The sequence below is a fragment of the Coregonus lavaretus genome (genome assembly GCF_964263955.1).
Source record: "Coregonus lavaretus genome assembly, chromosome: 3".
Taxonomy (NCBI): domain Eukaryota; kingdom Metazoa; phylum Chordata; class Actinopteri; order Salmoniformes; family Salmonidae; genus Coregonus; species Coregonus lavaretus.
The window spans coordinates 12,084,452-12,156,540 of record NC_139990.1 but is presented as its reverse complement, the minus strand read 5'-3'; the positions used below and the strand labels follow the sequence as shown (position 1 = coordinate 12,156,540).

Genomic DNA, 72,089 nt, shown 5'->3' with positions numbered 1-72,089 from the left:
AGCAATATCATTCCGCCACAGCTTCCCATGTTAATTGATGTATTGTAAACAGTAATTATGTGCCTGTTAATTTTAGCTCCCTCAAGGAACCCACTGTTAGCTCCACCTATGCTATTAATAGTTTTATATCAAGCTTTGCTACATGTGCTCATAAGCATAGGCGTGTTGTCATAGTAATCGTGTGCACATATACCTGAATTCTACTATTAGCTCTGTGACTTTGAATCCAATCAGGAAGCCTGTTGTGGTTGCTCATCCAGTTCTGTTGACTCTTCTGTCACCATGGATACTCCTGCTGTTTTCAAATCTCGCAGAGTGGTTATATATAAATATGCAAAGCCTAACGTCTAAAATGGAATTTCTGGATGTCTAGGTGCATGACACTAGCCCAGACGTTCTGGTTATCTCAGAGGCCTGGCTGAATAATTTGATTATGGAAAAGGATGTTGCCATTGCTGACTACAATGTTTTCAGATGTGATAGACAAAAAAAGGGGGGAGGGGTGGCTTTATGTAAGATATTTTCCAAAATGTGTGAGCTGTTGGTTATAAAAGTGTCTATAAGCCAAATATATTTATTGCTGCGGTCTACTGCCCCCCAGCCGCTTCGGCCGGGGCTGTTGGTATTATTTCTGATTTATTTAAACCCTTTCTGGTATCTGAACTGGTTGTGTTGGGAGACCTAAATCTTGATTGGCTTACACATGCCTCAGATCAGTTTTAAGAATATCTGTCTTGGGTTCAAATTGACTCAGCTGATAACGAAACCCACTCGGATTAATGTAAAGAAAAACTAGCAAACTCCTCATTGATTGACCTTATCCAGGCTAACCGTCCCCATAAGTATTTTGCTAGTGGTGTTTTTGCAAATGATATCAGCGACCACTGCCCTATTGCTTGCATTAGAGATACCAAATTGAAAAACTCTGAGCCTCCTATAATTGTGAAGAGAACGTTTTTTTAAAATAATTTCACCCCAGGCATTTCTTCATGATCTATATTATTCAGAGCTTTTTTCTACTATAAACAGTGAGGGAAAAAAGTATTTGATCCCCTGCTGATTTTGTACGTTTGCCCACTGACAAAGACATGATCAGTCTATAATTTTAGTGGTAGGTTTATTTGAACAGTGAGAGACAGAATAACAACAAAAAAATACAGAAAAACGCATGTCAAAAATGTTATACATTTATTTGCATTTTAATGAGGGAAATAAGTATTTGACCCCTCTGCAAAACATGACTTAGTACTTGGTGGCAAAATCCTTGTTGGCAATCACAGAGGTCAGACGTTTCTTGTAGTTGGCCACCAGGTTTGCACACATCTCAGGAGGGATTTTGTCCCACTCCTCTTTGCAGATCTTCTCCAAGTCATTAAAGTTTCGAGGCTGATGTTTGGCAACTCGAACCTTCAGCTCCCTCCACAGGTTTTCTATGGGATTAAGGTCTGGAGACTGGCTAGGCCACTCTAGGACCTTAATGTGCTTCTTCTTGAGCCACTCCTTTGTTGCCTTGGCCGTGTGTTTTGGGTCATTGTCATGCTGGAATACCCATCCACGACCCATTTTCAATGCCCTGGCTGAGGGAAGGAGGTTCTCACCCAAGATTTGACGGTACATGGCGCCGTCCATCGTCCCTTTGATGCGGTGAAGTTGTCCTGCCCCTTAGCAGAAAAACACCCCCAAAGCATAATGTTTCCACCTCCATGTTTGACGGTGGGGATGGTGTTCTTGGGGTCATAGGCAGCATTCCTCCTCCTCCAAACACGGCGAGTTGAGTTGATGCCAAATAACTCGATTTTGGTCTCATCTGACCACAACACTTTCACCCAGCTCTCCTCTGAATCATTCAGATGTTCATTGGCAAATGTCAGACGGCCCTGTATATGTGCTTTCTTGAGCAGGGGGACCTTGCGGGCGCTGCAGGATTTCAGTCCTTCACGGCGTAGTGTGTTACCAATTGTTTTCTTGGTGACTATGGTCCCAGCTGCCTTGAGATCATTGACAAGATCCTCCCGTGTAGTTCTGGGCTGATTCCTCACCGTTCTCATGATCATTGCAACTCCACGAGGTGAGATCTTGCATGGAGCCCCAGGCCGAGGGAGATTGACAGTTCTTTTGTGTTTCTTCCATTTGCGAATAATCGCACCAACTGTTGTCACCTTCTCACCAAGCTGCTTGGCGAGGGTCTTGTAGCCCATTCCAGCCTTGTGTAGGTCTACAATCTTGTCCCTGACATCCTTGGAGAGCTCTTTGGTCTTGGCCATGGTGGAGAGTTTGGAATCTGATTGATTGCTTCTCTGGACACCTGTATAAAAGACACCTGGGAGCCAGAAATCTTTCTGCTTGAGAGGGGGTCAAATACTTATTTCCCTCATTAAAATGCAAATCAATTTATAACATTTTTGACATGCGTTTTTCTGGATTTTTTTGTTGTTATTCTGTCTCTCACTGTTCAAATAAACCTACCATTAAAATTATAGACTGATAATTTCTTTGTCAGTGGGAAAACGTACAAAATCAGCAGGGGATCAAATACTTTTTTCCCTCACTGTAGCTGCATACCAAACCCTGTTTTGGCACTTGAATTTTTATCTTCCATTTTTACATCTCTGGCTGATAAACATGCCACTTTCAAGTCAAAAACCGAACTAATCCATGGTACTCTCCCGTACTTTCAGACCTCTTGATAAGAAATCAAGCCTGGGCCAAGGCTAGACAAACTGTCACGTTAGCTGATTGGCAGATATTTAGTCAATTGAGAAATAGGTGCACTGCCTCGGTTAAACAGGCCAAATCAAACTACTTCCTTAGCGCTATGGCAGACTGTTATTGATCCCTCTAAATCCTGGAAAACCATTAATTCACTGAAGCGGGGTAATTCCTATACTTCCCTGCTAAGCAAGTAGTTTGACACCTGCATCATTACTGAAAAAGTTAAGATTTGTGATGCTTTTCATCAGCATTTTTATCTCAGCTGGTTTTCTATTTGAAAGAAAAGTGGTCATACTGGTCTTGGCCAGTCAGTTGACTGTTCTTCCCACATACAGCCTCCAGTTGACTGTTCTTCCCACATACAGCCTCCAGTTGACTGTTCTTCCCACATACAGCCTCCAGTTGACTGTTCTTCCCACATACAGCCTCCAGTTGACTGTTCTTCCCACATACAGCCTCCAGTTGACTGTTCTTCCCACATACAGCCTCCAGTTGACTGTTCTTCCCACATACAGCCTCCAGTTGACTGTTCTTCCCACATACAGCCTCCAGTTGACTGTTCTTCCCACATACAGCCTCCAGTTGACTGTTCTTCCCACATACAGCCTCCAGTTGACTGTTCTTCCCACATACAGCCTCCAGTTGACTGTTCTTCCCACATACAGCCTCCAGTTGACTGTTCTTCCCACATACAGCCTCCAGTTGACTGTTCTTCCCACATACAGCCTCCAGTTGACTGTTCTTCCCACATACAGCCTCCAGTTGACTGTTCTTCCCACATACAGCCTCCAGTTGACTGTTCTTCCCAAATACAGCCTCCAGTTGACTGTTCTTCCCATATACAGCCTCCAGTTGACTGTTCTTCCCACATACAGCCTCCAGTTGACTGTTCTTCCCACATACAGCCTCCAGTTGACTGTTCTTCCCACATACAGCCTCCAGTTGACTGTTCTTCCCACATACAGCCTCCAGTTGACTGTTCTTCCCACATACAGCCTCCAGTTGACTGTTCTTCCCACATACAGCCTCCAGTTGCCTCGATTAATTATCAGTCAACCTCACGTGACTTGGGACATGGTAGTCAGGGTTTTTCTTTTTGGCAACTCACAGAAACAGAAGTTCTTGCTGCCTTATTAGCTATTGACACCAAGAAGTCATTAGGGGCTGACAATTTGGACCCGTCTTTGCTTAAATATGCAGCGCCCCTCATTGCTGGCTCAGTTACACACATTTTTTATTTAATTTTAGTATCAGGAAATATTCCAAAAGTGTGGAAAGCAGCTTTTGTGCTACCACTCCATAAGGGCGGGGATAGTTGTGATCTCGATAATTATCGACCTATTTCCAGGCTCCCGTCTTGCGAAAATACTAGAATAATTGGTCAACAAACAGCTACGTTATTTTCTATCTGTAAATTGTATTCTTAATATTAATCAATCCGTATTTAGACCTAAACATAGCATGGCTACCATGCTTGTTGTAAATTATATTGCAAAGGCCTTAGATTATATAAATAATTGTGCTGCCATGTTTGTAGACTTATGAAAAGCTTTTGATACTGTAAACCATGTTATTCTGTTGATTTCATGTAATGGACATACACAAAATAGTCCAAATTGGTGAAGTATTTTTTATTTTTTTACTTGTTTCAGAAAATTCAAAAAAATTAATAAACGGAAAAGTGGTGCGTTATTTTATTTTATTTCACCTTTATTTAACCAGGTAAGCCAGTTGAGAACAGGTTCTCATTTACAACTGCGACCTGGCCAAGATAAAGCAAAGCAGTGCAATAAAAACAACACAGAGTTACATATGGGGTAAAAAACATAAAGTCAAAAATACAACAGAAAATATATATACAGTGTGTGCAAATGTAGCAAGTTATGGAGGTAAGGCAATAAATAGGCTATAGTGCAAAATAATTACAATAGTATTAACACTGGAATGCTAGATGTGCAAGAGATTATGTGCAAATAGAGATACTGGGGTGCAAAAGAGCAAAATAAATAACAATATAGGGATGAGGTAGTTGGGTGGGCTAATTTCAGATGGGCTGTGTACAGGTGCAGTGATCGGTAAGGTGCTCTGACAACTGATGCTTAAAAGTTATTGAGGGAGATAAGAGTCTCCAGCTTCAGAGATTTTTGCAATTCGTTCCAGTCATTGGCAGCAGAGAACTGGAAGGAATGGCGGCCAAAGGAGGTGTTGGCTTTGGGAATGACCAGTGAGATATACCTGCTGGAGCGCAGACATTTACATTTTTTACAGACTACGGGTGGGTGCTGCTATGGTGACCAATGAGCTAAGATAAGGCGGGGATTTGCCTAGCAGTGATTTATAGATGGCCTGGAGCCAGTGGGTTTGACGACGAACATGTAGTGAGGACCAGCCAACAAGAGCGTACAGGTCACAGTGGTGGGTAGTGTATGGGGCTTTGGAGACAAAACGGATGGCACTGTGATAGACTACATCCAATTTGCTGAGTAGAGTGTTGGAGGCTATTTTGTAAATGACATCGCCGAAGTCAAGGATCGGTAGGATAGTCATGTTTGGCAGCATGAGTGAAGGAGGCTTTGTTGCGAAATAGGAAGCCGATTCTAGATTTAACTTTGGATTGGAGATTCTTTATGTGAGTCTGGAAGTTGAGTTTACAGTCTAACCAGACACCTAGGTATTTGTAGTTGTCCACATACTCTAGGTCAGACCCGTCGAGAGTGGTGATTCTAGTTGGGTGGGCGGGTGCCAGCAGCGTTCGATTGAAAAGCATGCATTTAGTTTTACTAGTGTTTAAGAGCAGTTGGAGGCTACTGAAGGAGTGTTGTATGGCATTGAAGCTCGTTTGGAGGTTTGTTAACACAGTGTCCAATGAAGGGCCAGATGTATACAAAATGGTGTCGTCTGCGTAGAGGTGGATCTGAGAGTCACCAGCAGCAAGAGCGACATCATTGATATACACGGAGAAAAGTGTCGGCCCAAGAATTGAACCCTGTGGCACCCCCATAGAGACTGCCATAGGTCCAGACAACAGGCCCTCCGATTTGACACACTGAACTCTATCTGAGAAGTAGTTGGTGAACCAGGCGAGGCAGTCATTTGAGAAACCAAGGCTATTTAGTCTGCCAATAAGAATGCGGTGATTGACAGAGTCGAAAGCCTTGGCCAGGTCGATGAAGACGGCTGCACAGTACTGTCTATTATCAATCGCGGTTATAATATCGTTTAGGACCTTGAGCGTGGCTGTGTATTCACCACCTTTGCTATGAAGCCCCTAAATAAGATCTGGTGCACCTGTGTGCAATCTAAGTGTCACATGATCTGTCACATGATCTCAGTATATATACACCTGTTCTGAAAGGCCCCAGAGTCTGCAACACCACTAAGCAAGGGGCACCACCAAGCAAGCGGCACCATGAAGACCAAGGAGCTCTCCAAACAGGTCAGGGACAAAGTTGTGGAGTACAAATCAGAGTTGGGTAACATTTTTTTATCAGAAACTTTGAACATCCCACAGAGCACCATTAAATCCATTATAAAAAAAATTGAAAGAATATGTCACCACAACAAACTTGCCAAGAGAGGGCCGCCCACCAAAACTCACGGACCAGGCAAGGAGGGCATTAATCAGAGAGGCAACAAAGAGACCAAAGATAACCCTGAAGGAGCTGCAAAGCTCCACAGTGGAGATTTAAGTATCTGTCCATAGGGCCACTTTAAGCCGTATACTCCACAGAGCTGGGCTTAACGGAAGAGTGGACAGAAAAAAGCCATTGCTTAAAGAAAAAAATAAGCAAACACGTTTGGTGTTCGCCAAAAGGCATGTGGGAGACTCCCTAAACATATGGAAGAAGGTACTCTGGTCAGATGAGACTAAAAATGAGCTTTTTGGCCATCAAGGAAAATGCTATGTCTGGCGCAAACCCAACACCTCTCATCACCCCGAGAACACCATGTCCACAGTGAAGCATGATGGTGGCAGCATCATGCTGTGGGGATGTTTTCCATCGGCAGGGACTGGGAAACTGGTCAGAATTGAAGGAATGATGGATGGCGCTAAATACAGGGAAATTCTTGAGGGAAACATGTTTGTCTTCCAGAGATTTGAGACTGGGACAGAGGTTCACCTTCCAGCAAGACAATTACCCTAAGCATACTGCTAAAGCAACACTCGAGTGGTTTAAGGGGAAACATTTAAATGTCTTGGAATGGCCTAGTCAAAGCCCAGACCTCAATCCAATTGAGAATCTGTGGTATGACTTAAAGACCAGCGGAACCCGTCCAACTTGCAGTTTTGCCTTGAAGAATGGGCAAAAGTCCCAGTGGCTAGATGTGCCAAGCTTATAGAGACATAACCCAAGAGACTTGCAGCTGTAATTGCTGCAAAAGGTGGCTCTACAAAGTATTTACTTTGGGGGGGTGAATAGTTATGCACGCTCAAGTTTTCTGTTTCTTTGTCTTATTTCTTGTTCGTTTCACCCCCAAAATTATTTTGCATCTTCAAAGTGGTAGGCATGTTTGGGGCGGCAGGTAGCTTAGTGGGTAAGAGCGTTGTGCCAGTAACCGAAAGGTCGCTGGTTCTAATCCCTGAGCCGACTAGGTGAAAAATCTGTCGATGTGCCCTTAAGCAAGGCACTTAACCCTAATTGCTCCTGTAAGTCGCTCTGGATAAGAGCGTCTGCTAAATGACGTAAATGTAATGTAAATGTATGTTGTGCAAATCAAATGATACAACCCCTCCAAAAATCCATTTTAATTCCAGGTAGTAAGGCAACAAAATAGGAAAAATGCCAAAGGGGGTGAATACTTTCGCAAGCCACTGTATGTGAAAACAATATTTTTTTGTGAACAAATGTTTAATTTTGTCTGTTATAACAAGGTTGGTAGAAACATGTGAAAATCGTTGTGAAAATCTGTTGCAGCTGAAGTCAACTACAAAGCCCACAATGCAATGCGCTCTCTGGGCTGGCTGGCTAGCTAGCTAGCAAGCAAAAGTAGCTACACACAATAATACCAAAGTCAATATCACCATGTGAAGTAGCTAGGTAGCTGTAAAATCACCTAAACTAACTGCACTATCAATTTGGGGAGTGTATCTCACTGAGTTCAACTTGCAGTTCTCTGCCCAGAGCGAGTGCAGATTGTTGCTATGGTAACAACAGCCCTTTCCCATGTTTCCCCACAGACACACAGGGCACATTGCGAGATGGTACTTGAAGGAGAAACTGAGTTGAATAATTTGGTACACTTTAGATTGAGCACATCTAAACGAAATATATACATTGTCATGACAATATAAATGGATGGATGTGTTCTAGACAAGTATGCCCATACCATATATTGGCTGATTTGTTGATCTGGAGGTAATTGTTTTAAAAGTGTTATGAAATGTGATGGTGTGTTATCGTTATGAAATATGATGGTGTGTTATCCTCTATTTCTAGTGACAAGAACCATGTTGCTATGACGCTTTCCTACACGACTTCCTGATTTCACAGACGGACCGTTTACAAGTTAAATCATGGGGAAAGTTGTTAGGCTTTCACAAACAGGCTTTGACAAGAGTTTCATGATTTTTATTTCTGGAGGTGGATTATCCCTTTAAGCTCAGATGGGTAACACCCTTTTGGATGCAGACAAACCGGGTTCAAAAACCCAGGTTCACAGTCAGGGCATAAACCTAACTAGCTTTAGGACTCTGCTGAATATCTCTCCATGGCCAAGCCGGCCCTACTTACTGATATCTCAGTGAAGTGTTGTAAATATTACATAACGTACAGTCAGTTATTAGCCCTGCCAGGCCTGGTTTAGTTCACACTAACAGTCACAGGAAACTAATAGGGCAGCGGGAGGGTGAGATGTGTGTTAGTTATTAGTCCAAACAGATCTCTTGTTCATTGCCCTTTCTAGGTCAGGTCGTTTTTGGTTAAAAAAGGCAGAATAAAAATGTATTGATACAAAATGTATATAGTATGTACAGTGGGGGAAAAAGTATTTAGTCAGCCACCAATTGTGGAAGTTCTCCCACTTAAAAAGATGAGAGAGGCCTGTAATCATCATAGGTACACATCAACTATGACAGACAAAATGAGAAAAAAAAATCCAGAAAATCACATTGTAGGATTTTTAATGAATTTATTTGCAAATTATGGTGGAAAATAAGTATTTGGTCAATAACAAAAGTTTCTCAATACTTTGTTATATACCCTTTGTTGGCAATGACACAGGTCAAACGTTTTCTGTAAGTCTTCACAAGGTTTTCACACAATGTTGCTGGTATTTTGGCCCATTCCTCCATGCAGATCTCCTCTAGAGCAGTGATGTTTTGGGGCTGTCGCTGGGCAACACAGACTTTCAACTCCCTCCAAAGATTTTCTATGGGGTTGAGATCTGGAGACTGGCTAGGCCACTCCAGGACCTTGAAATGCTTCTTACGAAGCCACTCCTTCATTGCCCGGGCGGTGTGTTTGGGATCATTGTCATGCTGAAAGACCCAGCCACGTTTAATCTTCAATGCCCTTGCTGATGGAAGGAGGTTTTCACTCAAAATCTCACGATACATGCCCCCATTCATTCTTTCCTTTACACGGATCAGTCGTCCTGGTCCCTTTGCAGAAAAACAGCCCCAAAGCATGATGTTTCCACCCCCATGCTTCACAGTAGGTATGGTGTTCTTTGGATGCAACTCAGCATTCTTTGTCCTCCAAACACGACGAGTTGAGTTTTTACCAAAAAGTTATATTTTGGTTTCATCTGACCATATGACATTCTCCCAATCCTCTTCTGGATCATCCAAATGCACTCTAGCAAACTTCAGACGGGCCTGGACATGTACTGGCTTAAGCAGGGGGACACGTCTGGCACTGCAGGATTTGAGTCCCTGGCGGCGTAGTGTGTTACTGATAGTAGGCTTTGTTACTTTGGTCCCAGCTCTCTGCAGGTCATTCACTAGGTCCCCCCGTGTGGTTCTGGGATTTTTGCTCACCGTTCTTGTGATCATTTTGACCCCACGGGGTGAGATCTTGCGAGGAGCCCCAGATCGAGGGAGATTATCAGTGGTCTTGTATGTCTTCCATTTCCTAATAATTGCTCCCACAGTTGATTTCTTCAAACCAAGCTGCTTACCTATTGCAGATTCAGTCTTCCCAGCCTGGTGCAGGTCTACAATTTTGTTTCTGGTGTCCTTTGACAGCTCTTTGGTCTTGGCCATAGTGGAGTTTGGAGTGTGACTGTTTGAGGTTGTGGACAGGTGTCTTTTATACTGATAACAAGTTCAAACAGGTGCCATTAATACAGGGACCGAGTGGAGGACAGAGGAGCCTCTTAAAGAAGAAGTTACAGGTCTGTGAGAGCCAGAAATCTTGCTTGTTTGTAGGTGACCAACTACTTATTTTTCACCATAATTTGCAAATAAATTCATAAAAGATCCTACAATGTGATTTTCTGGATTTTTTTTCTCAATTTGTCTGTCATAGTTGACGTGTACCTATGATGAAAATTACAGGCCTCTCTCATCTTTTTAAGAGAACTTGCACAATTGGTGGCTGACTAAATACTTTTTTCCCCCACTGTATAAGCTGGAAGTAGAGGCCGAAGCATTGTTGTTCACTAGTTTACTTCAATTAGGGAAGGGGTGGTGGGGTTGGAAAGTAATAAAGGGAAATATATATTTTTAAAGGATGTGTATATATACAGTTGAAGTCGGAAGTTTACATACACCTTAGCCAAATACATTTAAACTCAGTTTTTCACAATTCCTGACATTTAATCCTAGTAAAAATTCCCTGTCTTAGGTCAGTTAGGATCACCACTTTATTTTAAGAATGTGAAATGTCAGAATAATAGTAGAGAGAATTATTTATTTCAGCTTTTATTTATTTCATCACATTCCCAGTGGGTCAGAAGTTTACATACACTCAATTAGTATTTGGCAGCATTGCCTTTAAATTGTTTAACTTGGGTCAAACGTTTCGGGTAGCCTTCCACACGCTTCCCACAATACGTTGGATGAATTTTGGCCCATTCCTCCTGACAGAGCTGGTGTAACTGAGTCAGGTTTGTAGGCCTCCTTGCTCGCACATGCTTTTTCAGTTCTACCCAAAACATTTCTATAGGATTGAGGTCAGGGCTTTGTGATGGGCCACTCCAATTCCTTGACTTTGTTGTCCTTAAGCCATTTTGCCACAACTTTGGAAGTATGCTTGGGGTCATTGTCCATTTGGAAGTCCCATTTGCGACCAAGCCTTAACTTCCTGACTGATGTCTTGAGATGTTGCTTCAATATATCCACATAATTTTCCTTTCTCATGATGCCATCTATTTTGTGAAGTGCACCAGTCCCTCCTGCAGCAAAGCACCCTCACAGGCTTGCAAGTTAGCCCCTTTTTCCTCCAAACATAACGATGGTCATTATGGCCAAACAGTTCTATTTTTGTTTCATCAGACCAGAGGACATTTCTCCAAAAAGTATGATCTTTGTCCCGATGTGCAAACCATAGTCTGGCTTTTTTATGGCGGTTTTGGAGCAGTGGCTTCTTCCTTGCTGAGCAGCCTTTCAGGTTATGTCGATATAGGACTCGTTTTACTGTGGATATAGATACTTTTGTACCTGTTTCCTCCAGCATCTTTACAAGGTCCTTTGCTGTTGTTCTGGGATTGATTTGCACTTTTCGCACCAAAGTATGTTCATCTCTAGGAGACAGAACACGTCTCCTTCCTGAGAGGTATGACGGCCACGTGGTCCCATGGTGTTTATACTTAGGTACTATTGTTTGTACAGATGAACGTGGTACCTTCAGGCGTTTGGAAATTGCTCCCAAGGATGAACCAGACTTGTGGAGGTCCACACAAGTCTTGTCTGGTTTCTTTGGATTTTCCCATGATGTCAAGCGAAGAGGCACTGAGTTTGAAGGTAGGCCTTGAAATACATGCACAGGTACACCTCCAATTGACTCAAATGATGTCAATTAGCCTATCAGAAGCTTCTAAAGCCATGACATCATTTTCTGGAATTTTCCAAGCTGTTTAAAGGCACAGTGAACTTAGTGTATGTAAACTTCTGACCCACTGGAATTGTGATACAGGGAATTATAAGTGAAATAATCTGTCTGTAAACAATTGTTGAAGAATTACTTGTGTCATGCACAAAGTAAATTGCCTAACCGACTTGCCAAAACTATAGTTTGTTAACAAGAAATTTGTGGAGTGGTTGAAAAACGGGTTTTAATGACTTCAACCTAAGTGTTTGTAAACTTCCGACTTCAACTGTATGTATGTATATGTATTTATATGTACAGTCGTTATCAAAAGTTTTGAGAATGACACAAGTATTGGTCTTCACAAAGTTTGCTGCTTCAGTGTTTTTAGATATTTTTGTCAGATGTTACTATGTATACTGAAGTATAATTACAAGCATTCCATAAGTGTCAAAGGCTTTTATTGACAATTACATTAAGTTTATGCAAAGAGTCAATATTTGCTGTGTTGACCCTTCTTTTTCAAGACCTCTGCAATTCGCCCTGGCATGCTGTGAATTAACTTATGGGCCAGATCCTGACTGATGGCAGCCCATTTTTCCATAATCAATGCTTGGAGTTTGTCAGAATTTGTGGGTTTTTGTTTGTCCACCCGCCTCTTGACGATTGACCACAAGTTCTCAATGGGATTAAGGTCTGGGGAGTTTCCTGGCCATGGACCCAAAATGTCGATGTTTTGTTCCCCGAGCCACTTAGTTATCACTTTTGCCTTATGACAAGGTGCTCCATCATGCTGGAAAAGGCAGTGTTCGTCACCAAACTGTTCTTGGATGGTTGGGAGAAGTTGCTCTCAGAGGATGTGTTGGTACCATTCTTTATTCATGGCTGTGTTCTTAGTCAAAATTGTGAGTGAGCCCACTCCCTTGGCTGAGAAGCAACCCCACATATGAATGGTCTCAGGATGCTTTACTGTTGGCATGACACAGGACTGATGGTAGCGCTCACCTTGTCTTCTCCGGACAAGCTTTTTTCCAGATGCCCCAAACAATCGGTATGGGGATTCATCAGAGAAAATGACTTTACCCCAGTCCTCAGCAGTCCAATCCCTGTACCTTTTGCAGAATATCAGTCTGTCCCTGATGTTTTACCTGGAGAGAAGTGGATTCCTCGCTGCCCTTCTTGACACCAGGCCATCCTCCAAAAGTCTTCGCCTCACTGTGCGTGCAGATGCACTCACACCTGCCTGCTGCCATTCCTGAGCAAGCTCTGCACTGGTGGTGCCCCGATCCTGCAGCTGAATCAACTCTAGGAGACAGTCCTGGCGCTTGCTGGACTTTCTTGGGCGCCCTGAAGCCTTCTTCACAACAATTTAACCTCTCTCCTTGAAGTTCTTGATGATCCAATAAATGGTTGATTTAGGTGCAATCTTACTAGCAGCAATATCCTTGCCTGTGAAGCCCTTTTTGTGCAAAGCAATGATGACGGCATTTGTTTCCTTGCAGGTAACCATGGTTAACAGAGGAAGAACAATGATTTCAAGCACCACCCTCCTTTTAAAGCTTCCAGTCTGTTATTCTAACTCAATCAGCATGACAGAGTGATCTCCAGCCTTGTCCTCGTCAACACTCTCACCTGTGTTAACGAGAGAATCACTGACATGATGTCAGCTGGTCCTTTTGTGGCAGGGCTGAAATGCAGTGGAATTTTTTTGGGGGGGATTAAGTTCATTTTCATGGCAAAGAGGGACTTTGCAATTAATTGCAATTCATCTGATCACTCTTCATAACATTCTGGAGTATATGCAAATTACCATCATAAAAACTGAGGCAGCAGACTTTGTGAAAATTAATATTTGTGTCATTCTCAAAACTTTTGACCACGACTGTATGTATGTGTATATGTATGTGTATGTACAGTTGAAGTCGGAAGGTTACATACACTTACAGTGAGGGAAAAAAGTATTTGATCCCCTGCTGATTTTGTACGTTTGCCGACTGACAAAGAAATGATCAGTCTATAATGGTAAAAAACGCATGTAAAAAATGTTAGAAATTGATTTGCATTTTAATGAGGGAAATAAGTATTTGACCCCTCTCAATCAGAAAGATTTCTGGCTCCCAGGTGTCTTTTATACAGGTAACGAGCTGAGATTAGGAGCACACTCTTTAAGGGAGTGCTCCTAATCTCAGCTTGTTACATGTATAAAATACACCTGTCCACAGAAGCAATCAATCAATCATATTCCAAACTCTCCACCATGGCCAAGACCAAAGAGCTCTCCAAGGATGTCAGGGACAAGACTGTAGACCTACACAAGGCTGGAATGGGCTACAAGACCATCGCCAAGCAGCTCGGTGAGAAGGTGACAACAGTTGGTGCGATTATTTGCAAATGGAAGAAACACAAAATAACTGTCAATCTCCCTAGGCCTGGGGCTCCATGCAAGATCTCACCTCGTGGAGTTGCAATGATCATGAGAACGGTGAGGAATCAGCCCAGAACTACACGGGAGGATCTTGTCAATGATCTCAAGGCAGCTGGGACCATAGTCACCAAGAAAACAATTGGTAACACACTACGCCGTGAAGGACTGAAATCCTGCAGCGCCCGCAAGGTCCCCCTAATCAAGAAAGCACATATACATGCCTGTCTGAAGTTTGCCAATGAACATCTGAATGATTCAGAGGAGAACTGGGTGAAAGTGTTGTGGTCAGATGAGACCAAAATGGAGCTCTTTGGCATCAAATCAAATCAAATCAAATGTTATTGGTCACATGCGCCGAATACAACAGGTGCAGACATTACAGTGAAATGCTTACTTACAGCCCTTAACCAACAGTGCATTTATTTTTAACAAAAAAAGTAAAAATAAAACAACAAAAAAAGTGTTGAGAAAAAAAAGAGCAGAAGTAAAATAAAGTGACAGTAGGGAGGCTATATATACAGGGGGGTACCGTTGCAGAGTCAATGTGCGGGGGCACCGGCTAGTTGAGGTAATATGTACATGTGGGTAGAGTTAAAGTGACTATGCATAAATAATTAACAGAGTAGCAGCAGCGTAAAAAGGATGGGGTGGGGGGGCAGTGCAGTGCAAATAGTCCGGGTAGCCATTATTAGCTGTTCAGGAGTCTTATGGCTTGGGGGTAGAAGCTGTTGAGAAGTCTTTTGGACCTAGACTTGGCACTCCGGTACCGCTTGCCGTGCGGTAGCAGAGAGAACAGTCTATGACTAGGGTGGCTGGAGTCTTTGACAATTTTGAGGGCCTTCCTCTGACACCGCCTGGTATAGAGGTCATGGATGGCAGGAAGCTTGGCCCCAGTGATGTACTGGGCTGTACGCACTACCCCCTGTAGTGCCTTGCGGTCGGAGGCCAAGCAGTTGCCATACCAGGCGGTGATGCAACCAGTCAGGATGCTCTCGATGGTGCAGCTGTAGAATTTTTTGAGGATCTGAGGACCCATGCCAAATCTTTTCAGTCTCCTGAGGGGGAATAGGCTTTGTCGTGCCCTCTTCACGACTGTCTTGGTGTGTTTGGACCATGATAGTTCGTTGGTGATGTGGACACCAAGGAACTTGAAGCTCTCAACCTGTTCCACTACAGCCCCGTCGATGAGTATGGGGGCGTGCTCAGTCCTCTTTTTTTTCCTGTAGTCCACAATCATCTCCTTTGTCTTGGTCACGTTGAGGGAGAGGTTGTTGTCCTGGCACCACACGGCCAGGTCTCTGACCTCCTCCCTATAGGCTGTCTCATCGTTGTCGGTGATCAGGCCTACCACTGTTGTGTCGTCGGCAAACTTAATGATGGTGTTGGAGTCGTGCCTGGCCATGCAGTCATGGGTGAACAGAGAGTACAGGAGGGGACTGAGCACGCACCACTGAGGGGCCCCTGTGTTGAGGATCAGTGTGGCAGATGTGTTGTTACCTACCCTTACCACCTGGGGGCGGCCCGTCAGGAAGTCCAGGATCCAGTTGCAGAGGGAGGTGTTTAGTCCCAGGATCCTTAGCTTAGTGATGAGCTTAGAGGGCACTATGGTGTTGAATGCTGAGCTGTAGTCAATGAATAGCATTCTCACGTAGGTGTTCCTCTTGTCCAGGTGGGAAAGGGCAGTGTGGAGTGCAATAGAGATTGCATCATCTGTGGATCTGTTGGGGCGGTATGCAAATTGGAGTGGGTCTAGGGTTTCTGGGATAATGCTGTTGATGTGAGCCATGACCAGCCTTTCAAAGCACTTCATGGCTACAGACGTCAGTGCTACGGGTCGGTAGTCATTTAGGCAGGTTATCTTAGAGTCCTTGGGCACGGGGACTATGGTGGTCTGCTTGAAACATGTTGGTATTACAGACTCAGTCAGGGACATGTTGAAAATGTCAGTGAAGACACTTGCCAGTTGGTCAGCACATGCTCGGAGTACACGTCCTGGTAATCCGTCTGGCCCTGCGGCCTTGTGAATGTTGACCTGCTTAAAAGTCTTACTCACATCGGCTACGGAGAGCGTGATCACATAGTCATCCGGAACAGCTGGTGCTCTCATGCATGCTTTAGTGTTGCTTGCCTCGAAGCGAGCATAGAAGTGGTTTAGCTCGTCTGGTAGGCTTGTGTCACTGGGCAGCTCGCGGCTGTGCTTCCCTTTGTAGTCTGTAATAGTTTTCAAGCCCTGCCACATCCGACGAGCGTCAGAGCCAGTGTAGTACGATTCAATCTTAGTCCTGTATTGACTCTTTGCCTGTTTGATGGTTCGTCGGAGGTCATAGCGGGATTTCTTATAAGCGTCCGGGTTAGAGTCCCGTTCCTTGAAAGCGGCAGCTCTTCCCTTTAGCTCAGTGCGGATGTTTCCTGTAATCCATGGCTTCTGGTTGGGGTATGTACGTACGGTCACTGTGGGGACGACATCATCGATGCACTTATTGATGAAGCCAGTGACTGATATGGTGTACTCCTCAATGCTGTCTGAAGAATCCCGGAACATGTTCCAGTCTGTGCTAGCAAAACAGTCCTGTAGCTTAGCATCTGCGTCATCTGACCACTTTTTTATTAACCGAGTCACTGGTGCTTCCTGCTTAAGTTTTTGCTTATACGCAGGAATCAGGAGGATAGAGTTATGGTCAGATTTGCCAAATGGAGGGCGAGGGAGAGCTTTGTATGCGTCTCTGTGTGTGGAGTAAAGGTGGTCTAGAGTTTTTTTTCCTCTGGTTGCACATTTAACATGCTGGTAGAAATTAGGTAGAACGGATTTAAGTTTCCCCGCATTAAAGTCCCCGGCCACTAGGAGTGCTGCATCTGGATGAGCGTTTTCCTGTTGATTTATGGCCTTGTACAACTCATTCAGTGCAATCTTAATGCCAGCATTGGTTTGTGGTGGTAAATAGACAGCTATGAAAAATATAGATGAAAACTCTCTTGGTAAATAGTGTGGTCTACAGCTTATCATAAGATACTCTACCTCAGGCGAGCAAAACCTCGAGACTTCCTTAGTATTTGATTTTGTGCACCAGCTGTTGTTTACAAATATACACAGACCGCCACCCCTTGTCTTACCGGAGTCAGCCGTTCTATCCTGCCGATGTAGCGTATAGCCCGCTAGCTGTATGAAATCCATGTCGTCGTTCAGCCATGACTCGGTGAAACATAAGATATTACAGTTTTTAATGTCCCGTTGGTAGGATAACCGTTATCTTAAGTCATCCAATTTATTTTCAAATGATTGAACGTTGGCTAATAGGATTGATGGAAGAGGCAGTTTACTCGCTCGCCGTCGGATCCTTACAAGGCACCCCGATCTACGTCCACGATATCTCCGTCTCTTCCTCACGTGAATGACGGGGATTTGGGCCTTGTCGGGTGTCTGTATGATATCCATCGCGGCCGCCTCGTTGAAGAAAAAAATCTTCGTCCAATACGAGGTGATTAATCGCTGTCCTGATATCCAGAAGCTCTTTTTGGTTATAAGAGACGATGGCAGAAACATTATGTACAAAATAAATTACAAATAACGCGGAAAAACACACATAATAGTACAATTGGTTAGAGGGCTGTAAAACGGCAGCCATCTTCTCCGGCGCTGTTCAACTCAACTCGCCGTGTTTGGAGGAGGAGGAATGCTGCCTATGACCCCAAGAACACCATCCCCACCGTCAAACATGGAGGTGGAAACATTATGCTTTGGGGGTGTTTTTCTGCTAAGGGGACAGGACAACTTCACCGCATCAAAGGGACGATGGACAGGGCCATGTACCGTCAAATCTTGGGTGAGAACCTCCTTCCCTCAGCCAGGGCATTGAAAATGGGTCGTGGATGGTTATTCCAGCATGACAATGACCCAAAACACACGGCCAAGGCAACAAAGGAGGGGCTCAAGAAGAAGCACATTAAGGTCCTGGAGTGGCCTAGCCAGTCTCCAGACCTTAATCCCATAGAAGATCTGTGGAGGGAGCTGAAGGTTTGAGTTGCCAAACGTCAGCCTCGAAACCTTAATGACTTGGAGAAGATCTGCAAAGAGGAGTGGGACAAAATCCCTCCTGAGATATTGTGCAAACTTGGTGGCCAACTACAAGAAACGTCTGACCTCTGTGATTGCCAACAAGGGTTTTGCCACCAAGTACTAAGTCATGTTTTGCAGAGGGGTCAAATATTTATTTCCCTCATTAAAATGCAAATCAATTTATAACATTTTTGACATGCGTTTTTCTGGATTTTGTTGTTGTTATTCTGTCTCTCACTGTTCAAATAAACCTACCATTAAAATTATAGACTGATAATTTCTTTATCAGTGGGCAAACGTACAAAATCAGCAGGGGATCAAATACTTTTTTCCCTCACTGTACCTTCAAACTCAGTGCATCTTTGCTTGACATCATGGGAAAATCAAAAGAAATCAGCCAAGACCTCAGAAAAAAAATTGTAGACCTCCACAAGTCTGGTTCATAATTGGGAGCAATTTCCAAATGCCTGAAGGTACCACGTTCATCTGTACAAACAATAGTACGCAAGTATAAACACCATGGGACCACGCAGCCGTCATACCGCTTAGGAATGAGACGCGTTCTGTCTCCTAGAGATGAACGTACTTTGGTGTGAAAAGTGCAAATCAATCCCAGAACAACAGCAAAGGACCTTGTGAAGATGCTGGAGGAAACAGGTACAAAAGTATCTACAGTGGGGAGAACAAGTATTTGATACACTGCCGATTTTGCAGGTTTTCCTACTTACAAATCATGTAGAGGTCTGTAATTTTTATCATTTTATCAAAAATCCAGAAAATCACATTGTAGGATTTTTAAGTAATTAATTTGCATTTTATTGCATGACATAAGTATTTGATACATCAGAAAAGTAGAACTTAATATTTGGTACAGAAACCTTTGTTTGCAATTACAGAGATCATATGTTTCCTGTAGGTCTTTACCAGGTTTGCACACACTGCAGCAGGGATTTTGGCCCACTCCTCCATACAGACCTTCTCCAGATCCTTCAGGTTTCGGGGCTGTCGCTGGGCAATACGGACTTTCAGCTCCCTCCAAAGATGTTCTATTCGGTTCAGGTCTGGAGACTGGCTAGGCCACTCCAGGACCTTGAAATGCTTCTTACGGAGCCACTCCTTAGTTGCCCTGGCTGTGTGTTTCGGGTCGTTGTCATGCTGGAAGTTGTTGGCCAAGATCTCGCGATACATGGCCCCATCCATCCTCCCCTCAATACGGTGCAGTCGTCCTGTCCCCTTTGCAGAAAAGCATCCCCAAAGAATGATGTTTCCACCTCCATGCTTCATGGTTGGGATGGTGTTCTTGGGGTTGTACTCATCCTTCTTCTTCCTCCAAACACGGCGAGTGGAGTTTAGACCAAAAAGCTATATTTTTGTCTCATCAGACCACATGACCTTCTCCCATTCCTCCTCTGGATCATCCAGATGGTCATTGGCAAACTTCAGACGGGCCTGGACATGTGCTGGCTTGAGCAGGGGGACCTTGCGTGCGCTGCAGGATTTTAATCCATGACGGCGTAGTGTGTTACTAATGGTTTTCTTTGAGACTGTGGTCCCAGCTCTCTTCAGGTCATTGACCAGGTCCTGCCGTGTAGTTCTGTCTGATCCCTCACCTTCCTCATGATCATTGATGCCCCACGAGGTGAGATCTTGCATGGAGCCCCAGACAGAGGGTGATTGACCGTCATCTTGAACTTCTTCCATTTTCTAATAATTGCGCCAACAGTTGTTGCCTTCTCACCAAGCTGCTTGCCTATTGTCCTGTAGCCCATCCCAGCCTAGCCTTGTGCAGGTCTACAATTGTATCCCTGATGTCCTTACACAGCTTTCTGGTCTTGGCCAATGTGGAGAGGTTGGAGTCTGTTTGATTGAGTGTGTGGACAGGTGTCTTTTATACAGGTAACGAGTTCAAACAGGTGCAGTTAATACAGGTAATGAGTGGAGAACAGGAGGGCTTCTTAAAGAAAAACTAACATGTCTGTGAGAGCCAGAATTCTTACTGGTTGGTAGGTGATCAAATACTTATGTCATGCAATAAAATGCAAATTAATTACTTAAAAATCATACATGTGATTTTCTGGATTTTTGTTTTAGATTCCGTCTCTCACAGTTGAAGTGTACCTATGATAAAAATGACAGACCTCTACATGCTTTGTAAGTAGGAAAACCTGCAAAATCGGCAGTGTATCAAATACTTGTTCTCCCCACTGTATATACAGTGTGGGAAAAAAGTATTTAGTCAGCCACCAATTGTGCAAGTTCTCCCACTTAAAAAGATGAGAGAGGCCTGTAATGTTCATCATAGGTACACGTCAACTATGACAGACAAAATGAGGAAAAAAATTCCAGAAAATCACATTGTAGGATTTTTTATGAATTTATTTGCAAATTATGGTGGAAAATAAGTATTTGGTCAATAACAAAAGTTTCTCAATACCTTGTTATATACCCTTTGTTGGCAATGACACAGGTCAAACGTTTTCTGTAAGTCTTCACAAGGTTTTCACACACTGTTGCTGGTATTTTGGCCCATTCCTCCATGCAGATCTCCTCTAGAGCAGTGATGTTTTGGGGCTGTCGCTGGGCAACACGGACTTTCAACTCCCTCCAAAGATTTTCTATGGGGTTGAGATCTGGAGACTGGCTAGGCCACTCCAGGACCTTGAAATGCTTCTTACGAAGCCACTCCTTCGTTGCCCGGGCGGTGTGTTTGGGATCATTGTCATGCTGAAAGACCCAGCCACGTTTCATCTTCAATGCCCTTGCTGATGGAAGGAGGTTTTCACTCAAAATCTCACGATACATGGCCCCATTCGTTCTTTCCTTTACACGGATCAGTCGTCCTGGTCCTTTTGCAGAAAAACAGCCCCAAAGCATGATGTTTCCACCCCCATGCTTCACAGTAGGTATGGTGTTCTTTGGATGCAACTCAGCATTCTTTGTCCTCCAAACACGACGAGTTGAGTTTTTACCAAAAAGTTATATTTTGGTTTCATCTGACCATATGACATTCTCCCAATCCTCTTCTGGATCATCCAAATGCACTCTAGCAAACTTCAGACGGGCCTGGACATGTACTGGCTTAAGCAGGGGGACACGTCTGGCACTGCAGTATTTGAGTCCCTGGCGGCGTAGTGTGTTACTGATGGTAGGCTTTGTTACTTTGGTCCCAGCTCTCTGCAGGTCATTCACTAGGTCCCCCCGTGTGGTTCTGGGATTTTTTGCTCACCGTTCTTGTGATCATTTTGACCCCACGGGGTGAGATCTTGCGTGGAGCCCCAGATCGAGGGAGATTATCAGTGGTCTTGTATGTCTTCCATTTCCTAATAATTGCTCCCACAGTTGATTTCTTCAAACCAAGCTGCTTACCTATTGCAGATTCAGTCTTCCCAGCCTGGTGCAGGTCTACAATTTTGTTTCTGGTGTCCTTTGACAGCTCTTTGGTCTTGGCCATAGTGGAGTTTGGAGTGTGACTGTTTGAGGTTGTGGACAGGTGTCTTTTATACTGATAACAAGTTCAAACAGGTGCCATTAATACAGGTAACGAGTGGAGGACAGAGGAGCCTCTTAAAGAAGAAGTTACAGGTCTGTGAGAGCCAGAAATCTTGCTTGTTTGTAGGTGACCAAATACTTATTTTCCACCATAATTTGCAAATAAATTCATTACAAATCCTACAATGTGATTTTCTGGATTTTTTCTCTATTTGTCTGTCATAGTTGACGTGTACCTATGATGAAAATTACAGGCCTCTCTCATCTTTTTAAGTGGGAGAACTTGCACAATTGGTGGCTGACTAAATACTTTTTTCCCCCACTGTATGTATATATATATATATATATATATATATATATATATATATATATATATATATATATATATATAATATATTTGCGATAAAAAAACATGGGTGATTGGAAGTGATGCAGACAATTACATTGATGGAAGTTACAATCTATCTGCAATATTAAAGCTGATCTTTAAAAAAAAAAAAGTTACGTCAGACCAACAGAGTACTCACATGGATTGCAGAGAGACCTACTTCATGTAATTAAACAGATCTGACTCATTAAGCACTGTAAGAGGTGAATAATTAGAAGGCTAATCAAGAGTTCTCTAGTCATGGCACTGGAGAGGAACAGAAACAAGATGGCACTGACAGACATAGTCACCCTGTTCCTAGCTCCTAGCCAACTTTCCAGTATTTATTTTTGTGAGTGTGTGTTATTTGTATTACATTATTTGCTCAGAGTGTTTCTTGCATTATTACCTTCAGCCGAGATATTACATGAGATATTAGATAGGCGGTCACTCACCAGCATTTCAACCAGAAATTGAACTTTCCTGAATTGGATCCTTTATTTGTACCCCCCGAGGCAATTACACTCATCACATGGGCTGCTCCAAGAGGCGGTCGACGGAGAAGAGGAATACGGAGTGGGCTTTTAGTCTGACTCAGGAGGCATGCATACAGTGCATTCGGAAAGTATTCAGACCCCTTGACCTTTTCCACATTTTGTTACGTTACAGCCTTGTACTAAAATTGATTAAATGGTTTTGTTCCCTCAATCTACACACAATACCCCATAATGACAAAGAAAAAACAGGTTTTTAGAAATGTTTGCTAATTTTTAAAAAATAAACTGAAATATCACATTTACATAAGTGTTCTGACCCTTTACTCAATACTTTGTTGAAGCACCTTTGGCAGCGATAACAGCCTTGAGTCTTCTTTGGTATGACGTTACAAGCTTGGCACACCTGTATTTGGGGAGTTTCTCCCATTCTTCTCTGCAGATCCTCTCAAGCTCTGTCAGGTTGGATGGAGAGCGTCGCTGCACAGCTATTTTCAGGTCTCTCCAGAGATGTTCGATCAGGTTCAAGTCCGGGTTCTGACTGAGCCACTCAAGGACATTCAGAGACTTGTCCCGAAGTCACTCCTCTGTTGTCTTGGCTGTGTGCTTAGGGTTGTTGTCCTGTTGGAAGGTGAACCTTCGCCCCAGTCTGAGGTTCTGAGCGCTCTGGAACAAGTTTTCATCAAGGATCTCTCTGTACTTTGCTACGTTCATCTTTCCCTCGATCCTGACTAGACTCCCAGTCCCTGCAGCTGAAAAACATCCCCACAGCATGATGCTGCCACCGTAGGGATGGTATTGGCCAGGTGATGAGAGGTGCCTAGTTTCTCATGGTCAGAGAGTCCTTTAGGTGCCTTTTGGCAAACTCCAAGCGGGCTGTCATGTGCCCTCCAAGTGCCTTTTACTGAGGAGTGGCTTCCGTCTGGCCACTCTAGCATAAAGTCCTGATTCATGGAGTGCTGGAAGGTTCTTCCATCTCCACAGAGGAACTCTGGAGCTCTGTCAGAGTGACCATTTGGGTTCTTGGTCACCTCCCTGCCCAATGCCCTTCTCCCCTGATTGCTCAGTTTGGCCTGGGCAGCCAGCTCTAGGAACAGTCTTGGTGGTTCCAAACTTCTTCCATTTAAGAATGATGGAGGCCACTGTGTTCTTGGGGACCTTCAATGTTGCAGACATTTTTTGGTACCCTTCCCCAGGTCTGTGCCTCGACACAATCCTGTCTCGGCGCTCTACGGATAATTCCTTTGACCTCATGGCTTGCTTGGTCTTTGCTCTGACATACACTGTCAACTGTGGGACCTTATATAGAGCGTTATAAATGTATCCATTCATTTCCAGCTGGTCTTCTTATCTCCTCCTTTTCTAAAATCTCTGCCATTGCTACTCCCCCTTCCGGGACAGCTACAAGGCCCTCCCCCGCCCTCCTTTCGGCAAATCAGATCACGCATCCATTCTGCTCTTCCCCTCCTATAGGCAGAAACTTAAACAGGAAGTACCCGTGGTAAGGACTGTTCAACGTTGGTCTGACCAATCGGAATCTATGCTTCAAGATTGTTTTGATCATGCGGACTGGGACATGTCCAGGTTGCCTCTGAGAATTGCATTGACGTTTACACATCAGGTAGTGCATAGAGGATGTTGTTCCCACTTTGAAAATTAGAACTTATCCAAACCAAAAACTGTGGATAGATGACAGCATTCACGCAAAACTGAAAGCGTGAACCACCGCATTTAACCAGAGCAAGGTGACTGGGAACATGGACGAGTACAAACAGTCCAGCTATGCCCTCTGTAAGGCAATCAAACAGGCAAAATGTCAGCATAGAGACAAAGTGGAGTCGCAATTCAACGGCTCAGACATGAGACGTATGTGGCAGGGACTCCAGACAATCACAGATATAAAGAGAAAACCAGCCACGTCGCGGACACCGATGCCTTGCTCCCAGACAAGCTAAACACCTTCGACCGCTTCGAGGAAAACACAGTGCCACCGCCATGGGCCACCGCCGCTCATGAGAACTGTGAGCTCTCATTCTCCATGGCCTACGTGAGTAAGACATTTAAACGTGTTAACCCTCGCAAGGCTGCTGGCCCTGATGGCATCCCAAGCCGCGTCCTCAGAGCATGTGCAGACCAGCTGGCTGGAGTTTTTAAGGACATATTCAATCTCTCCCAATCCCAGTCTGTTGTCCACACTTGCTTCAAGATGCCCACCATTGTTCCTGTACCCAAGAAAGTGAAGGTAACTGAACTAAAAGACTATCGCCCTGTAGCACTCACTTCTGTCATCATGAAGTGCTTTGAGAGGCTAGTTAAGGATCATATCACCTCCACCTTACCCGAAACCCTAGACCATTACAATTTGCATACCGCATCAACAGATCCATGGATGACGCAATCGCCATGGCACAGCACACTGCCCTATCCCATCTAGAAAAGAGGAATACCTATGTAAGAATGCTGTTCATCGACTACAGATCTGCCTTCAACACCATAGTGCCCTACAAGCTCATCACTAAGCTCGAGGCCCTGGGTCTGAACCCTGCCCTGTGCAACTGGGTCCTGGACTTCCTGACGGGCCAACCCCAGATGGTGAAGGTAGGCAACAACACCTCCGCTACGCTGATCCTCAACATTGGGGCCCCACAAGGGTGCGTGCTCAGCCCCTCCTGTACTCCCTGTTTACCCATGACTGTGTGGCCACGCTCGTCTCCAACTCAATCATCAAGTTTGCAGAAGACACAACAGTGATAGGCCTGATTACCAACAAGAACGAGACAGCCAACAGGGAGGAGGTGAGGGCCCTGGCGGAGTGGTGCCAGGAAAATAACCTCTCCCTCAAAGTCAACAAAACGAAGGAGCTGATTGTGGACTTCAGGAGACAGCAGAGGGAGCACGCCCATATCCACATTGACGTGGCCGCAGTGGAGAGGGTGAAAAGCTTTAAGTTACTCGCCGTGCACGTCACTGACAACCTGAAATGGTCCATCCACACAGACAGTGTGGTGAAGAAGGGGCAGCATCGCTTCTTCCACCTCAGGAGGCTGAAGAAATGTGTCTTGGCACATAAAACCCTCACAAACTTCTACAGATGCACCATTGAGAGCATCCTGTCGGGCTGTATCTGCCCTTCAGGACATCTACAGCACCCGATGTCACAGGAAAGCCAAGAAGATCATCAAGGACCTCAGCCACCCAAGCCACGGCCTGTTCACCCAACTACCATCTAGAAGGCGGAGACAGTACAGGTGCATCAAAGCTGGGACCGAGAGTCTGAAAAACAGCTTTTATCTTCAGGCCATCAGACTGTTAAGTAGTCACCACTAGCCAGCCTCCGCCCAGTACCCTGCCCTGAACTTCATCACTGTTACTAGCCGGCTTCCACCCGGTACTCTACCCTGCACCTTATAGACAGCTGCCCTATGTACACAGTCATTGAACACTGGTCACTTTAATAATGTTTACATACTGTTTCACCCACTTTATATGTACATACTGTATTCTAATCAAGGCTCATCATATATAACTACTGATGTACATACCGTTTCTAATTCATATACTGTCCATAATGTCTATACACACCATCATATACATATACTCAGTACTTTGTTGAAGCACCTTTGGCAGTGATTACAGCCTCGAGTCTTCTTGAGTGTGACGCTACAAGCTTGGCACACCTGTATTTGGGGAGTTTCTCCCATTTTTCTCTGCAGATCTTCTCAAGCTCTGTCAGGTTAGATGGGGAGCGTCGCTGCACAACTATTTTCAGGTCTCTCCAAAGATGTTAGATCGGGTTCAAGTCCGGGCTCTGGCTCGGCCACTCAAGGACATTCAGAGACTTGTCCCGAAGCCACTCCTGCTTTGTCTTGGCTGTGTGCTTAGGGTCGTTGTCCTGTTGGAAGGTGAATCTTCGCCCCAGTCTGAGGTCCTGAGCACTCTGGAGCAGGTTTTCATCAACGATCTCTCTGTACTTTGCTCTGTTTAACTTTCACCTCAAACCTGACTAGTCTACCAGTCCCTGCCGCTGAAAAGCATCCCCACAGCATGATGCTGCCACCACCATGCTTCACCGTAGGGATAGTGCCAGGTTTCCTCCAGACGTGACGCTTGGCATTAGGCCAAAAAGTTCAATCTTGGTTTCATCAGCAGAGAATCTTGTTTGAGAGTCTTTAGGTGCCTTTTGGCAAACTCCAAGCGGGCTGTCATGTGCCTTTTACTGAGGTGTGGCTTCCGTCTGGCCACTCTACCATAAAGCCCTGATTGGTGGTTCTACAGAGATGGTTGTCCTTCTGCAAGGTTCTCCCATCTCCACAAAGGAACTCTGGAGCTCTGTCAGAGTGACCATTGGGTTCTTGGTCACCTCCCTGACCAAGTCCCTTCTCTCCCAATTGCTCAGTTTGGACGCGCGACCAGCTCTAGGAAGACACTTGGTGGTTCCAAACTTCTTGATGGAGACCACTGTGTTCTTGGGGACCTTCAATGCTGCAGACATTTTTCGGTACCCTTCCCCAGATCTGTGCCTCGACACAATCCTGTCTCGGAGCTCTACGGACAATTCCTTCGACCTCATGGCTTGGTTTTTGCTCTGACATGCAATACCAACTGTGGGACGTTATATAGACAGGTGTGTGCCTTTCCAAATGTGTAGATTGATGAGGAATTTTTTTTATTGAATCAATTTTAGAATAAGGCTGTAATGTAATAAAATGTGGAAAAAGTCAAGGGGTCTGAATACTTTCCGAATGAAAGGCACAGTGCCTTCAGAAAGTATTCACACCCCACACGAACAAGGGAAATCGAGCGCATACTCTTTTCCATGGGTGTTTGCTTTGTCTTAACAAATATGTGAGAGTCCCATTTTAAATTTCACATCATATACAGTGCATTCGGAAAGTATTCAGACCCCTTCCCTTTTTCCACGTTACATTACAGCCTTATTCTAAAATTGATTCAATTATATTTTCTCCTCATCGATCTACACACACAACCCCATAATGACGAAGCGAAAACAGGTTTATACCTTATTTACATAAGTATTCAGACCCTTTGCTATGAGACTCGAAATTGAGCTCAGGTGCATCCTTTTTTCCATTGATAATCCTGAGATGTTTCTATAACTTAATTGGAGTCCACCTGTAGTAAATTCAATTGATAGTATTAAATTGAGATTTTTTTGTCACTGGCCTACACACAATACCCCATAATGTCAGTGGTATTATGTTTTTTAAAATGTTTAAAATGTAAAGCTGAAATGTCTTCAGTCAATAAGTATTCAACCCCATTGTTATGGCAAGCCTAAATAAGTTCAGTAGTAATTGATTAACAAGTCACATAATACGTTGAATGGACTCTAATAGTGTTTAACATGACGTTTGAATGACTACCTCATCTCTGTACCCCACACATACAATTATCTGTAAGGTCCCTCAGTCAAGCAGTGAATTTCAAACAGATTCAACCACAAAGACCTGGGAGGTTTACCAATGCCTCGCAGAGAAGGGCACCTATTGGTAGATGGGTAAAAATAATAAACGCAGACTTTGAATGTCCCATTGAGCATGGTGAAGTTATTAATTACACCCAGTCACTACAAAGATACAGGCATCCTCCCTAACTCAGTTGCCCGAGAGGAAGGAAACCGCTCAGAGACTTCACCATGAAGCCAATGGTGACTTTAAAACAGTTAGTTTGATGGCTGTGAAAGGAGAAAACTGAGGATGGATCAACAACATTGTAGTTACTCCACAATACTAACCTAATTGACATAGTGAAAAAAAGGAAGCCTCTACAGAATATAACTATTCTAAAACATGCATCCTGTTTGCAACAAGGCACTAAAGTAATACTGCAAAAAATGTGGCAAAGCAATAAACTTTTTGTCCTGAATACAAAGTGATATGTTTGGGGCAAATCCAATACAACACATTACTGAGTACCACTCTCCATATTTTCAAGCACAGTGGTGGCTGCAACATGTTATGGGTATGCTTGTTATCGTTAAGGACTGGGGAGTTTTTCAGGATAAAAAAGAAACAGAATGGAGCAAAGCACAGGCAAAATCTTAGAGATAAACCTGGTTCAGTCTGCTTTCCACCAGACACTGGGAGATGAATTCACATTTCAGCAGGACAATAACCTAAAACACAAGGCCATATATACACTGGAGTTGCTCACCAAGAAAACTGAATATTCCTGAGTGTCCGAGTTACAGTTTGGACTTAAATCTACATGAAAATCTGAAAATGTTTGTATTTCCTTTATTTTTAGGATTTGTGTGTATTGTTTTGTATTGTTAGGTATTACTGCACTGTTGGAGCTAGGAACATAGGAATTTCGCTGCACCTGTGATAACATTTGCAAAATATGTGTACTCGACCAATACAAAAAAAGTAATGTTATTACAACTATAAAGTTGTTGCAATAACACCTAGTTTTCTCCAAAGGTCATTCATCTACATCTGTTATTATGTTGAGAATAGAACAGAGAGAGCAGCAGAACGTGTGTGTGCGCGTGCACTTATGACTATCCTTGTGGGTACTGGATTTCCCCAAAAGTCCCAATAAGGATAGTAAAACAAAGGAAATCTCCTTTGTGGGGACATTTCCCAGGTCTCCACAAGGACAAAGGCTATTTAGGAGTTAGGTTTAGGGTTACAATTAGGGGGAGGATTTGGGTCAGGGAAAATAGGATTTTGAATGGATATCAATTTTAGGTCTACACAAGGATAGTTAAAAGTGTGTGTGTGAGTGAGTGAGTGAGTGAGTGAGTGAGTGAGTGAGTGAGTGAGTGAGTGAGTGAGTGAGTGAGTAGAGCAGAACAGGACATGGAGTGTCCCAGTAAGACCAACCCATAGGTGAGGCTCCTCTGCAATGTTGACTTTATCACCATGGTTCCTCTGGCACAATGATGGCCAGGACTGGAATGTTGGGAGTGAAGATGTTGAATGAATGACACTTCTTCCTCCCTGCTCTTTCTCTCTACACATACTCACACACTGCACCGGCATAAAGCTCCTCTTCAATGATTACAGTGTCTTGGGCTAGTAGTTTCCCATTTTGTGGTTATTTGCATTGATATGCGGGTGCTCGAGTTTTTCTTCGATATGTCGTGTGTGTGTGTGTCAATTTAAAAACAGAAATACATCTGGTGTGGTTTATGTGTTGTTGATGTTTGCTGGTTTACGTACTTCTGACGTCAGAGATGACTGGGACCGATGCGCCCCGAAGAAGAGAGCGAGAGAGAATTGCTGGCTCTATCAGATTCACACACAGAAGCTTTGAAATAGCCGCAGTTATTTTCAGTGCTCAATCTAACTAAACCTAATGCCATTGACAAGGCTGAAGACTGATGTTATCATAGCATATTGTACAGCCTAGTAGCCTATAGCAGACGGTTGTTCTTCAAGGCAGTCTGCATTTAATTACCTATAACGAATGAACGCAGCGGGAAGGTCAGGAATAGCCTACATTGCAACTCACCGCAGCGCGGTAAGTCAACTTAATACCGTAACCGTCCACACACAGGTAGCCTATAGGATTTTTATGTATTTGCATTTAGTGGCGACCTTATGTTTGTATCGGCTGAACAAGCCTAGCAGCCTATACTGTAGGCTGTTAAAATGATAGTGTACCTTTATTTGTGTATCAACACTGCGCTTGCCTACCTCGCCAATGCATTGAAACGCCATGGCTTCGTTGCGGGTTTCATTGTCGGTAACAAATAACATTCACCATATATCTTCGTTGCGGGTTTCTTTGTCGGTAACAAATAACATTCACCATATAGCTTTGACAGCCTGTCACATTCTGGATGAGGAAGAAAGGGTTGACACAGGCGCTGTCCTGTGTTGGCATGAACACTGTGCCATAAAGGTCCAGACCCCTTGGCAGAGTGGCACACTCAGATAGCCTACAGGGAGGCCAGCTATTTTGTCCCCAAAATATAGTCACTTATCTCAATTATTTAGTGTTCCAAAAATAGTAGCTTGGGTTCTGCAGTTGTTGTTTGTCAGCTTTGTAATACCAGTCCAGGGTCACCGATTTTCTTCTGCCATATCCTACTTAAATAATAATAAGAAAAACAATAACAATAATTATTAAATATTAGTTATAAATAATTATTAATAATGATATAATGCAGTTATTATACACTGAACAAAAAATATAAACGCAACATGTAAAGTGTTGGTCCCATGTTTCATGAGCTGAAGTAAAAGATCCCAGAAATATTCCATAAGCACAAAAAGCTTATTTCTCTCAAATGAGGTGCACACATTTGTTTACATCCCTGTTAGTGAGCATTTCTCCTTTGCCAAGATACTCCATCCACCTGACAGGTGTGGCATATCAAGAAGCTGATTAAACAGCAAGATCATTACACAGGTGCACCTTGTGCTGGGGAAAATAAAAGGCCTCTCTAAAATGTGCAGTTTTGTCACACAGCATAATGCCACAGATGTCTCAAGTTTTGAGGGAGCGTGCGATTGGCATGCTGATTGCAGGAATGTCCACCAGAGCTGTTGCCAGATAATTGAATGTTCATTTCTCTAACATAAGCCGCCTCCAACGTCGTTTTAGAGAATTTGGCAGTAAGTCCATCCGTCCTCAGAACCGCAAACCACGTGTATGGTGTCGTGTGGGCAAGCGGTTTGCTGATGTCAATGTTGTGAACAGAGTGCCCCATGGTGGCGGTGGGGTTATGGTATGGGCAAGCATAAGCTACGGAAAACAAACACAATTGCATTTTATCGATGGCAATTTCAGTGCACAGAGATACCGTGACGAGATCCTGAGGCCCATTGTCATGCCATTCATCCACCGCCATCACCTCATGTTTCAGCAAGATAATGCACGGCCCCAGTTTGAAGGATATGTTCACAATTCCTGGAAGCTGAAGATGTCCCAGTTCTTCCATGGCCTGCATACTCAGCAGACATGTCACCCATTGAGCATGTTTGGGATCCTCTGGATCAATTCAATTGACTGATTTCCTTAAATGAAAAATCTTTGAAATTGTTGCATGTTGCATTTATATTTTTGTTCAGTATAGATTTGCTGACATTGTGGAGAGTGGTTGAAGTGTCTATTGGAAATATAGACCTTGACCCTTCATAGTACAGTGTGTCACAGTTGTGCTGACAGGGTAATCAATACACACTACTGGAACAGTTATACAACACCCTGCCTGCCATATTGCTGGTTGGAATGTGTCCTCACGTTGAGGTAGCCTTGCCCTAGGCAGGGCAGGGTTAGGGTGCAGTAGTCAGAAATGTCCTTTATTCCCTTGTCCATTTAATCTGAACTGATCTGAGAATGTGAAAGCAAAAAGGTGGATACTCACACACAGACAGACACACCTGAATAGTCACCTTTTAGGAATGTTCTTGGAAACAGTTTGGTCATGTCTCTGTGGTTCTTGGCACCAGAGCAGTGATTCCCGTAAGAGGAACATTACGTCTATCTGGAGGAAGTATTGTATAATCAGACAGGTGCGTGCGTGTGTGCATGCGTGTGTGTGCGTTCCTAAACCCTTTCTATGGTGGTTGGAATGGTTCCTATGTGTGTGAATATTATCAACTCTACCTGTCTTTCTCCCCTATCTTCCTTTCTCTCTCTTCCCACCCCCCTTCCTCCCTCTCTCCCCCTCAACCCCCACTTTCTCTCTCTCTCACAGGGCTGGAACGCAGACTGCACCATGAGTTCCAGTTCACTAGCAGAAGACTGATCTAAGATCAGAATCTAAAGCCAAATTCATCATACAGCGGTAGAGCTCTCCCGTAGGCACAGATCTAGGATCAGTTCACCCTCCCCACTATCCAGACTTTCACCATTAGGGGGTAAAATGCTAAACTGATCTTATATCAGCGTATAGGGCAAACTTCATCCCAATCCCCAGCAGCCATGGCAGGGTTCAAGAGGGGTCACGATGGGAAGATAGCCGGGCTCTACGACCTGGACAAGACGTTGGGACGAGGACACTTTGCCGTGGTCAAACTAGCACGCCACGTCTTCACGGGAGAAAAGGTAGCTTGTCTGTCTACCTGGTCTTTCCTGTGGGAAGATACTGCAATTCTGGGGGTCCGGAGGGAATACTACAGTTTTTTTTATTTTTCACCTGGCAGTTAATTGATTGATTAATGTAAAGTAATTGATTGGCAAGCAATCCTGTAATTATTATTCCATATCAAGGTGACACTTAAGTTCAGACTGGACCTTGTAGTCATAGGCTATCTGTTCTAGGAGAATTATGAGGATGATGATGATTCTGATGAAGAACATGATGAAGCCACTGCTGCTGATGACAGCGATGATGATGATGATGACCATGATAATAATAATAATTACCACTCCAGGTAGCCGTGAAGGTGATCGATAAGTCCAGGCTGGACCCAGTGGCCAGAGCTCACCTGTTCCAGGAGGTCAGGTGTATGAAGCTGGTGCAACACCCCAACGTGGTGCGTCTGTATGAGGTCATCGACACGCAGACCAAGCTCTACCTAATCCTGGAGCTGGGTGATGGAGGGGACATGTACGACTGCATCATGAAGCACGACGGAGGACTCACAGAGGAGGTGTGTGGTGTGTGGTGGGTGGAGGAGTGTGTGTGTTTGGTGGTGAGGGGAGGGGTGTGTGTGTGTGTGCTCACATGTTTGTGTGCTTGCCTGTTTCCGTGCCTGCTATCATTCATTTGTGTGTCATCAAAAAGGACTACAGCAGCATTGTAAACACCCTACCCATAAAAACATAATATAATGATCATCATCACTAAAGCATATATTCTATCCTCCCTCCAGGTGGCGAAGCGTTACTTTGCCCAGATCGTCCATGCCATCTCCTACTGCCACCAGCTCCACGTGGTGCACCGTGACCTGAAGCCAGAGAACGTGGTGTTCTTTGAGAAGCAGGGCCTGGTCAAGCTCACTGACTTTGGCTTCAGCAACAAGTTCCAGCCAGGGGAGAACCTGGCCACATCCTGTGGCTCTCTGGCCTACTCTGCTCCAGAGATACTGCTGGGAGATGAATATGACGCGCCTGCTGTGGGTGAGTGTCTTTTGGGGGAACTGTGTTTGTGTTGGGGGTAGGGGGAGGGAGGGTGTGTGTAGGAGTATGTACGTGTGACAGGACTGATTTCAGACTGGCTTATTGTGATTTATCAACAGTGGCAGGTTGATATTGCAATCTTTACTTCAGATAGATTTGAGACAGACTGCCTTTTCTGTGTGGTGCTGTGATCTCTCTCTCTCTCTCTCTCTCTCTCTCTCTCTCTCTCTCTCTCTCTCTCTCTCTCTCTCTCTCTCTCTCGCTCTCGCTCTCGCTCTCGCTCTCTCGCTCTCTCGCTCTCTCGCTCTCTCTCTCGCTCTTTCTCTCTCTCTCGCTCTTTCTCTGTCTTTCTTTGTGTGTATGTGTGTATGTGTGCAAGTGTGTGTGTGTTGTACTCTCCAGAATCCATAGTCCAGTGTGTGTTCTTCCTAGTGGGAACAGTGCATACAGTCCTCCATCTGTCCCAGGTGAACTGCTAGATCCTCTAACAAACCAGGCTAATAATGACCCTTACATACAGTTGGCTTTTGGGTCAATTCCATTTCAAAGTCAATACAGTTAGGAAGTATACTGAAATTCCAATACAATTTTTTTTCTAATTGAAAATGTGGAATTGGAATTTCAGTTTTCTTCCTGCATTGACTGAATTGGTCCCAATAGAATGGACCCCAACCCTGCTTGGCAGACAAACTGGGACACTTTCACAGCTATCAGACTACTAACGACAGAGGTGTTGTATAGGGTGAACGCACCAATTGGTGAGTCGTTCTGGATAAGAGCGTCTGCTAAATGACGTAAATGTGCCCTTGAGCAAGGCACTTAACCCTAATTGCTCCTGTAAGTCGCTCTGGTTAAGAGCGTCTGCTAAATGACTAAAATGTAAATGTAAAATGTGTTGCAGAGGTTAGCGCCTTAGCTGGTTATAGTATTAAGAAATTAAGGTTAAGATCACTTTATTGGTCAATTGCACACAAGGTCCAACCTACATTTTAGTTTTGCTTTTAACTCAACCCCTCCGAAAGACACACATACATAAACATGCAGGGGTTGGAACAGAACCATACTTTTTTTCGTTCCATTCCGCTGTTCCGACCAGCAAAATACAGTTCTGAACCGGTTCGAAACCAAAAACAAGGAACAGTTTATATCGTTCCTTTCTGTTCCTTTTTATACCTCTGAAATATATTTTTTTTACATTTATCTTGACATTAAATAACTACACCAATCAGTGCGGATAGAGCAGCTTGCTATGGAGCGGGCAGCTATTTACATGCATTGGACAGACAAGTGTAGTTTTTGTTTTGTTCCCTGAACCAGTTCCAACCCCTGATCCATATACAGTTTTTTGAGAGGTGCGGGGAGGCTAAGTGCCTTGCTCAAGGGAACAATGGCAGGCAATGGCATCTAGGAGTTGATACCAGCAACCCTCCGGTTGCCAGCTCACTTCCCACCAGACTTTTCCCGTCGGACCCGGGATTCGAAACTGTCCAACCCTCTGGTTGCTCACACGCCTCTCTAACCGCTAGGCTACCATCCGCCCTATATCTCACTCTGTAGCTATTATCTTCTGAATGGAGAAGAGGTAGATAACAACTCCCAAATCTAATATCAATACTACACCATAATGTGTTTCTCCTAGCACGTCTGGTGTAGCGACACCTCACAGGGGGACTAAATGAAAAAGTAATGGAAATAAAAATGAAAAAGAAGAGGGAAAAGAAGAGGGGGAGGGGGAAGAGACTGAAAGGGGGAGAAAGAGAGTGAGAGAGACAAGGGGAATCAGTATTCATCCCCTACACCCAGAGGCCAAGGCTTCAGACCCAGAAAGGAAGAAAGAGAGGGAGCATTTTACATTTTTCTGACTGAGTGGAGACGTAGGGCCAATTTTCTCCTCTCTTTTCTATCTTGCGCTCTATTTTATCCTTCTCTTTTGTGCTGAGCAGATGATCCGATTTGTGTTTATAGTTGCTGACGCCTCTTGTTGTGTGTGTGTGTGTGGGGTATGGGTGTGTGTTTATGTGTGTGTGTGTGTGTGCTGTTGATATCACTCACCAATGCTGTGATTGCTGAATGTAGCCCATCTGGCCGAGGGTGAGTGATGCCAAAGGAAATGGTAGGGGCACTGATTGTTATGCAGAGAGGGTTGTATCTTAACACCAGGCCTGTAATAGAGGATGCAGAGGGTGTTACATCACACAGCTGTCTCACTAATAGCAGATCTACAGCTTATAAGAGAGACACTGTGACAAGCTCTCTTTAAATATGGATCCAAGAAACTCTCAGCCAGCTGGTTTATAAATAAAGTTATCCAGGAAGTTGTTTGCCCTATGACAAGATAATGAGGGATTGGGTTCACGGTTGCAACAATACCTGGTGACGTGAAAACAGGCGATAGCAATGTTTGTTGTCCTCTCTTACTGCAGTGTGTGTGTATGTGTGTGTGTGTGTGTGGAGATAGTTGTTCTGTTAATGGTCGTTCTGATTAAGAGAACTGTTCCATATACTGTAAGAAGATGTGTGTTAGAGGCATTGAAGGATGAACATAAACCCACTTTTTGTGTGTGTGTGTGTGTGTGTGTGTGCCTGCATGTGTGTTGTTCTTATGTGTGCGGGCGTGTATCCATGCATGGGTCCATGCATGAGCGGAACGTTAATGTGTGTGTGTCTCTGTGTGTGTGTGTGGTCAGGCAGATGACCTAGGCCAGTGTGTGTATTTATGGAAGTGTCCTGGTCAGATGATTCACGCTTCTTCTGAATGGGAGCAGGTTGTTCTTATGTAGGTCAGTGAAATTATCATGAAGCGGAAAAAACATACAATACCATGTCTCTCTCTCTTTTCTCTCTCTGCCTTTCTTACTCTCACTCGTTCTTTCCCGCTCTCTTTCTGTTTCTCTGTTTTTCATTCTCTGTTTCACAAGTGAAATGATCTACTGTAGCTATACACCTTTCACCAGGTATATGAAGGACCAATAAGAGGGGCTAATCTCTCTCTCTCTCTCTCTCTCTCTCTCTCTCTCTCTCTCTCTCTCTCTCTCTCTCTCTCTCTCTCCTCTCTCTCTCTCTCTCTCTCTCTCTCTCTCTCTCTCTCTCTCTCTCTCTCTCTCTCTCTCTCTCTCTCTCTCTCTCTCTCTCTCTCTCTCTCTCTCTCTCTCTCTCTCTCTCTCTCTCTCTCTCTCTCTCTCTCTCTCTCTCTCTCTCTCTCTCTCTGTAGATATCTGGAGTCTGGGGTGATTCTGTTCATGTTGGTGTGTGGCCATCCACCCTTTCAGGAGGCCAATGACAGTGAGACCCTCACCATGATCATGGACTGTAAATACACAGTACCATCACACATCTCCTCAGCCTGCAGAGAGTGAGTCACACATGCACATACAGACGCACTCCATTTGAAAGTACTCTGTAGCTGCTGCATATTTCATGCCTATAGATGTGTGAAGAGCAAGAGTGGAGAGGAGAGCAGAGGGGACGAGAGGAGAGAGGGATCGTGGAGAGAGAGGCATAGTGTAAAAAGACAGTATCTCTCCTCTCCTGGTCACGCCTCTGCAGTAGTATCCCAGTCCCAGTCCCAGCCCCAGCCCCAGCCCCAGCCCCAATGCTGTGTTAAGTTGAGTGTATCTCTGATGCTTCCATTAAAACATCAGGCTAATCTATTTTTAACATTGTTCTGCTGCTGCTGCTGCTGCTGCTGTATTGAACCTCAGCTCTCTGCAGTGTGTGTGTATGTGTGTGTGTGTGTGTGTGTGTGTGTGTGTGTGTGTGTGTGTTCAGATGGTTTCTGACTAGGCTAGCCCCCATTATACATATCACACCATCACCATGGAGGCTAGCCTAGCCTTATCAGGGAAGTCATATTCGAGATGCAAAGCCTCTATTTATTAAAGTGGAACTGACAGCTTTTTAGCAACATGAAATCTTACTCAAATCCCCACGAAGAATATGACACCTTTTAAAAAATATATTTTTCGGACAAGTGAGCACTTAGATATGGTAATTTTCAAGTTTTCATAAATTAATGTTTGGGAATGATTTATAGTAAGGCATTTGTGAAAATTCATAGCAATATAGAGTGGGAAAGCAGCCGTGCGTTTGGACAATTAATAGACACTGCAGTAAATAAAACTTAATAAAAACAATTGTCTTGTCCAGGACCGGAGTCTACGCAGACCGGTGCGCCACAGCCAATCAGAGCTACAGTAGGCCTATATGCAAATAAGCCATTTGCCACTCTGGCCATCATTCACTTTGAACTGGACTGTGTGTTTACAGGCAGTAGCAACAGCGCGACTTTAGATCATTAGAACGCATTTGCCAAAAGCCACAAAATACACCTAAATGGATTTCTGCAAATATGTAAATACCACAGGAGTCCTCTTACATTTGGGAACTCACAGTCCTATTCGATCAAACAACCATGTAAAGGTAGGCTATCTCTCCCTCAGTTACCTATGCACATCAACAACACCAAGATCAACAACTAAAACTAGCCAGAGTGAGATGAACTAAAATATAATGAGGGAACATTAGATAAACCCTCTCAAACTGCTTCAGCTAGTTGGTCGTCAAAATTGCACTGATAAACTATGGGGAATTGTAGCCTGCTCGTCCTTCTGCAGCTTGCCTGCCAATGCATGATTGTCCCAACCCACGTTTTGACAACTGAATGGGAACTTGCCTGCCCACCCATTTGATCCATGCCAAATACATTTGATTGACAACTAAGAGATATGCTAAATGTGGATAACAGTCGTTCAAGTTCAGCATAGCTAGCTAGCAAAATGATTCACATTTCTTGCTAGCTAACCTGCATCTCTAGCTGTAGCTACCGAAAAACGATATGAGGGGAAAAAGTCGGTCACTCACCCACTCTCCAATGACATGACATCCTCCCAGCAGCTAGATATCATTAGGCTCCATGTTTTTAGCTTGCTAAATAAATAGCTAGCTACATAAATAGATACGCTAGCCCAGGGGTGTCAAACTCAATCAGTGCACCTATATGATGCTGTATATAGCATTTTAACATATTAAATCAAAAGAAGAGCTAAATAATGTTTGTCCAGCCTTTGCTGCTATGCTTGCAGATGTGCATAATATGGTGCGACCCTAATCAAAAAGTATTTAACTCCAAATAACAAAAACGTAGCAGTAGGTTGTTGTAACATTTAAACTTAAAACATGTTTTTACTTTTTTGCACTGCATGGATCACCGGTGTGGTTGAATGCAACATTGCTGTATGGTGCACTCAAAATGTATTTTAGTTGCCAGCCTAGCCTACTGCTCAAATGTTGCTGTAATAGGCCTACATGTTTCTCCTTTGCATGGTGTTTTGTTGCAGGTTTTGTTATTTGGTTATTCATTGTCAAGCTTTAAAAACCAAAGCCAGACTGCAACATTTTAGTAGCCTAGATAGGACTGTGGCATGTGTCTGTACACTTTCCCTCTGCTGCGCGCTGTAAACGGGACACACGAAAGCAGCTCAAATGAAGTTGAATTCACCGATGTGAGCGCTTCAGGCTGTAATTTCATAAAGTAGATGACTCAAATGTTGACTCATTTATATTCTCTTGTGTTTGACACATGTGCGCTAGCCTATTAGCCACGTTATGACTGACTTGTGATCATTGCCCTTGCTAGTTTGATTGTATTGACATTCCCAGCCTTAGTTACAGTTGTTTGTTTTTGTTCAAAATATTGAGTCATTGAAACTGAAACAGTGCAATGGGTGGAGGCAGCAAACAATGTACCAGGCCAGTTGTGATTTACAACCTGATATCAATATTTTTGGGACTACCAAGGAATGTATTGGTGAAATATATTATTCATGCATTGAACTGCATCCATCTATTCTGCCAACAATGCCTTATTGTACGTCATGGAATTTTGAGTCAAATAGAACCTATTTTTAAAACCTCTTATAAAGTTGGTTTTGAAGCATAAACTGGGAATTTGATATTTTTTACTGATATTATGATTGTCTGTTTGTTTCATATCTGCAAAGTAATTAAAATGCTGTCAGTTCCACTTTAAGCCTTGTATTAAGATTTTATTTAACCTCTATAGTTACTATGGTAACCAAAATGTAATAATTAAATTACCATAATTAATTAACTGTACCTTCATCTCCCTCACTCCTTCTCTCTCCTCTCTCTATCTTTCCATCTCTCCTTCTCTCTCTCTAGTCTGATTGACTGTATGCTGCAGAGAGACCCTAAGAGGCGGGCCACTGTGGAGCTGATCCAGGGCCATGATTGGCTGCAGGGAGTTGATCCCTCCCCTGCCACCAAGCTGACCACGCCCCTGGTGTCATACAGGAGCCTATCAGAGGAGGAGCACAGCAGTATCATTCAACGAATGGCACTAGGTGGCATTGCAGACAGGGACACCGTCACAGAGTAAGACACACACACTTGCACACACTCTCACACACACACACACAATGAACGTACTCTAATTCTATGAAGGCCTCTCCTTCCATTTCTGTTCACACAGTCCTGTCATTAGGTGGTAATGATCATTATTAGTGACTGTCCTGTATCGCTGTCCTCTCGCATCACTTTGCCAGCTGGCGTGACGCTAAATTGCTTCCCCACTGTCGTCATCAGTTTATTTGTCATTAGCAGCCCTCTGAGAGCCTGCTCTGCAGCTGGTGTTGCGTTAAATGGATTCCCTGCCCCTGTATTCTCAGTTGGACTCACAGCAGTCATCGCTGTTTCTGTTCTGCTTGTCGGATTCTGCTTGTGTGTGTGTGTGTGTGATTGGGGAGGATAGCTCGTAGTTATGGTAATCTAGTATGTTAAGTATGTTCTGATGTATGTTCTAAACTTGTCCTCTCTCTCTCTCTCGCTCTCTCTCTCTCTCTTTCTCATTCTCTTTCCCGCTCACTCCCCCTCTCTCTCTAGAGCCTTGGAGTCTGACCAGTATAACCACATCACAGCTACATATTTCCTGCTAGCAGAGAGGATACTGAGGGAGAAACAGGAGAGAGAGCAGAACAACCACACATGGTCCAGCCCCAGCCACAAGGCCCAGTTCAGGTACAGTAAATATGAACACATACACACTCACACACGCATGCACACACTCAGACTAAGGGCAGAATGTTGTGGGCTCTGTTTCTGTCAGTCTGCATTGCACTCAGCCCAAGTGGGGGGGGGGGGGGGGGGTGAGACAGAGAGGGAAAGAGGGAGAGAGGGAGGTAGCTGCCACAGTAAATAAACAAATAAACAAGTGGAGAGAGGGAGAGGAAGGGAGGAGGGAGGGAGAGATGTTAACCAGTGCTTCCTTTCCCAGTGTGCTGTGTGTTAGGGGATGTAAGGACAGAGCAATGAGCTTAAAGGGGACATTCTGTATTTCTTTATTCTTCATTTAACAAACTAAACTAATCAAAAACGAATCAAACAAACTAAACAGAAAAGTTATACCAACCTTCCTCTATGTTGTTAAAACTCTCTGCTCCCTCTCTCTGCTTAACCCTCTCCAGGCAGTCTTGGCCTACCAGAGTGGACGTGCACCAGGACATGGGGGACGGTTTGGGTGGTACCCCCATCTCCCACCCAGGGGGCCCCCAGTCCCCCGCCCGCAGTGCTGAGAGCCTGGTCCACCACGGACCCCGACCCAAAACATCCCTACTGGAACTCAACCACAGACGGTTGGACAATAACACACACCCCACACACACTCTGACCCTCCAGGCTGATGACACACACACTACACACAAAGCACTCCCTTCAACACTCCCTCCTGTCGGTTCATCCAGAGAGCACCAGGACAGGGGCCTCCGGCCTCCAGTCAAGCCCCACTCCATCCCCCTCAGGCTAGGCTCCCTGGCCTCGCCCACCCCCTCTAAACCAGGGAGCCCCAGCCTCTTCAGCCTAGATGAGGAGGAGGAAGATGAGGAGGAAGAAGAGGAGGATTCGTCTCCCTCGGTTCTCCCTTCTCAGGTGGTTCTCCGGCATAACGTTGCCTCATCTTCATCATCCTCTTCCTCCCCTTCCTCTGTCTCTAACCGACTGACTTCTCGTAAGAGCGCACCTGTCCTCAACCAGATACACGAGGAGGAAGGAGATGAGGAAGAGGAGGTGGAGGAAGAGGAGGAGGAGGAGAAAGTAGAGAAGGATGACAAGGAGAAGAAGGAAGGAAAGATAGAAGGAAAGAAGTGTGGGTTCAAGCCAGAACAAGCTTTCCTCAGCCTCCACACTGGGTTGTTGACGTTGTCAGGTGTGTCGTCTCCAGCAACGGTTACCAAGGTGGCAATGGTTGCCATGGCGTCTCCCACCTCAGAGAGGAGAGATGACAATGACTCTGTGAGCCAGCTGGGCCAGCGGAGACCGGACAGGGACACGACAGGACCAAGACAAGGAAGACCTAGCTTTGCCTGTGGTGGGGGAGACAGAGGGGGGAGTGGGGGAGACAGAGGGGGGAGTGGGGGAGACAGAGGAAGAGAAAGCCCCTCTGCTGATGGCTCAGGTATGGGGGCGGGACTAGGGGTGTGTGGCTCGGCCAAAGCAGCCAGCGGATTGGTGGAGAGCCTGAAGCTGATGAGCCTATGCCTGAGTTCCCAGTTCCACAGCCTGACAGGTGGGGGAGGAGGGGTAAGGGGGGGGAGCTTGGACCACCAGGACCAGCCAGTGTGGAGGATGTGTATGGGGGGTTCTACAGGCAGCCTGGATAAGGTCTCTCTCCTGGGGGGTCCGTCGCCCGGAGGGACCCACCACCTCCAGCACCACCCCCTTGACCATCTCTCCGACCCACAGTTCGAGGCCCCGTCCTTGGGTACACTGAGGCTGAGTGAGCTGGACCTGGCCAGGGAGCACCACCGGAACCTGAAGAACAGAGTGCTACAGATGCCTCTCAGTGATAAGACTATGTCAGTCAATATACACAGGAGCCCCAAAGAGGGTCTGCTCTGTCCCCCTTCACCTCACAGCTGCTGCCAAGTCATATAGACCACATCTATCATCCTCTCCTATCTCCCCCCCCTTCCTGAGATGGAACAACATACTTAAAGTTGCCACAATGACAATCTTTAGTTTATCCATGTTTGTAGACAATCATATTTAAGTTATTTTAATGCTGACTGAAAATAGTTGGGGACATGACCTTGTGTTGTGAATGAAATGAGAAGTTTAAAAGATAGTATCATATTAACCATCAGGGCATCCGCTGTAGTTGGTTGAAGTACAGTATGTTACAACTACATTATATGGCGTCTTCTCTTCACAGTTTCTGTCGTTAGTCTTGGACAGACACACACACACACAATCTCCATTTGTGACTGTAAATATGTGTAAATACAAAGTAGTACTTTAGTAGTACAGTACTTCTATTAGCAGTGCTTCCAGTAGAGCTGTGATGAGTTCTAGTCAGACCCTGACCACTAGCAGGGTTGGGCTCAAATCCATTTAAATTCAGTCAATTCAGACTGAATTATGTCATAAAGAAGCATTGAGGAAAATTGGACTTGGAATTTCAGTTTACTTCCTTAATTGACTGAATTGAATTGGAATTGACCCCAACCCTGACCACTACATACCCGTAGAGTGTTCCAAGCCAAGACATTAACAGTATCACCCCTGCAAGTGTTGCTCTGTTGTGACGGTGCTTGACATATTCTTGTGTGCTATCTAACTATCTAAGTATGTAGATGCCAGTGCATGTGTTCTATTGTACAAGACGACTTCTAGAGTTTAAACATCCACCTGGGGACTGTTCCAGAAATCAGGATCAATGAATTAGCCAGCTAACTGTCCTAAATATTCTAAAATAACTTATTTTCTAGAAATATAGATTTGAAATTAGCATGGTGTAATTGACTTGACAACCAACAACAGATATTCAAGTTTAGCTTTCAAAATGAACCAGAAAAATTAAGACATATATATCTGACTGTTTTTAAAGTTAGCTGGCTAACTTAATGACACTGCTTTCTGGAACACCCAACCTGTACTGCACTAAGACACTGTAATGGCCTAAAACTATGTCACTCTGCCTCACACAACAAATTGTACAACAACAACAACCACAACAATGTATATGCCAATAGATATGTATTGAGCCTAATGTACTGTACTGTATGTATATGGTAATGTATAAAAAATAAACTGTTGTGAATAAGAATTATGTTCATTTGTTATGTTTCTTTCTTGTTTGTGTAACAGGCTTCACTGTGCTTCGCTTCCTCGCTCACCCGTACTCAACTAGGAGTGATCTTATGTCCTCTGCTCCCCAACACACGTCACCGCCCGCTTGACAATGTATTGGCCTGTTGTGCTACCGAAAAGGTATAGAGTAGAGACATTTTAAGCTGGAAAGTGAGGTTTGTGTTTTAATCTTTGTTGACACGACCAAGCACAGACTGCTACTGCAGGTCACAAAGATGAAGGTATTAAAAGACAGAGCGAAAGAGAGAGAATAGAAGAAAGAGGGAAAGATACACCACGTGAAAGAGTGTCTGAATTGGAAGGACAAAACGTGAGTCGGAGAGAGAAAGAAAGAGAGGGAGAGAGAGACAGATAGAAAGGCAGAGAGAGAGAGATGGGTGGGGGAGAGAGAGACAGATAGAGAGATGGGTGGGGGAGAGAGAGACAGATAGAGAGAGAGATGGGTGGGGGAGAGAGAGAGAGAGAGAGAGACAGATAGAGAGGCAGAGAGAGAGATGGGTGGGGGGAGAGAGACAGATAGAGAGATGGGTGGGGGAGAGAGACAGATAGAGAGGCAGAGAGAGAGATGGGTGGGGGGAGAGAGACAGATAGAGAGATGGGTGGGGGAGAGAGACAGAGAGAGGCAGAGAGAGAGATGGGTGGGGGGAGAGAGACAGATAGAGAGATGGGTGGGGGAGAGAGACAGATAGAGAGGCAGAGAGAGAGATGGGTGGGGGGAGAGAGACAGATAGAGAGATGGGTGGGGGAGAGATACAGATAGAGAGGCAGAGAGAGAGATGGGTGGGGGAGAGAGACAGATAGAGAGATGGGTGGGGGAGAGAGAGACAGAGAGATGGGTGGGGGAGAGAGAGACAAAGAGGCAGAGAGAGAGATGGGTGGGGGAGAGAGAGACAGAGAGATGGGTGGGGGAGAGAGACAGATAGAGAGGCAGAGAGAGAGATGGGTGGGGGAGAGAGAGACAGATAGAGAGATGGGTGGGGGAGAGAGAGACAGAGAGATGGGTGGGGGAGAGAGAGACAGATAGAGAGGCAGAGAGAGAGATGGGTGGGGGAGAGAGACAGAGAGATGGGTGGGGGAGAGAGAGACAGAGAGATGGGTGGGGGAGAGAGAGACAGATAGAGAGGCAGAGAGAGATGGGTGGGGGAGAGAGAGACAGATAGAGAGGCAGAGAGAGAGATGGGTGGGGGAGAGAGAGACAGATAGAGAGGCAGAGAGAGAGATGGTGGGGGAGAGATAGACAGATAGAGAGATGGGTGGGGGAGAGAGAGACAGAAATAGAGATGGGTGGGGGAGAGAGAGAGAGAGATGGGTGGGGGAGAGAGAGACAGATAGAGAGGCAGAGAGAGAGATGGGTGGGGGAGAGAGAGACAGAAATAGAGATGGGTGGGGGAGAGAGAGACAGATAGAGAGATGGGTGGGGGAGAGAGACAGATAGAGAGATGGGTGGGGGAGAGAGAGAGAGACAGAAAGGCAGAGAGAGAGATGGGTGGGGGAGAGATAGACAGAAAGAGAGATGGGTGGGGGAGAGAGAGACACCCATCTAGGACACCTAGTTACTGAGAGGAGGTAGCCATTCTATATGCAATCCACTTCTAGTCACAATGTGTGTGTAATAATAATTCATAATTAGGTGGGTGTTTATATTTGTCCTATTTCACACATGTACAAGTGTGTATTATACGCATGTGTGAATTGGAAGTGTGTCTGTGTAGTGTCATCACAATTAACTGGTGCAACCATTAGGCCCTGTCACTCAAAGTGAGGAATGCAATGCTTTCACAAGCAGAGAGGAAGAGAAAGGAGGAGATAGATCAAAAGCAAGACTGCTTCATGACATGGCTTTTAGAAAAATCACTATAGAAATCCTATGTATTGTTATTAATGAACGCCTGGTTGGGCCCCAGTCTCTTTTTGTTTCTTTGGCCAACTCTTTTGTCATTGTGATGTTGCTAAACAGAAACACACTAGCATTGTGCTTGGATATCTGCCCATATCTATAAAGCTAGCTAGCTATCTGTCCACTGACTGGGACTTTGGACCCAGGGTCTGTACAGAGCACATCATTCTAACTGTTCCATAATGACAGCGGGTGACTGTCATGTAGCAGTATTGACTATTGACACACTGAACCTGTGAACATGAACTATTTTCTACGCTCTCTTCTAAGCTCTCTTCTACGCTCTTCTATCTGATAAGGGAGTAGAGAGGAAGAGAACAAGAGAGAGAGAGAGAGAGTGAATGAATCAATCACTGTACTTCATTGATCCCCAAAGGGAAAATTTTGTTTTTCCACCGGCTGCAGAAAGGGAAGGTCACAGAAGGTCAGGACAGATGATTAACAGCTGATAGCCTGCTCCTTTCCCACTCTTCAGCTCCAACCGGCATTATAACTAGCACGAACAACTATGGTTAGAATACACACACACACATAATTTCTTGCGATTCCAAGGGTTACGAAGACATCACCGGTCTCCATGGCTATGCTGTTGCCAGGATACGGCTCTCGGGGGTTGGGATATGTTGATGTGACAGGCGAGGTGAGGTGATAGGGAGAGAGAGGTGACAGAAGAGTGTCAGTGTTACATATCAGGGTGGGGTGGGCTCCAATTTAGACTATAAGAGAAGAATGTAGCCACCAGGGTTGGGGTCAAGTCCATTTCAAATGAGTCAGTTCAGGAAGTGAATCGCCAAAGTTTCTGCAGCAAGATGCCTTCGTCAGCAAAACGCTGGTGATCTTTTCATAAATTATTTCCACTGCCTGCCTGTGTGTGTGTGTGTGTGTGTGTGTGTGTGTGTGTTGTGTCAGTGATTTGCATTGCTCATCATCCCTTACAGTCGGAGAATTTGCATGGTGATACTTCATCGCCACCTGCAGGCATAGTTCAGTCGGTGTGTGTGTGTGTGTGTTTGGGGCGCTGGAAAAACCCTGCATCAGTCTTGGGGGCGATGGAAAAACCCTGCATCAGTCTTGGGGCACTGGAAAAACCCTGCATCTGACTATGATTGGGAACATAAACACACACACGAGATTGCACAGGCACACACACACACACAATAAGATGTGTAATGATCAGAGACACCATCTCTCCCATACACACAGAAGCCGAGAGGAGAGTGGTAAGTTAAACTATCTAATTACAATTTCTTAGGTGAGTAGATGTTTGTGTCTGAAATGTAACCTTATTCCCACTGCTTTTCAACACATGGCACTTTAATCCTAATATATAGTGCACCACTTTTCAAGATAGGGCTCTGGTCAAAAGTAATGTACTATATGGGTTGTATAGGGCCTTGGTCAGTTGTAGTGCACTATATAGGGAGTAGGGTGTCATTTTGGATTTGTTGTATTTCTTTACTGGACATAATAGTTAGATTGACAGCTGAGTCACTGTTAGCATCACAGAGAGAATACATTACACTGTGTTGAATCCTTCAAAGTTACTACCAGAAAGTAAGAATTGTTTCCACATAATTGATATACAGTGGCTTGTATATTCACCCCCCTTGGCATTTTTCCTATTTTGTTGCCATTCAACCTGGAATTAAAATTGAGATTTCTGCCCATTCGTCAAGACAAAACTGCTCCAGCTCCTTCAAGTTGGATGGGTTCCGCTGGTGTACAGCAATCTTTAAGTTATACCACAGATTCTCAATTGGATTGAGGTCTGGGCTTTGACTAGGCCATTCCAAGACATTTAAATGTTTCCCCTTAAACCACTCGAGTGTTGCTTTAGCAGTATGCTTAGGGTCATTGTCCTGCTGGAAGGTGAACCTCCGTCCCAGTCTCAAATCTCTGGAAGACTGAAACAGGTTTCTCTCAAGAATTTCCCTGTATTTAGCGCCATCCATCATTCCTTCAATTCTGACCAGTTTCCCAGTCCCTGCCGATGAAAAACATCCCCACAGCATGATGCTGCCACCACCATGCTTCACTGTGGGGATGGGGTTCTCGGGGTGATGAGAGGTGTTGGGTTTGCGCCAGACGTAGCGTTTTCCTTGATGGCCAAAAAGCTCAATTTTAGTCTCATCTGACCAGAGTACCTTCTTCCATATGTTTGGGGAGTCTCCCACATGGCTTTTGGCGAACACCAAACATGTTTGCTTATTTTTCTCTTTAAGCAATGGCTTTTTTCTGGCCACTCTTCCGTAAAGCCAAGCTATGTGGAGTGTACGGCTTAAAGTGGTCCTATGGACAGATACTCCAATCTCCGCTGTGGAGCTTTGCAGCGCCTTCAGGGTTATCTTTGGTCTCTTTGTTGTCTCTCTGATTAATGCCCTCCTTGCTTGGTCTGTGAGTTTTGGTGGGCGACCCTCTCTTGGCAGGTTTGTTGTGGTGCCATATTCATTCTATTTTTTAATAATGGATTTAATGGTGCTCCATGTGATGTTCAAAGATTCAGATATTTTTTTATGACCCAACCCTGATCTGTACTTCTCCACAACTTTGTCCCTGACCTGTTTGGAGAGCTCCTTGGTCTTCATGGTGCCGCTTGCTTGGTGGTGCCCCTTGCTTAGTGGTGTTGCAGACTCTGGGGCCTTTCAGAACAGGTGTATATATACTGAGATCATGTGACAGATCATGTGACACTTAGATTGCACACAGGTGGACTTTATTTAACTAATTATGTGACTTCTGAAGGTAATTGGTTGCACCAGATCTTATTTAGGGGCTTCATAGCAAAGGCGGTGAATACATATGCACGCACCACTTTTGTTATTTATTTTTTTGAATTTTTTGAAACAAGTTATTTTTGTGTATGTCCATTACATGAAAACCAAATAAAAATCCATTTAAATTACAGGTTGTAATGCAAATAAATAGGAAAAATGCCAAGGGGGATGAATACTTTTGCAAGGCACTGTATATATTATCTAGTATACTAGCCAGTAACAGCTAAATTAGACCAGTAAAATAAAGCATTATGGAAGTACTGTCGCAACAACTGTAAAGGTCTGTTGCTAAAGTTTGATAGTAGCAGAAGGAGTCCGAAATAGATGTGTATTAGCATGATGAAAGTGTTTCCATGAGATATAACCACCTAGTTATGAGAGTAAAAGGATTTTAGGTGAGTATTTTTGCACTACACAGAACTATAGAATAGATCGTGTTGAATTTCCTCATACATAAGATGATCATGTGTTCCATGACTAAAATGATAGATTCATACAGTGCTTTTATTACCCCTACCCTTGTCTGTTGTGGTCTGCAAATCTACAACCTTCAGGCCACTTTGCCATGTAATGCTTACAAAACGAAGAACACTAAAACTGTATATACTGTAGGCTCTGGTCTGTCCTACGAGTGAGGGTAGGCATGTCCTCAATTATTATTTTGGGTATTGGGGAGTGTAATTTTTTATTATTTTTTTCAAGCGTTCAGGGAGGGTCGTGTATAAATATATTTTACTGAAGGAAGGGCTATCCATTTTCATTTAAAAAGGTCAATTTTCTCCAGGTTTCCCTCATTATAAATAACGTACAGTCCCTAAAGATGATAATCTCTTTGCATCTGCCAATTTATTGGCTGTCCAGTATCCAGACGACCTGCCCCTAGAGCTTCCTATACAGTTGTTACGAACCCTGTGGCTTTAAAAGTCTAGGGTGGATGGAAAAGAGGCCCGTAACATAACTCATGCAAATTAGGCTATTGCCAAGGAACAGTGAGAACAAAATACGCCAACAACCAAATGCTACCGTGAAACACAAAATGTTTATTATAAAACACACGGTAAATGGTTTGGGGAAAAGGGGCTGAGTTGGACCCAAGGAATGAAACATTAAAGTCAAAAACCCCTAAACTGATCTTGCCTGCCTCAAGAACTACTAAGCTTACTGCTAACCATACAAAAATACAGTGGGTGGTCCACTCAGGTCTAACTAGTGTGTTTAGACAAGGTTTTCCTACGGGTAGTGTATGCCCAAGGGCGACTTGCTAAATCCCCCTTTTCCCAGGAACAAACAAACAATATAGGTACCATACAGACTAAACAGTTAACGATTGAGTACACAAAAACAAGACACCACCGTATACATACTCACAAACAAAAAGAGTCTGTCAGCAAACACAACTGACTAGCTTTTAACACAAGGGGATGTGTGATATGATTGGGTAAGAAAACAGAAACAGGTGGTGCAATCAGGAGAAATGTCCACTGATTGGTCCACCTCAGCAATCAGCAGATTAACTGATGACTGACAGGTGGGACACACCAACGACCTCCAATCAGGAACACAAAGGACACCTGTGAATAGGGCAGGAGGAGAGGAAAAACACAAAAACACATACAGGATACCTGTATCCGTAACAACAGTTAATCTCATTCCGTAACATGTTGAGGCCGGCAATTAAGGAGAATATTTGAAGCACAACTCCCTTCTGCCCAGTTTCCCTGATGTTGCTATGGCAATCAAGCTGGTTTTACCATCCTGTAACTGTTGCTTCTGCGGAGAGATCGTTTTCTAAACTAAAACTCATAAAGAACTACCTAATAAGCATTAGGCTCTCGGTCTGACATGCGCTTTTGAACACCTGAGTAAGCTCCACTCATTGCACTGGCACCATCGTAGCCTTGACCGCGGCATTTGTTCACTGATATCCCCTCATACTTTCAATCAGTACATTTTTTCTTTTTCACTTTTACGGTCACATTCCTGAAGCCACATACCAGTGCTGTGTTGGATTTCTGCTACAGTCATTGAGCACATGTTCAATACAGATAAGATAGAAAAGATACCCAAGAATGTCAGTCCAAATAGACAAATGTGAAGTATCAAAGGGAAGGTGAGACTGATCTACGCTGGAATAAAGAGAGCATTCTGGCACTGGGAAAACTGGCTTTTGAACAGCTTGAAAAAGGCAATCTGGTTTTCTATAAGGAAGACCTGACTAAGTGTGATATCGACATCAGTGAAGCATCACTATACTCAGGATTGTGCACTCAGATCTTCAGAGATGAGTGTGGGCTGTACTAGGAAAAGGTGTACTGCTTTGTGCATCTGACCATTCAGGACTTCCTTGCCGCTCTGTATGTGTTTCTGTTACGAAACCCCTACCTGTCCCAGACCTGCTGTTTTCAACTCTAAATGATCGGCTATGAAAAGCCAACTGAGAGACCTGAGCCCTAGGACCATACGTCGGGACTACCGGCCGTGGTGACTCCTTGCTATCCCCAGTCCGCCTGGCCTTGCTGCTATTCCAGTTTAAACTGTTCTGCCTGCGGTTATGGAACCCCTACCTATCCCAGACCTGCTGTTTTAAACTCTAATGATCGGCTATGAAAAGCCAACTGAGATTTATTCCTGATTATTATTTGACCATGCTTGTCACTTATGAACATTTTTGAACATCTTGGCATGGTTCTGTTATAATCTCCACCCGGCACAGCCAGAAGAGGACTGGCCACCCCTCATAGCCTGGTTCCTCTCTAGGTTTCTTCCTAGGTTTTGCCTTTCTAGGGAGTTTTTCCTAGCCACCGTGCTTCTACACCTGCATTACTAGCTGTTTGGGGTTTTAGGCTGGGTTTCTGTACAGCACTTCGAGATATTAGCTGATGTAAGAAGGGCTATATAAAATAAAATTGATTGATTGATTGATTTCTCTCATTTAACAACAGCGATGTTAATCTGATGACAAAAAATAAACCAACCTCACAAAAAATTCTGAAGATGTTCAATGAAAATCCTACAACCAACCTCCACAAGAGTGCAGTGCACAAGGCCTTACAGAGTGAGAATGGACACCTGACCCTGTTCCTCCGCTTCCTTCTGGGCCTCTCTCTGGAGTCCAATAAGACTCTTCTATGAGGGCTACTGACACAAACAGGAAACAAGTCACAGAGAAATGAGGTAACAGTCAAGTACATCAAGAAAAAGATCAGGGAGAATCACTATCCAGAGAGGTGCGTCAATCTGTTACACTAACTGAATGAGCTGAATGACCATTCTCTAGTGGAGGTCAGGAAGTCTCTCAGAACTCTCCCCTGCACAGTGTTCAGCTCTGGTCTTTGTGTTACTGACTTCAAAGAAGGAGCTGGATGTGTTCGATCTGAAGAAATACTCCAGATCAGAGGAGAGTCTTCTGAGGCTGCTGCCAGTAGTGAATGTCTCAAGAACAGCTCTGTAAGTTCATCGATACGTAAAATAGACATATGACAAAGAACAGAAGAAACCATTCATTTGTATTACTAAAGGTATACAATTACATGTTGTTAATATAAATGACATGTTAATGATAAGCTTGGCCTATTTATATTTCTTATAGGTGTAGCCTCACAGAGATGCTGTGTAGCGCTTGTCTCAGTTCTCAACTCAAACTCCTCACACCTAAGAGAACTGGACCTTGAGTGACAACGACCTGCGGGATTCAGGAGTGAAGCTGCTCTCTGCTGGACTAGGGAGTCCACACTGTAAACTGAAGACCCTGAGGTTGCTATTCCACACTGTAAACTGGAGACCCTGAGGTTGCTATTCCACATTGTAAACTGAAGACCCTGAGGTTGCTATTCCACACTGTAAACTGGAGACCCTGAGGTTGCTATTCCACATTGTAAACTGGAGACCCTGAGGTTGCTATTCCACATTGTAAACTGAAGACCCTGAGGTTGCTATTCCACACTGTAAACTGGAGACCCTGAGGTTGCTATTCCACATTGTAAACTGAAGACCCTGAGGTTGCTATTCCACACTGTAAACTGGAGACCCTGAGGTTGCTATTCCACATTGTAAACTGGAGACCCTGAGGTTGCTATTCCACATTGTAAAGTGAAGACCCTGAGGTTGCTATTCCACACTGTAAACTGAAGACCCTGAGGTTGCTATTCCACACTGTAAACTGGAGACCCTGAGGTTGCTATTCCACACTGTAAACTGGAGACCCTGAGGTTGCTATTCCACATTGTAAAGTGAAGACCCTGAGGTTGCTATTCCACACTGTAAACTGAAGACCCTGAGGTTGCTATTCCACATTGTAAACTGGAGACCCTGAGGTTGCTATTCCACACTGTAAACTGGAGACCCTGAGGTTGCTATTCCACATTGTAAACTGAAGACCCTGAGGTTGCTATTCCACATTGTAAACTGGAGACCCTGAGGTTGCTATTCCACACTGTAAACTGGAGACCCTGAGGTTGCTATTCCACATTGTAAACTGGAGACCCTGAGGTTGCTATTCCACATTGTAAACTGGAGACCCTGAGGTTGCTATTCCACACTGTAAACTGGAGACCCTGAGGTTGCTATTCCACACTGTAAACTGGAGACCCTGAGGTTGCTGTTTCTGTACCTTTTCATCAAGTGATGATTGTTGTGATGTTCACTAAATCTAGATATCAATAATAGGCATAAAGATGCATGCATTCAAAACTTTTCTAAATGCCTGTGCAGCAGCACAGGTACATTAATAATGTGACAAACTCTCGCAGGAGGACGCCAAGTTAATCAGTATTCATCTAACAATAACCCATGTAATGAATATGTGTTCTTAATATGCTCCTGACGGACAGTGCAGTTACATTCACTTTCGAAGCAAATGTTTTCACCTGTGCTGCAGTAGGCCTTCAGGTTATTTTTTGAAAGCACCCAATTGTACAGTTTGTTTTGTTTCAAAGTTTACAAACTGCAGAATGAGAGAAAATATTTTTTAAACAATGTTTCCCATCCAGCCATTTTTATGTGAGTAAAATGTCGGATAAAAACATGTCGGATAAAAAAAAACAATCCTGATGAAAACAGTTACATTTTCGGTTAACTTTCCAAAAATGTATGTCTGTGAAATAGATCATGCTACAAATGCAGTGGAAACGCTTTGATGCACATTTTTTGGGGATAGAATAACCACAATGTCGCAGTAAACTTGCAGTCATGCGATGCTTTGTTGTGTGGTCCTCCAAGTACGACTTGGAAAAGCATCCACACTGCATAGTTTATTCGGCTACAGATTAAATAGTGAACTTCATAGGGTGGTGAAAGTGCACAGTGATGATGAGCTTGATGCTCATTTCCAATAAATATCGAGGTTCCTCATTTATGCTGGTGACATGATGATCAGTGCTTGGCATTCAATTGACAAATGAAAACGCTCTTGCTCTTATCCATATCATAAAGCTTAGGCCTCTACCCTCTGTGCTATATCTGCGAGCTGTTGGCTAGAGTGCACATGCCAAGACCAGAGTGTGCACATTTGCTGTTTATCGCAGACTTTTTGTGCCAAAATCATCAAGTAGGGTGTCAAAAATGGTATTCAGTAAATTAAAAGTTATTAGACAAAGTGCTTTATATTTGCAAGGAGAATATTAGAATATTTACTTGAAAATCTTTCAACAAAATGATGGAAACCTAGGTATCGACATGAATTGCCATTCCTCCTGACAGAGCTGGTGTAACTGAGTCAGGTTTGTAGGCCTCCTTGCTCGCACACGCTTTTTCAGTTCTGCCCACACATTTTCTATACTTAAAGCTTGGCCACTCCAATACCTTGACTTTGTTGTCATTGTCCATTTGGAAGACCCATTTGCGACCAAGCTTTAACTTCCTGACTGATATCTTTAGATGTTGCTTCAATATATCCACATAGTTTTCCTTCCTCATGATGCCATCTATTTTGTGAAGTGCACCAGTCCCTCCTGCAGCAAAGCACCCCCACAGCATGATGCTGCCACCCCCGTGCTTCACGATTGGGATGGTGTTCTTCGGCTTGCAAGCCGACCCCCCTTTTCCTCCAAACATAACGATGGTCATTATGGCCAAACAGTTCTATTTTTGTTTCACCATAGTCTGGCTTTTTTATGGCGGTTTTGGAGCAGTGGCTTCTTCCTTGCTGAGCGGCCTTTCAGGTTATGTCGATATAGGACTCGTTTTACTGTGGATATAGATACTTTTGTACCTGTTTCCTCCAGCATCTTCACAAGGTCCTTTGCTGTTGTTCTGGGATTGATTTGCACTTTTCGCACCAAAGTACGTTAATCTCTAGGAGACAGAACTCATCACCTTCCTGAGCGGTATGACAGCCACGTGGTCCCATGGTGTTTATACTTGCATACTATTGTTTGTACAGATGAACGTGGTACCTTCAGGCGTTTGGCAATTACTCCCAAGGATGAACCAGACTTTTTATTTATTTATTTTTTTCGGGGGGAATGGATCAGCTTAATATTGCAGATAGATTGTATCTTCTATCAATGTAATTGTCTGCATCACTTCCAATCCCCCATGTTTTTTTAAATTTTTTATATATATATTCCCCTTTATTACTTTTCAACCCCACCATCCTTTCCCTACTTGGAGTAAATTAGTGAACAACAACGCCCAGGCCTCTACTTCCGGTCTATACTTACTATCTACACCTTATGGACAGAGTTAATTTTACAATAATTCTATATATATATATATATATATATATATATATTTTTTTTTTTTGCTCCTGAACTTCTTCTACTCTCAACCTCTCCGATAATTTTCATGATGTCCATCCGGTTTGCTTCTAAATGCCATATCTTTCTAACTGTGCTCTTTCCCAAAAGCTCCCAACATACAACCTATATACTTATTATGGACACAGTATGCTTACATTATTAGCTATCTTTGTTATTATTTGTTGTTATTTGTTATTAGTCCCATCCTTCAACTCTATTCAATACCTCCCATCTATCTCTTAACACCATCCATATAGGATTTCTATTTGCCATATATATTTCAACCGTACTGTGATGTTTTACAAAAGTTCTGAACCTTTCTATTCTCATTGCTTCTACAGATTGTGATTTGCTAAAAGTATTATTATATTATTGATTGATTGACTATGACTTTTCAGATCACCCAGTAATGCTATCTGCAAGGTTAGTTCCAGGTAAATATTGCAATCCTTTAGCCATTCCTGGACCTGTGTCCAAAAACAAGCTACAAATGGACAGAACCAAAACAAATGATCTAATGATTCTGTCTCTTCACAGCAAAATCTGTGAATTTTATATAATAATTTAAATTGAAAGATTCTAATTTTTGAATCCGGTGTCGTTTTGCGTGTCAGTTCATAAACACTATGCCATGGGATCGGTACGTCAAAGATCTCTTCCCAACTATTTTGCAATCTATATGGGACGGCTGTCAATCCTTTGGTCCTTAAGTGAAACTGATATACTTTTTTATTTATCACAGTTTTCCTTAACCAATTATGTTCTTTAATGCAAGACCGACAGACAAGTTCCTTACTTTCTCCCCCTTCAACTTTCCTCTTCCACTTTTGCGGTAAGGCTGCAATTATTTGGTTGTAATTTTGGGTAGAGCATGAACCAGACTTGTGGAGGTCTACAATTGTTTTTCTGAGGTCTTGGCTCATTTCTTTTGATTTTCCCATGATGTCAAGCAAAGAGGCACTGAGTTTGAAGGTAGGCCTTGAAATACATCCACAGGTACACCTCCAATTGACTCAAATGATGTCAATTAGCCTATCAGAAGCTTCTAAAGCCATGACATCATTTTCTGGAATTTTCCAAGCTGTTTAAAGGCACAGTCAACTTAGTGTATGTAAACTTCTGACCCACTGGAATTGTGATACAGTGAATTATAAGTGAAATAATCTGTCTGTAAACAATTTTTGGAAAAATGACTTGTGTCATGCACAAAGTAGATGTCCTAACCGACTTGCCGAACCTACAGTTTGTTAACAAGAAATTTGTGGAGTGGTTGAAAAACGGGTTTTAATGACTCCAACCTAAGTGCATGTAAACTTCCGACTTCAACTGTATATGCCTTGACAAAGGAAAATATTCCTTCCTGTGAACTTGGTGCCGCTACATCACATGGACCTTTGACTGTAGTTACAGTATTTATTACAGAATGACAATTCAGTGAAGATAAGATTATTTGACCTTGGATATCACTATGAAGACAGACACACAACCACCAGTCATCCTAGTAGCCAGTCACATAACTTTGTGACATTCAGAATGTTTTTCAACCTGTAATTAAACTAAAGAGAAATATAACACCATGGAATCTTTTTAAAAAAATGTGTTACACTGAAATTATGTTACACCCAATAGATTAGTAGCCTACCCTATCTTACCATTTAGCCAGAGGGAGACCTTGTTGCACATTGGTTGGAATGTAGTTTTTTCTTTGTTCAATTTAAATAAAACATGTACTATTTAAATAGCTATACTACTGTAGACAGAGGACAAATGTTCCCTCTATTTTTTTTCGGCACTGAGCAAATTTAAGGTCTGCTGAGCACAAAATTCTGTGCAACTTCTGGCACGCGTTTACTGTGAACACTGAGGCTGTACCCGCTTTAAGTTACAGTTATAACATTGGCCATGTAGGGTACTGTGGCTATTTGATCATAATGTAGGCCTACCAGAGTGGCCTACCATCAAAAACAATGGAGAAAAATGCATCCTATAACATTTTAACATGGAAATAGCTGTTCCATCAGTAAGCCTACAGTAGCAGCCAATGTGTGGTGTTCAATGTAGGCCTACATTCCATGAGACTTTTGAAAACAACATTATTTTAGGAGTTTGTTATAAGGCTATCTTGTTTGTGTAGTCTGACAAACAAAACTAAAGGTCAAAGTTAACTTATTGAGTTTACTTCGAGAACATGTGTGTGTGTTTGTGCAGGTCCAGGTGGAGCTCCAGTTGGCTTCCATCCTGGTGTCCCACCTCCCTCTCTCAGCTGAAGGATGCAGAAGACAAAATGCTCAAGTGTAAGAGTGTGTGTGTGCATCCCCTCCTAACTATCATACTTGCACATCTCATCTTCTCTCTTATCACGCTCTCCCTCCCTGTTCCCTCTGTCCCTCTCTCTTCTCTCAGCTGTGAAGACCCCATTCTCCAGGCAGCATGTCCAGATATACAACAGCAACTATCTCTGGAACTTAGCCTTCACCTCTCACATTAAGACACATCCCTCTATCCCACCCCAGCCTCAGCCCCAGCCTCAGTCTCATCACTCTCTCCCACCCCAGCCTCAGCCCCATCCCTCTCTCCCACCCCAGCCTCAGCCCCATCCCTCTCTCCCACCCCAGCCTCAGCCCCATACCTCTCTACAACCCCAGCCCCATCCCTCTTCTCCCCAGCCCTCTCTTCAGCCCCAGCTCCGTCCTCCCCTGGTGCTGCTCCATGGGTTTAGGGGTGGTGTGGGCCTGGAGGAGATAGTCCTGCTGGGACAGAACCTGAGAGGATATCTGGCTGCTGCTTATACACTCACACACCCACACAGGTGAGAGAGAGGAGAGTGAGGAGAGGTAGTGTGTGTGTGTGTGTGTGTGTGTGTGTGTGTGTGTTTACAGGGTAAAGCACTTGATCCTGATTTTAAACAGAAGTACTCTTCAGTGTTCGATGACAACACTGTATCAGACTACATCTACCATCTTAACGCACAGACACCCAGGTAGGTACACACACACATACACATACACACACAAATGCGTGTGCACACACACACACTAACACCCATTCTCTGTCCATAGTGGTGAAACAGCGTTTAGGAACATGACAGTACCATATGGTTGGGCTAAGAGACCGATGTTAGATCGTATTGGTCAGATCCGACCAGACATTCCCATATCCATCATCTACGGGTCCCGATCCAGTATCGACAGTGACTCGGGATACACTGTCTGGAAAATGCACACATTCCACTCAACATTCACTGAGCCCCTCTACCCAGGGTTTGGCCTTTGGGTTGGCTCCTCATTGTCCCTGTGCCAGATAAAATAGACCTCTGGGTCCTGGAGGAACACACACACAATACAGATAAACACAGATGCTCACATTTTAGTCATGAATAAAACATATGTAAACAGACTGAAGTTGACAGACACTGTAAACTAAATTTACTTAATCAATAGAGAGTTTATCATCACACTGTGCTGTGAAACCAGGAATATTTTTTTGTTTTTTCTTGGTGTTTGTGAATAGTAATATATATATATTATGTTTATCTGTCAGATTGTTGACACAATAATCCTGCTTCATTTTAAACTGTTGCAATAACAGTACTATGACTTGAATTTAAACTAGGTCACATATTTACTAAATCAAGAGCAATAAAAGGTGTTTTTAAAACAGATACAAAATTGTTGTTTTAGCCTACTCTTATTTCTAAGAAGAAAATGTAAAGTCCATAGTAAAGTGCGGTAATGAGAGGTTTATCTCACTGTTCTACCTTCCACTGACTCTCTCCTTCATTTCACAACTAAGGCTGACCTACAGTAGCCCAATATCGGACTAAAGGAGCCTAACGCTACTCCTTAGTCCAAGGACCTTTGGCTGTTTTGTCTCTGGAAGCCAAAACAGCCAAATACTCCATCTAAACGTGAATCGATTCTCAATTGCGGTATGGTTCTAGAAACATAAATCCCTCTACTTTCATATCACATAAAAATAATTTCACAAAAGCAAAATACATACTTACTGTACACTGTTTTAACTGGTTTTCACACAGTTGCAGCCGACAGTATCTCTCAGTGACAACATGTTTGTGGTGTCTGTCTTCATTTACACACAGGTGTTTGGAGATGCAGATAGCTAATTAGCACAGGTAGTCCACTCGGAAGGTGTTCCATCTGTTTTCCGTAAACAAGCGCTGTAACATGGAAATATGGCTGTGTGGAAACCTTAACCCTATAAAAGGTGTGTATCAATTTCACCTTTTTTTTGTAAATTATTTCACGCTAATACGACAGATAGTCTGTATGCTTCCAAAACTATACCGCAAGCGATGCGTGTTAATGTTCAGGCCGAGCGTTGCGGCTTTTAACAAAAGTCCCCCCTACAGAAGACGCCTTCCTCCAATGACTTTTATGTGTAATGTAATGGAACTGAGAGTCATGATCAAGGGCTAAGGCTGACCCAGAGTCCACATTAGGGTACTAGGGGGTAACTACCCCCCCCCCCCCCCCCATTAGGGTACTAGGGGGTAACTACCCCCCCCCCCCCCCCCCCGTAATTCACATTAAGACCACAAGATGTCACCAAATTATTTCCCCAACACTTGCCCTGGCTGCCACTGCTGCCATCTAATTTTTAGAAATTTTGAAAAAGTTGTAGATATATTCCAATGAAGTTGGATCTAAAATTGTTTTTTAAATATACAGAAAAATGTAGCCAATTTTTTAGTAAAGTAGTAATATGTTGGATGAGTATGTTGGGGGCAACTCGCCCCCCCCAGTTGACTAGCCCAGTTAGCGCTAGTTTATGCTAACTTGTTAGCTAGCAACTTCACTAGCAGTAAATGCTAGCCAGCTAGCTAGTTAGCATAAGCTGCTAGGAGTGCTAGTTAGCAACCTTACTACCAGATTGTCTGAGGTAAAATACATAAAAAAGATAAGATAGCTAGCTATGTTTTTAAGAGAGAGCTTTCAATTGGCATCTCTCCCCTTTTTTGTTGTCACAGGTGGAGAGTGGATTAGGTGTGAGCAGTGCAGGAGGTGGGCTCATGAGTTGTGCTCTAATCTGTCTCCGGCAGCCTCTGGAACTGCCATTCTGCGGCCAACAAGGCAGAGTTCATCTCAGCCTATGCTACCCTCCAGTCTCTCGACTTCTTGGCACTGACGGAAACATGGATTACCACAGAAAACACTGCTACTCCTACTGCTCTTTCCTCGTCTGATCATGTGTTCTCGCATACCCCGAGAGCATCTGGTCAGCGCGGCGGTGGCACAGGAATCCTCATCTCTCCCAAGTGGACATTCTCTCTTTTCCCCCTGACCCATCTGTCTATCTCCTCATTTGAATTCCATGCTGTCACAGTCACTAGCCCATTCAAGCTTAACATCCTTGTCATTTATCGCCCTCCAGGTTCCCTTGTAGAGGTCATCAATGAGCTTGACGCCTTGATAAGTTCCTTTCCTGAGGATGGCTCACCCCTACAACTTATACAGAACGCTGCAGCCTGTCTGGTGTTCAACCTTCCCAAGTTCTCTCATGTCACCCCGCTCCTCCGCACACTCCACTGGCTTCCAGTTGAAGCTCCCATCTACTACAAAGCCATGGTGCTTGTCTACGGAGCTGTGAGGGGAACGGCACCTCCTTACCTTCAGGCTCTGATCAGACCCTACACCCAAACGAGGGCACTACGTTCATCCACCTCTGGCCTGCTAGCCCCCTACCTCTACGGAAGCACAGTTCCCGCTCAGCTCAGTCAAAGCTATTCGCTGCTCTGGCACCCCAATGGTGGAACAAGCTCCCCCACGACGCCAGGACAGCGGAGTCACTGACCACCTTCCGGAGACACTTGAAACCCTACCTCTTTAAGGAATACCTGGAATAGTCTAACAGTAATCCTTCTACACCCCCCTCCCCCAGTGGTGGTTGTCCCACTGGCTATGCTAAGTTGAATGCACCAATTTGTAAGTCGCTCTGGATAAGAGCGTCTGCTAAATTACTTAAATCTAAATGTAAATGGATAGCTTTATTTGTGACCTATGTACAAAATTAGAATTGTGCAATGGCAGAGCATAAGAGAGTTGCCACATCAATGTTACACTGAGTTAATTAGTTAAGTTATTGTTATTAAATGTTATATTCCAATGTTCTTTAATGTTATTAGTTCAAATCAAATACGATTTTATTTGTCACATGCGCCGAATACAACCTGTGAAATGCTTACTTACAAGCCCTTAACCAACAATTAAGTTTTAAGAAAATAGAGTTAAGAAAATATTTACTAAATCAACTAAAGTTAAGTTTTTCTTTTTTTAAAAGTTACAATAAAATAACAATAATGAGGCTACATACAGGGGGTACCGGTACCGAGTCAATGTGCGGGGGTACAGGTTAGTCGAGGTAATTTGTACATTTAGGTAGGGGTAAAGTGACTATGCATAGATAATAAACGGTGAATAGCAGCAGTGTAAAAACTGGGGCGTGTCAATCCAAATAGTCTGGGTGGCCATTTGATTAATTGTTCAGCAGTCTTATGGCTTGGGGGTAGAAGCTGTTAAGGAGCCTTTTGGACCTAGACTTGGTGCTCCGGTACCGCTTGCCGTGCTGTAGCAGAGAGAACAGTCTATGACTTGGGTGACTGGAGTGTTTGAATTTTTTTTGGGCCTTCCTCTGACACCGTCTAGTATATAGGTCCTGGATGGCAGGAAGTTTGGCCCCAGTGATGTACTGGGCCGTACGCACTACCCTCTGTAGCGCCTTACGGTCGGATGCTGAGCAGTTGCCATACCAGGCGGTGATGCAACCGGTCAGGATGCTCTTGATGGTGCAGCTGTATAACTTTTTCAGGATCTGAGGACCCATGCCAAATCTTTTCAGTCTCCTGAGGGGGAAAATGTGTTGTCGTGCCCTCTTCACAACTTTCTTGGTGTGTTTGGACCAAGATAGTTTGTTGGTGATGTGGACAAAAGGAACTTGAAACTCTCAACCCGCTCCACTACAGCCCCGTCGATGTGAATGGGGGTGTGTTCGGCCCTCCTTTTCCTGTAGTCCACGATCATCTCATTTGTCTTGCTCATGTTGAGGGAGAGGTTGTTGTCCTGGCACCACACTGCCAGGTATCTGACCTCCTCCCTATAGGCTGTCTCATCGTTGTCGGTGATCAGGCCTACCACTGTTGTGTCGTCAGCAAACTTAATGATGGTGTTAGAGTCGTGCTTGGCCATGCAGTCGTGGGTGAACAGGGAGTACAGGAGGGGACTAAGCACGAACCCCTGAGGGACCCCAGTGTTGAGGATCAGCGTGGCAGATGTGTTGTTGCCTACCGTTACCACCTGGGGGCGGCCCGTCAAGAAGACCAGGATCCAGGTGCAGAGGGAGGTGTTTAGTCCCAGGGTCCTTAGCTTAGTGATGAGCTTTGAGGGCACTATGTTGTTGAACGCTGAGCTGTAGTCAATGAACAGCATTCTCACATAGGTGTTCCTTTTGTCCAGGTCGGAAAGGGCAGTGTGGAGTGCATTTGAGATTGCGTCATCTGTGGATCTGTTGGGGCTGTATGCAAATTGCAGTGGGTCTAGGGTTTCCGGGATGATGGTGTTGATGTTTATTATTATTATTATTATTATTATTGATGTGAGCCATGACCAACCTTTCAAAGCACTTCATGGCTACCTACGTTAGTGCTACAGGGCGGTAGTCATTTAGGCAGGTTACCTTCGCTTTCTTGGGCACAGGGACTATGGTGGTCTGCTTGAAACATGATGTAGGTATTACAGACTCGGTCAGGGAGAGGTTGAAAATGTCAGTGAATGCACTTGCCAGTTGGTCCACGCATGCTCTGAGTACACATCCTGGTAATTCGTCTGGCCCCGCGACCTTGTGAATGTTGACCTGTTTAAAGGTCTTGCTCACAGTCGTCCAAAACAGCTGGTGCTTTCATGCATGCTTCAGTGTTGCTTGCCTCGAAGCAAGCATAAAAGGCATTTAGCCCGTCTGGTAGGCTCGCGTCACTGGGAAGCTTGCGGCTGGTTTTCCCTTTGTAGTCTGTAATAGTTTGCAAAACCTGCCACATCCGACGAGCGTCAGAGCCGGTGTAGTAGGATTCAATCTTAGTCCTGTATTGACGCTTTGCCTGTTTGATGGTTTGTCTGAGGGCATAGCGGGATCCGGATTAGTGTCCCGCTCCTTGAAAGCGGCAGCTCTAGCCTTTAGCTTGGTGTGGATGTTGCCTGTAATCGATGGCTTCTGGATGGGAAATGTACGTACGGTCACTGTGGAGACAACGTTGTCGATGCACTTATTGATGAAGTCGGTGACTGAGGTGGTATACTCCTCAATGCCACTGGATGAATCCCGGAACATATTCCAGTCTGTGCTAGCAAAACAGTCCTGTAGCGTAGCATCCGCATCATCTGACCACTTCCGTATTGAGCAAGTCACTGGTACTTCCTGCTTTAGTTTTTGCTTGTAAGCAGGAATCAGGAGGATATAATTATGGTCAGATTTGCCAAATGGAGGGCGAGGGAGAGCTTTGTACACGTGTCTGTGTGTGGAGTAAAGGTGGTCTAGAGTTTTTTTCCCTGCAGATGTGACATGCTGGTAGAAATTAGGTAAAACGGATTTAAGTTTGCCTGCATTAAAGTCCCCGGCCACTAGGAGCACCACTTCTGGATGAGCATTTTCTTGTTTGCTTATGGCCTTATACAACTCGTTGAGTGCGGTCTTAGTGCCAGCGTCGGTTTGTGGTGGTAAATAGACGGCCACAAAAAAATATAGATGAAAACTCTCTTGGTAGATAGTGTGGTCTACAGCTTATCGTGAGGTACTCTACCTCAGGCGAGCAATACCTTGAGACTACCTTAATATTAGACATCACGTACCAGCTGTTATTGTCAAATAGACACACACCCCCACCCCTCGTCTTACGGGATGTAGCTGTTCTGTCCTGCCGATGCACGGAAAACCCAGCCAACTGTATATTATCCGTGTCGTCGTTCAGCCACGACTCGTGAAACACAAGATATTACAGTTTTGAATGTCCCGTTGGTAGGATAGTCTCCAAAGGAGCTCATCCAGTTTATTCTCCATTGATTGCACGTTGGCCAATAGAACGGATGGTAGAGGCGGGTTACCCACTCGCAGACAAATTCTCACAAGGCACCCTGATCTCCGCCCCCTGTATCTCCTTCTTTTCTTCATGCGAATGACGGGGATTTGGCCCTTGTCCGGGAGCAACATTATATCCTTCACGTCAGACTCATTAAATAAAAAATATTTGTCTTTGGTGAGTAATCGCTGTTCTGATATCCAGAAGCTCTTTTCAGTCATAAGAGACGGTAGCGTCAACATTACGTACAAAATAAGTTCCAAACAATGCGAAAAAAACACACAAAATAGCACAATTGGTTAGGAGCCATTATATTCCATTCCAATATTATGTTCCAATTAATATATTTCTTAATGAATTAAAAACAACTATTAAAACCTTTTGCTCCTGTATGTCATTTTAAAGACTGCTGGGATTTAAAATCTTACATTATTCAAATAATATTTACTGCAATTGTACATAATGGATTGTATGGGAAAGGAACAACAAAGAACAAAGAAAATGTATGTGCAGGTGAGTTAAAAATAGGGACTCTCCTCATAGTGAGGATATTAAGGGTGACATGTGAACCCCCCCCCCCCATATTTTATTTAAATAATTAAAATAAGACAACTACACTTAGCTTTTAAGTATTACTTACTAAATAATTTCCTAATAAACTGATTAAATGAACTTTAACACACTTGTGTAAAACCCTATGCCTTAAACTTCTAATTGCCCCTATTCTAAAAACAACATTTCATTCAATAACTACAAAAGTGTAAACTGTAGCCATTCATTTCCCTTTATAGTTTATTCGCCTAAGCATGACCTTCATCCACATAACATTTTTTTCTCCAGAAGTTGCGTTTTTGTGTCAGCAATTAGTTACCCCCTAGTACCCTACTACTGAAAAATGAAGTCAATGCTTCCTGCTTCCCTCCCTTGTTCGCATACACTGGCAAGAGATATGTATTTTATAGTGGATTAGAATGTATATGATCTGAAAACAGTCTCAAATGGGACTCTCACCTATTTGTTAAAACAAAGCAAACACCCATGGAAACGAGTATCCGCTCGATTTCCCTTGTTCGCGTGGCGCGCAGTGTTGGCAAGTTTCTCCGAAAAATCAAACTTCTGTGAAATCCTACTTCAGGGAAGGCTACCCGGTGCTGTAGCTGGAATCAACTGCATGATCTATATATCTATAGGCAACCTGCTGCAATTCAGCCAATAACATAGCGAGTTACAAATTCGGTGATATGACAGAAAACAGCGTCGAGTCGAATTATATTTCAATTCCTTCTCTAACATATCTATTAGCTACTATTGCGCCTAAAGGTGTGTGTGTGTGTGAGGCAGTCTCTCTCTCTCTCTTGCCAATCACCACTCCTATCTTGTTTCTCTGCGTGGATTACAGATAATCATCACAGTTCACTATGAGGAGGATGTCGAAGGAGCTGCAACCAGCCGAGCAAGGGTGAGTAGGCCTAGGTTTGAATATGATACTTTTAACCAAGTTATTATGGTGCGCTATTCTAAAGAGTTCCAAATCCATAATTTACAGAATACGCTTTAAGGAATGATAGGCTAGCCAACTTCGTTGCGCAGTATGTCTACAAAGTAAACATGTTGTAAACGATATTTTAAAATGCCTAATTACTTGATGAAGTACTATAATTAAAACACCTATTGCGCCTCTTCCATTAAACCCTTTAGTTCACTGAAATATTTTAGATGATGTATGTTTTTTTGTTTTTTATTAAATGATATGCCTTGACAAAGGAAAATATTCATTCCTGTGAACTTGGTGCCGCTACATCACATGGACCTTTGACTGTAGTTACAGTATTTATTACAGAATGACAATTCAGTGAAGATAAGATTATTTGACCTTGGATATCACTATGAAGACAGACACACAACCACCAGTCATCCTAGTAGCCAGTCACATAACTTTGTGACATTCAGAATGTTTTTCAAACCTGTAACTAAACTTAAGAGAGATATCATGGAAGTTGTTTTTATTACACTGAAATTATTACCCAATAGATTAGTATCTTACTATTTAGCCAGAGGGAGACCTTGGTGCACATTGGTTTGAATGTCGTTTTTTCTTTGTTTAATTTAAATAAAACATGTACTATTTAAATAACTAGACTACTGTAGACAGCGGACATTATTGTAGAAGTTTTCTATAATGCTGTCTTGTTTTGGAAGTCTGACTCAGTGATAGCTGGTCAGAGCTAGTTAGAGGTCAAAGTTCACTTATTGAGTTTTCTTGGAGAATATCAGCGTGATCATTACGTGTGTGTGTGTGTGCAGGTCTGGGTGGATCTCCAGTTGGCTTCCATCCTGGTGTCCCACCTCCCTCTCTCAGCTGAAGGATGCAGAAGATAAAATGCTAAAGTGTAAGAGTGTGTGTGTGTATCCCCTCCTAACTATCATACTTGCACATCTCATCTTCTCTCTTATCACACTCTCCCTCCCTCCCTGTTCCCTCTCTTTCTCCTCCATCCCTCTCTCTTCTCTCAGCTGTGAAGACCCCATTCTCCAGGCAGCATGTCCGGATATCCAAAGGCAACTATCTCTGGACCTTAGCCTTCACCTCTCACATCAAGCCCCATCCCTCTCTCCCACCCCAGCCTCTGCCCAAGCCCCATCCCTCTCTCCCACCTCAGCCTCAGCCCAAGCCCCATCCCTCTCTATCACCCCAGCCCCATCCCTCTTCTCCCCAGCCCTCTCTCCAGCCCCAGCTCCATCCTCCCCTGGTGCTGCTCCATGGGTTTGGGGGTGGTGTGGGTCTGTGGGCCCAGAACCTGGACTCTCTGTGTGGCAGTGGAGCCGTGTATGCCCTGGATCTGCTGGGTTTCGGACAGAGCAGCCGGCCCCTATTCAGCGTGGACCCCCAGGGGGCAGAGGAGCAGTTCCTAGGGGCCTTGGATGAGTGGAGAGACAGGATGGGCCTGGAGGAGATAGTCCTAATGGGACACAACCTGGGAGGATATCTGGCTGCTGCTTATACACTCATACACCCACACAGGTGAGAGAGAGGAGAGCGAGGAGAGGTAGTGTGTGTGTGTGTTCATACACATGTTCACACTGTGTGTGTTTACAGGGTAAAGCAGTTGATCCTGGTGGAGCCCTGGGGGTTCCCGGCCCGTCCAGAGAGCCTAGATCAGGAGAAGTCAATCCCAGTGTGGATCAGAGCCATGGGGGCTGTCATGAGTCCCTTCAACCCCCTGGCTGGACTTAGACTGGCCGGACCACTGGGTACGATATACACACACACACACACACACACACACACACCGCAAGCACGTATACTACACACACATCGCATACACTACATGCATGCGCACAAACACCCACACAAACCCAAGTTGAAAGAATTACCAGATGTTGCAAAACCAAAGGTGTTAATATAATATATTCCTCCCCACATTCCTCCCCCCATCCTCTCTCCCAATCCATTCCTTCCTCCTTCTCCTCTTCTTCTCTCTCTCAGGTCCTATGTTGATCCAGACCATCAGGTCAGATTTTAAACAGAAGTACTCTTCAGTGTTCGATGACAACACTGTATCAGACTACATCTACCATCTTAACGCACAGACACCCAGGTAGGTACACACACACATACACACACACACAAATGTACGCGCACACACACACACTAACACCCATTCTCTGTCCATAGTGGTGAAACAGCGTTTAGGAACATGACAGTACCATATGGTTGGGCTAAGAGACCGATGTTAGATCGTATTGGTCAGATCCGACCAGACATTCCCATATCCATCATCTACGGGTCCCGATCCAGTATCGACAGCGACTCGGGATACACTGTCCGGAAAATCAGACCAGATGTGGACATCATCGTGAGTTAATGATTCATGTACCAAGTTTTCTGAATGCGTTATGAAATAGACTGGTCATTCACACACAGCAATGTACGGTTGTTGTTTTTGGATGTGAAGTGTTTCTCTTTTTCTGTCTTTCTATCCCTCACTTCAATCTCTCTCTCTCTCTCTCTCTCTCTCTCTCTCTCTCTCTCTCTCTCTCTCTCTCTCTCTCTCTCTGTGTCTCTCTCTCTCTCTCTTTCTCTCTAGGTGATAAGGGGAGGAGGTCACTATGTGTTTGCTGACCAGCCAGACGACTTCAATCAGAACGTTCTTCACATCCTAGCCAGGATGGAGGGAGAGAAGGAGAAGAGGAGTGGTGTGGATGAGAAGGAAGGGAAATGAGGAGAAGATTGAGGGTTGAGTAAAGAGTGGCAGATGAGATGGGGAGAAGAGACAGTAAAGGAGGGGGGAGAAGGAGAGAGACGTGGAGGAGTTGTGACAAGAATCACTTATTGGCTCTGAGGAGAAGGAGGACCATTGTTACGTTCAGACTTTGAACACACACTTTCCTCACTGAGGACATACTAGGGCTAGGCTGATATGGGATGGTTAGATAATCATATTGGTCTAGGTTGATATGGGATGGCTAGATAATGATCTATGCTGACATAATCTGCCACTGGCCCATGTTGACTCCAATGCTTCCCACAGTTGTGTCAAGTTGGCTGGATGTCCTTTGGGTGGTGGACCATTCTTGATACACACAGGAAACTGTTGAGCATGAAAAACCCAGCAGCGTTGCAGTTCTTGACACAAACCGGTGCACCTGGCACCTACTACCATACCCCGTTGAAAGGCACTTAAATATTTGTTCTTGCCCATTCACCCTCTGAATGGCACACATACACAATCCATGTCTCAATTGTCTCAAGGCTGAAAAATCCTTCTTTAACCTGTCTCCTCTCCTTCATCTACACTGATTGAAGTGGATTTAACAAGTGACATCAATAAGGGATCATAGCTTTCACCTGGATTCACCTGGTCAGTCTATGTTGTGGAAAGAGCATGTGTTCATAATGTTATGTACACTCAGTGTGTAGGCTGATATATGATACATATTACCTGTACTACATCCACCTCTCATCAGTATGCCCCTGTACAGCCAGTGAAGGCACTGTTGTGTATATCATCTTTGTAAAGAAATATCAAATATTGTTTATTTTCTTAAATATAGAATAATGAACATGAGTGTTCAAAGCTGCTACCAGTATGCTAAAACGTCATATTCACAGAGTAAGCAAGGGAACGGAGAGGCTTATCCCCCAAAAAAATTATTCTAAGAAACTGTTGAGCAACATTTCAATGTTTGAGGAGGGAGAGTTGATCCCAAAGGAAACACTTGTTTTCTGTGGTGAACTAGTATAAAGTTGACTGGGGTTTTTCTTTCTTATTTGACCCTTTACCCACACTGTTGCCTAACTAACCTCCATAGGCAGACTGGTCCAGTCTCCCGTCATGTTTGAGATCGACTATATTGCGTTCCGCGACTGCTGACTGACTGATCTACAATTACCCTGTATCCTAAATAATGACTGACCAATAATTAAGCGAATTTGATGCTCTTGAACATGACCTCTCTACAGAGCCTGCTCTGCAAATGTACCGCACAACAGGATAAAGGATATTTTCATCAAAATAATGTTCTATATGATATGAGGACTGGTATGGAGGCCATATTATTAACTTTATGTTCATATTATTATTTCTTATTGTTGTTGCATTGTCGAGAAGGAACCTGCAAGTAAGCATTTCATTGGACGGTGTATACCATGTGTATCCTGTACATACAACTAATAAAACTTGAACTATTGAATGTTTAATTTGTTCATTTATTGATTATCATCTCTCAGATAATATCTTTATTCCCATCTCAAACTGCTCACCTTACCATACTTCCAAGTCTTGTTCATTACTCAACTGAGGAAGCCTGGATCGAAGCAGAGGCCAAGCATTTACCAGCAGGGGAGTAATGGTAGTATCAGGCTGGGGCCACAAGGGGGCAGGGTAGCACAGTGTCAGTGTTCTGAGATGACAATAATAACACCACACAGTCAGTTACATCGTTTTCTCCACTCCACAGCATGACATGACATCTTTACATACTCACTAATCGGAGAATATTACTAAAGAGGCATTCCGGGATTGGTACATCCATTCTCCAGCCCCATCCTGGCCTCAGCTGTTAACAAAAACAATTGGCAGGGGTGTTGTTTTTCCAATCCCAGATTTCCCCTTTAAAAGATTACAAGCACAAACACAAATCTGTGATTTTAACCAGGCCTTGGAGGTCAGCTTTGCTTTATCTTGGCCAGGTCGCAGTTGTAAATGAGAACTTGTTCTCAACTAGCCTACCTGGTTAAATAAAGGTGAAATAAAATAAAATAAAATAAAAGGAATATGTTCCCAGACTATGACCTGTTTAGTGTGTTGAAACGTTTCAGCCCTTAGGTCTTGGCGCACTTTCACTTAGAGATAATTCAGGACTGTCCCAATGCCAATGGCCAAGAGGATCCATCATGATCAATTTCTTCCCCTAAATGGAAGTACACACACACACACAGAGGCCCAAATACACACTAATTCTCCATACACAGACACCAGTAGTCAAACACACTCCGGCTTTCTGCCTCTCAATCAATCCCACATCCGTAGCTAATGCAGTGCTGGGCCCTCCTCAGGAAGCTTTAGGTCTATTAGTGTGTGTGTGTGTGTGTGTGTGTGTGTGTCTGTCTGTCTTTGTATCACTTTAGAATTAACTTCCATTTATCGGAAGACACCAGGCAGAGAGAGAGCTGCCAATACTTTTTGTGGTGTGTGTGCGTGCGTGTGTATGGTAATTTGATCACTCTTTTGTTGCTGAGAATTTTCCTGCACATCAGAAAATGCAAACTTGTAGTGTATTCGAAGTTTAAAAAGTATTCTAAAGTTTGTAATTTCCACTTTAAAATGTCAGACTTGATTTGCAGTAAGACAAATGTATCAACCCCTGCAAGAAATGTCCATTAATTATAATCCACATTATAATTCACATTTTCTGTTGCTGCAGGATTATTTTCCATCTGTAGCAAACTGGCTAAAATTAAGATCCTACATCTGTAGGGTTCAGTTTACTGTAATTCTCCCTGCTTGCTTGAGTTGTGCTTACAGTATGAGTGTATCCCCTTTCTCTCCCTCTCTCCCTCTCTCTCTCCATCTCTATTTCTCCCTCTCTGTCTCTCTCTCGCCCTATCTCTCTTTCCCTCTTTATCTCTCTCCCTCTCTCTCTCTGTCATTCCTTCCTGAGGGGTTTTGCATCCTGAAGTAAATCTAGGCCCTATAGATCAGTATCATCCATTCAACTGGGAGAGGATACCACACACACACACATACACACATACATACACCACACACACACACACAGTCCAGACAGTGGTAGGATAAAGAGTGAAAAAGAAAGATGCACGGAGAGAGGGAATGAGAGAAAAAGAAAGAGAGAAACAGGGACCAGACGTTATAAATCATATCTACTGTTGGCGTCAGCCATGTATCCTAGCAACCAGATCAGCCCCCTCCCACACCCGTGTAATGTACAGTGGGGAGAACAAGTATTTGAGACACTGCCGATTTTGCATGTTTTCCTACTTACAAAGCATGTAGAGGTCTGTAATTGTTATCATAGGTACACTTCAACTGTGAGAGATGGAATCTAAAACAAAAATCCAGAAAATCACATTGTATGATTTTTAAGTAATTAATTTGCATTTTATTGCATGACGTCAGTATTTGATACATCAGAAAAGCAGAACTTAATATTTGGTACAGAAACCTTTGTTTGCAATTACAGAGATCATACGTTTCCTGTAGGTCTTGACCAGGTTTGCACACACTGCAGCAGGGATTTTGGCCCACTCCTCCATACAGACCTTCTCCAGATCCTTCAGGTTTCGGGGCTGTCGCTGGGCAATACGGACTTTCAGCTCCCTCCAAAGATTTTCTATTGGGTTCAGGTCTGGAGACTGGCTAGGCCA

General features: G+C 44.0%; 2 protein-coding genes and 1 pseudogene across 3 annotated transcripts; all 3 read left to right on the top strand.

The window, feature by feature from the left end:
- The first annotated feature begins 32,312 nt into the window (after positions 1-32,312).
- Positions 32,313-43,670, top strand: LOC311119351 (SNF-related serine/threonine-protein kinase-like; annotated as a pseudogene). The gene is made up of 7 exons: positions 32,313-32,533; positions 32,863-33,081; positions 33,304-33,550; positions 36,762-36,902; positions 39,731-39,943; positions 40,451-40,585; positions 41,032-43,670. The product of its transcript is annotated as an SNF-related serine/threonine-protein kinase-like (transcript).
- A 9,410-nt stretch (positions 43,671-53,080) lies between these two features.
- Positions 53,081-58,428, top strand: LOC311122589 (1-acylglycerol-3-phosphate O-acyltransferase ABHD5-like; the record flags this gene model as incomplete). The annotated part of the gene is given in 6 exon segments (XM_084158082.1): positions 53,081-53,100; positions 57,328-57,413; positions 57,523-57,928; positions 57,930-57,952; positions 57,955-58,099; positions 58,179-58,428. Coding segments are annotated over 6 exon segments (930 nt in total).
- Positions 58,429-65,619: 7,191 nt separating this feature from the next.
- On the top strand, positions 65,620-68,424 carry LOC311122579 (1-acylglycerol-3-phosphate O-acyltransferase ABHD5-like; the record flags this gene model as incomplete). Its single annotated transcript, XM_084158081.1, has 7 exons — positions 65,620-65,660; positions 66,506-66,591; positions 66,716-67,223; positions 67,299-67,453; positions 67,689-67,800; positions 67,878-68,058; positions 68,290-68,424. 7 exons carry the CDS (start codon positions 65,620-65,622, stop codon positions 68,422-68,424), a joined length of 1,218 nt encoding a protein of 405 aa, XP_084014207.1.
- Between the last annotated feature and the right edge of the window lie 3,665 nt (positions 68,425-72,089).